Source organism: Vombatus ursinus, unplaced genomic scaffold (genome assembly GCF_900497805.2).
Source record: "Vombatus ursinus unplaced genomic scaffold, bare-nosed wombat genome assembly UNPS02014797.1, whole genome shotgun sequence".
Lineage (NCBI taxonomy): Eukaryota > Metazoa > Chordata > Mammalia > Diprotodontia > Vombatidae > Vombatus > Vombatus ursinus.
The window spans coordinates 4290952-4363040 of record NW_020954575.1 but is presented as its reverse complement, the minus strand read 5'-3'; the positions used below and the strand labels follow the sequence as shown (position 1 = coordinate 4363040).

Sequence of the window (72089 nt, the reverse complement as noted above, 5' to 3'; positions counted from 1 at the left end):
TGCTCCTGACTGACATTCTTAGCCTTTCCCCCTACAACTGAGAGGCAGCTTGGCATAGTGAGTGATAGTGGGTTCAAGTCCCCCCTCAATTATATGCTGGCTGGGTGACCCTGGCTTGGCCAGTCACTTAATTTCTCATTACTCTAGGCCAGATGTATCAAACTGAAATAGAAAGTGAGGCCGCAAATTGACGTAGAAAACCACAAATTAACATTATCTATGTTGTATTGTGTTTTTATTTGTTTTCTTAAACATTTCCCAATTATATTTTAATTTGTTCCACTTTTGCAGTCACTTGGGGAGCTTAACATCTCTGCTCTAGGCTACTTGCAAAAACATTAAATTACAGTGAAGTTGCCAACTTGCATTAGTAGAAGTAATTTACTTATCTGGGCATTTCCTATATCAGTACAATAACAGGTCCAGTCCTTATCCCCCTATCATTGTCACTCAGCAATTGCTTCTCTTTTCTGTTCTTTTCTTTTTTTTCTTCTTTTTTTTTTTTAGTTTTTCTTTTTGGTGAGAGGCAATTGGGGTTAAGTGACTTGCCCAGGGTCACACAGCTAGTGAGTGTCAAGTGTCTGAGGCCAGATTTGACTCCAAGGCTGGAGCTCTATCCACTGCACCACCTAGCTGCCCCGTTTTTCTTTTTGAGTTTCTCTTTGAGTTTGATACATCTGACCTAGAGTAGTGAGAAATTAAGTGACTGGCCAAGCCAGGGTCACCCAGCCAGCATATAATTGAGAGGGGACTTGAATCCACTATCACTCACTAGTTGCTTCTCTTTTAATAGACTCCACTATCAAGATCCTGGTGATTGTTACTTACTGGCCCCCAGCTTATTCTCCATCCTTTCTAAAAGAATTCAGTGCCTGGCTTATAGTTTTCCTCTCCTTTCCACACAACGTCTTTATAATTTGTTGTTGTTCAGTCATCTTTCAGTCATGTCCAGCTCTTTGTGACCCCATTTGGGGTTTTATTGGCATAGGTTCTGGAGTGGTTTGCCATTTCCTTCTCCAGCTCATTTTACAGATGAGGAAACTGAGGCAAACAGGGTTAAGTGACTTGCCCAAGGTCACACAGCTAGTAAGTGTCTAAGGCCGAATTTGAACTCACGAAAAGAAGTCTTCCTGATTCTTTTTTTTTTTCCAGCTGGGCAATGGGGTTAAGTGACTTGCCCAGGGTCACACAGCTAGAAAGTGTTATGTGTCTGAGGCCAGATTTAAACTCAGATCCTCCTGAATCCAAGGCCGATGCTCTATCCAACCACCTAGATGCCTCAGTCTTCCTGATTCTGTGCCCAGCACTCTATCCACTGCACCACCTAGCTGCCCTTGTCCTTGTAATTAGAGACTTCAATTCATATATTTATGTCTCCATAAATACTTTTGCTTCCAAGTTCATTAACCTTCTTGACTCTCCTGATCCACTTCATACACACATGGGGATGGTCATACCCTTGATCTCTTCCTTACCCATAAGTGTCTCATCTCCGCTACCCAATACTTTGATATTTTTCTGACTATACTGCAGATAATTTATTGGGGCAGCTAGGTGGTGCAGTGGATAGAGTGCTTGATCTGGAACCAGGAAGACCAGAGTTTAAAAGCAGGCTTAGACACTTGGCTGTGTGACCCTGACCAAGTCATTTAACTCTGTTTGCCTCAGTTTCTCATCTATAAAATGAGCTGGAGAAGGAAATGGCAACCTATTGCAGTATCTTTACCAAGAAAACCCCAAATGGGGTCACGAAGAGTCAGATATACAAAAACGGCTGAATAACAATCTCCCTCCCTTCCAAATCTCCTTGTGCCTCACCCCTCCTAAACCAATTCTCCATCTCTACCCTAACCTCCAGTCATTCCATCCTTCCTGGCTTTCTTAGGCCATCACACCTGCCATGCCCTCAGTTTCCATGAAAATACCATAATCATCTAGTTCCAACTACACATTGTCCTCTACCCTTTCCATCTGTCTTGCCACTGAAACCTCATATATGTGTTCACTCGTGGGTCCTCAATGTTTAACATAGTGCTTCGCATATAATAAGCCCTTAATAAATGCTTTTTCATTCATTTCCTAGAGAAGCACTTATATTGCCTTTCTCTTTCAGAGGAGGCTGGTGCTGGAGTCTCACTAAAACCTAGCTTGCCACCTTCAGGCCACAGATGGATTTACACAGACCATTCTGCCCAAGATTAAAAACACATTCAGCAGATTTTCCACTAGTATGGAAATCACAGGTTATTGACCATTCCAGTAGGTCTCTTTGTTCATGTAGTTCCTTGCACCTGGAATACCAGTCTGCACCATCAGAGATACCAGAGTGTGTGTGTGTATCTATATATCTATATAGATACACATATATATATATGTATGATATCAGAGATATCAGAGTCTTTAAGGCTCAGCCCTTAAGCTCTTCCCTTCATCAACTTCTTTGTTGTCTTTGTCACCTCTCCCATTAGATTACAAGCTCCTTGAGGACAGGTATTGTCTTTTGCCTCTTTTTAATCTTCACAAAGCACAGCACCTGGTACGTAATAGGTATTTAATACATGTTTATTGACTCACTGATGGATCATCCCCAGCCAGAACCGACCTCTCCTTTCTCTGATTTTTTTTATTACTTCATACCACTTATCACATAGTGCCTTGTATTATAATTATTGGTGTTCTCATTTCCCCTCCTCTATAGCAAACTTCTAGAGGATAAAGAATGCTTTTTATAAATCTTCGGATTCTCCATTGTCCCTGCATAACAAACACTTAATAAATATTTGCTGAAGGAATAAGAAATGAACCAATGAACAAATATAGCAAGATCATCAGTGAAATTTCATGGAGAGGAAGATCTACTTCACTGACAGGTCAGTGAAATTCCACAATTATATTTAGAAGTAAAAAAGGAAGGCCGCCAGCATTTTGGGTGGACCCCTTTGTGGCAAATATAGGTATGGATAAGAGTCACACAGGTTGGGAAGCTCTGAATGAGTTGCTATCTGCATCATTAGATTGAACATCCAAACCAAGGAAGTCATAGATAAAGTAGAATATTTGGATATCCTGAGGTCACACCTGTCCCCCAGTAATGCTAGTGCCTGCCCTCTTGATATTACTCCTAATTTTTCATATATGTATATCCATATATATATATATCTACACATGTGTATATGTGTGTATATGTATATATAAACACATGCGCATATGTGTGTATGTGTACATATATATACATATGTGTGTATGTATATAGAGAGATAGATAGATGGATTGTACACAGTTGTTTGCCCCCATTAGACTGTGAGCTCCTTGAGAACAAGGACTAGTTTTTGGCTTTCTTTGTATCCCCAGCTCTTAACACGGTACCTGACACACAGTAGGCATTTAATAAATGTTTTTATCCTGTATATATCTAGCTTGTACATAGTTGTCTGCATGTTGTCTCTCCCATTATACTGTGAGCTCCTTGAGAGCAGGGACTGCTTCTTGCCTTTCTTTGTATCCTATTCTTTGTAGTGCCTGAACTCAGTAGGCACTAAATAAATGCTTATTGACTGAATGACTGCTCTGTAGCTGATTAACTATTGAGTTAGTCATCAGATATCATTGGCAACAGTGGCTATAAATATTTCATCCTCTGTGATCCTCAAAAACCAACCCAACCAATTGGTATTTTTTAAATGATTCCTTGGGATCTAGTCCTGGACTAAGCTCTCCAATGCTGACTCTGGATCACTAAGTCAAGAACGGGAATGTAGATTATTTCACTTCAGGTCTGATACAGGCATAGTGGTTATCTCTGTTAATTATCTTTCTTCTTTAATTCCCAGCCTGCTTCTTTTTTGTTTAAAGGAATACATAAAGGACTGCCCACTTGAGCAAAAAAAAAAGTATATCATGCTACCCTCTTCATTCCTGTTTGCTCTCTCCATTAGAACTCTCTCTCTCAAAGGTTACCAGTGATCTCCTAACTGCTAATTCTGACGTCATTTTCTCAGTCCTCATCTTACCTGACTTCTCTGCAGTTTTTGACAGTGCTGACCATCACTTCCTTCTAGTCTCTCCTTCCCTTGTTTCAATTACATGGCTCCCTCTTAATCTTCCACCTGCCTCTCTGACTCTTCTCAATCTCCTTTGCAGGATCGTTATCCCCCGCAATGAATGAACAAAAAACATTTATTATGTGCTTACTGCATGCCAGCCATTATATTAAACACTAAGGTTACAAATACAAAAAGTTAGATAGTTCCTACCTTCAAGGAGCTCACACTCTAATAAGGGAAGCCAACACATAAATGGTAATGGTGGCCATGAAAGGGAATTTTGGTCTCAGGAGTCACAGGAATGGTGGGTTGATCCACAGCGTAGTCCAGTGATGCTCAGACTTTTTGATCTCAGGATTCCTTTATGCTCTTAAAAATTATTGAGGATTCCAGAGAGCTTTTGTTTATCTAGGTTACATCTGTCAATATTTACTATATTAGAAATTAAACAGAAAATTTTAAAATATGAATTGATTTATTAAAAATAATAATAATAAATCTATTACATGTTAACATAAAATAGCCATATTTTCCCCAAAAAATGAAAAGAAAGTCATTATTTTACATATTTTTGCAAATCTCTTTAATGTTTGGCATACTAGAAGACAGCAGGATTCTCATTTGTTTCTTCATTCAATCTGTTGTCATTTGTTGTTTTGGTTCAAGTATATGAAGAAAATCCTGCGTCACATAGATGGATAGTTGGAAAAGGGAGGAGTATTCTAATGGTCAAATAACATCTTAGTATTATTATGAAAATAGTTTTGACCTTGAAGAGCTTCTGAAAGACTCTTGGAGATCTCCACAGGTTCAAAGACTGCACTTAGAAAACCAGTGGGATAATCAATTGACACACCTTTTTCATGAGCAATGGCAATATTAATTTGATTACTATGCCCAAGGCAAGAAGTGAAAGAGAGTGGGGAAAAGAGGGATTCACATAGCAAGATGGACTGAGTGGACAACTGGATGGGATATGAAGGCGAAACATGATCTGGTCTTGAATCTGGCTATGGTGGGCAAAATGAGTTTGAAGTCATTCAATAACCAATCAAGTCAGCTGGGCCCCTGGGTAAGATTTACAAAAAGAATGGATTAACTTCCCAGGGCATCCCCCAAAGGGTCTATCCTGGGTTCCCTTTTCTTCTTTTCTTCATATTCTTTCAGTTGGTGATCTCATTTGTGCCCATGCATTCAATTATTATCTCTATGTAGATGACTCTCCAATCTATATATACAGCCCTAATCTCTTGCCAGAATTTCAGTTCCACATTACCAAAAGCCTGCTGGGTATCTTCAACGGACTGCCCAAAAGCATCTCTAACTGAATATGTCCAAAGCAAACCTTATCATTCTTCAACAAATCCTCCTTTCTTCAAAACTTTCTTATCTTTGTTGAAGGCACATAATGTAGTTTCATAAACTTGAAAGTCATCTTAACACCCACTTTAGCCTCATTCTCCCAACCTCCATTTGAACTGGCAAGGTTGGGTCCTCAGAAGGCATCTGACTACTGCTCCCTCAGGGTTCTAGGAGTAACCCTGAAGGGCTAGGATTTTCTAGTGCTGTTGCACATGAACCCCTATTGATTATTAATTATCTAGCCAGAATTAATAAACTTGTAAAAGTAAGTATTTACTAAGGCATTATAATAAGAAAAGCTGATATATAACATCCCTCCACATTTGAGGCATAATGTCCCCTTTCAGACAAGGTCCCTACGAAGAGTGGACTCAATCAAGCTTAGAGAGACAATGTTGCAAAGGGATAATTCACAGTCCCTGGATACTGAAAGTCTTTTTCTTTGTTCATGGAGTCCTTATGAAGTCTCACTTGGTTGTAATAACTCTCTGCTAGGTTCCCAGGTTTGGTACCAATGTGCCGTTCTTCAGTGTATTCAGATTTTCCTTCAAGTGTCTCAACTCCTGATTCAGATCCTGACATCAGCCAGTGGCATTCTGGGGACAATGCTTTTCCTTTTATACTGAGTGCCATTTGAATACTATAGCTAATTTTCCTTTGGAGAACCATTAATATCAAATAGAACAATTAGAGGATAAAGTAAATTGATAGAGTCAAAAGGATGGTATGGACTACAAAGCAAAAGGGGAAATGATGAGGAATATGGTTGGGGAGCTGTTGAGACTAAGGAAAGGACGTTGAGTGGAGACTCAAGTTACTATTTTAAGAATTGATAATATGGAGCAGCTAGGTGGAGAAGTGGATAAAGCTCTGGCCTTGGAGTCAGGAGGACCTGAGTTCAAATTCAACCTCAGACACTTGATACTAGCTGTGTGACCCTAAGCAAGTCACTTAACCCTGATTGCCTCACCAAAAAAAGCAAAAAAAAAAAAAAAAGAATTGATAATATGGCTGTAAATTTTTTAACTAGGTACAGAGGTTGAGGTAGAAATCCCCTAAAGAAGTTTTAATTTTTTTTTCAAAATCTGAGTATAGAGAGCAAGTGAAAGTGTTCAGTGACTTATAACAGTGTGTGACATTTGTATTACTGTTACAACCAGAGATGATTATCAGTATTCCAAAAGGACACTGATCTCTTTCTTGGAAAAGAAGATAGAGGGACTTTAGGAACTTCTCTCCATGCTCCAAGTTGTTTGGGACAATGAAGTCTTCTAAAGGAAACAGGAATGAAAAATCAAAGAGACAAAAAGAGATCTAAAGAGGACAGATGTGACTCCTAGAGAAAGATTGGAGATTGGAAGAAGAATATTACCCAGAGAGGAAAAGACAAGGAAAAGGACCACTGTAAATTTAGAGCCCACAAGTAAATTTGAGGCTCTTCCTGAAGAGGGAGCTGTATGCTTTGAGAAAGAAGCAGCTTGTTGTCCTCTAAAGAATGATATAGTACAGCAGTTCTCAAAATGTTGTCCAGGAACCCTCAGCGGAGCCCAAGACTCTTTCAATGGGTCCATGAAGTCAAAACTAGTAAGAGTGTAATGGAGTCCTGGGACAAAAAAAAAAAAAGAACCACTGATATAGTAGATCCATAGAAGACATCAAGCAAGAGATCATCTAGAAAAGAGTGGTAATAGTGATTCCCTACTCTGGGGTACTGAGGTAACTATTTGTCCACTGGAAAAACAACAATCGAGATCTGTTATCTTCTTAGGATAAGTATCTGAGACATATACCAGTGAACTTCTCAAGACTTGTCAAAATGTATGACAACTACCCACTTCTGCGTGGACACAAATGAGGCTGCCAAAGGAACTTTAAAAATATTGTTAAAGATTATGAAGCCTTGAGCAAGAAACTGAAGACCATAAGGGCCCAGGTTGTGTTTCCTACACTGTTGCCCATTGAAGACAAAGGATGCAGAAGACAAAAATGAATTTAGGAAGTGAACACGCTGGCTAAGAAGGTGGTATCTGAGAATGTGATTTGAACTTCTGGACTACAATTTGAAAAATAGTACTGACAGATTCCTGGTCAAAGATGGAGAACACCTAATGAAAGCTTGTAGGAATGTGTGTGTGTGTGTGTGTGTGTGTGTGTGTGTGTGTGTGTGTGTGTTGGATATCTTGCAAATCTAATGAGAAAAGCTTTGAACAGAGATGATATAGGTAGAGATATACACCAGGTTAAATACCACAATGAGTAGTCATAATAATAGAAAAAAAGCAGTTAAGATGCCATTAAGTTAACAGGAGACTGAGGGAGGAGGTGAGGAGCTCCAGACCTTGTGTTCTGCCTCTTTTTGCATTCTAGAGATCAGAAAGCCAGACCAGAGCCTTAGTCCCCTGAGCTAATTAAATTCAAGGATAGTTTCAACACCTTTTAAAGAAAAACTAACCTAACCCTCATGGGACATGGGGCTTTAAGATATTGCTTCCACTACAAATGGAGCACTCTGGGGATTTGTGGTTCACCATCTATTGGTTAATATTTGTATCAAAGACTGGAGTAAAATTTTATGGGCAGCTAGGTGGCATGGTGGATAGAGTGCCAGGCCTGGAGTCAGGAAGACCTGTATTCAAATCTGGCCTCAAATGCTTACTAGCTCTGTGACCTTAGGCAAGTTACTTTACTGTTTGCCTCAGTTTCCTCATGTGTAAAATGAGCTGGAGAAGGAAATGGCAAACCTCTGCAGTACCTTTGCCAAGAAAACTCCAAATGGGGTCATGAAGAGTAGAACACGACTGAAACAACTGAACAAAAACATTATAGATGGTATGCCTTTCAAATTTGCCTACGACACTAAGCTGGAAGGTTTAGTTAATACAGTAGCTGACAAAATCAGGATGTAAAAGTATCTTGATATGATGGAGAATTGACCTGAATCTAAATAGGTAAATTTCAATAATTACCTTTGGATCCAAAAAAAAATCAACGTCCCAAGTATAAGATGGGGAAGGCATGATTAAGAAGCAGTTCATCTGAAAAGGACCTAGAGGTCTTAGTGAACTGAAAATTCAGTGTGAGTCAGCAGTGTAGCATAGAAAACAAACAAACAAAGTTAATCTTGGGATGCATTTGTAACCCTAGTCCCAAAGCTCATTGGCATGGGACTCTCTTCTAAGTGATGGAGATGAGTCCCCCGTCCTATGTAAGGGACAGAAAAGAGTTGGAGAGAGTGAGAGAGCTTCATCTTCTTGGAGTTCTCTTCAAGTTTCAGTCCCAGCAGTAATTTTGCATAGTTTTTGTCTTCCAGCTTCAAGAAGGAAGATGGAAGAAACCAACCCTACTTCAGGTTGCTGAAGGAAAAGACTCTGGGAAGACATGAGAAGAGCTGGCAGTCTCCATTAGGTCCCTATCCCTAACTGGCTACACTAGAGATTCTGGGGAGTTTCCCCTTGGGTGAAATCTAGAACTCTCTGTTTTGGTCAAGTTGAGTTTCCTCACTGCCAATGGGAGACTTCTTTAATTTGTATTGTCGGTATATATTCTCTTAGGTATACCTTTTCTGATTTCTGTTTTGCTAGACAAATAGACAAGATATTTTGCAAGAGAGAAGAGATATTTTATGGGATCTTTTATGTAGTATACATCTGAGTTTCCTTTCTCTCACTCCCTGAATCTATCCTTATAATATATGTGGGAATCCATCCCTTATTTTCAAGTTACACATTATTGTAGCCATTGTATAAATTGTTCTCCTGGTTTTGCTCACTTCACCCTGCATAAGTTAATAGAGTGCTTCCAGGTTTCTCTAAGTCTATTCCTTTCATCATTGCTTACAGTGCAACAATATTCCGTCACATTCAAAGTGGTAGTGGATAAAGAGCTAGATTCAGAGAATTCATGTTCAGCCTTTGACACATACTGGCTGTAACCTAGCACAGAGCATGCATTTAATAAATGCTTTTTGAAATATTTATTGATAAGATGGAGGAAAACAAACCAGGATGATGAAGAGCCTTGAGTCTATGTCATATATGGATTGTTGGATTTTTTGTTTTTTTTATGAGGCAATTGGGGTTAAGTGACTTGCCCAGAGTCACACAGTTAGTGAGCATTATGTATCTGAGGCCACATTTGAACTCAGGTCCTCCTGACTCCAGGGCCAGCACTCTATCCACTGTGCCACCTAGATGCTCTGTCATATATGGATTGGTTGAAGGAACTGGTGACATTTAGCTTGGAGTAGAGCAGACTGGGGTTGAAGGTAAGGGGAGAGGTTCAGGTGGTTCAACAGGCATGAGAGTTGTGTTCAAGTATTTGCAGGACTACTATGTGAAAAATGGATGAGACGTGTTTTATTTGGCAGAAAAGGACAAAGTCAGGTGGAAGTTGAAAAGGGTCAAATTTAGGCTTGATGTCAAGAAAAACTTCCTATCATTTAAAGCTGTTGAAAAGTGCTTTGAAAGAGGCCACTTTCTCCCTCCCTGCAGGTCTTAAAGCACAGACTAGATGGTCACTCATCAAGTATTCTATAATAAGAATTTCTTGTACGTATGAATTGAACTAGATGGTCCACTGATGTCCCTTCTAATTTTCAAATTCTGTGATTCCTTTTCTGCCTCTTCATCCACCCTCAATTTTGTGCCTGCCCCTTCTGCCTCTGGGCTTCTCAAAGATCCACTGCTCTGACCTCAGGGAGAAGCATCAGAGCTTTTCATGGGGCAGTCACAGGAAACAAGTCAATCTTCTTCATAGAATGTCAACATTGGAAGGGAATTCCAAGATCATCTATTCCAACTCATATCTGAACAGGAATCTTGCTTGCAGTTCTAGAGGGCACATCTTCCAAAAGGGAACTGCCTGACTTCACAGGCAAAAAGACCGTTGAGGGATAATAAACGGGACTGTGGGTTGGTAGCAAAAGCAAATCTTTACATTTAAGTCCAGGAGGCAGAGGTAATTGTCAAATGTCCTAGGAATAAGTCTGGAACAGAAAGTAGGAAGCCCATTTCTATTGCTTGTTTTTACCATTGCTGCTAGAACTAGAAAAAGCATCGATGAAGCCATGTCATTTTTGTGGCAGAAACTTGTACAGGGCCTAAGGAACTCTCATGCTCACAGCAATCTAGAAATCTCATTCTTTATATAATCCTCGTGAGAGTTTGCATGTTTTCCTTTGGTTTTGCCCTGATGGGTATAATTCCCAGGCAATTGTATTGTTTGTTGTCTCAGGAAAGTAGAGACCTAGGTGATACAACAGAGACAGCATTGGGTCTGAAGTCAAGAATACCTAAGTTCAAATCCAGCTTCAGAGACATACTAGCTGTGTGACCTTGGGCAAGTAACTTACCCTCAATTTCCTTAACTATAAAATGGGGATAATAATAGTACCTATCTCTCAGGTTTGTTGTGAGGATCAAATCTGTCAATATTTGTAAAGCACATGGCACATTGTTAGTGTTATATAATGCTAGCTCTTATTGTTATTCTTCTTCCCCCTTTTGCCTGGGTGCTGATTCCCACCCATCCTCATCCAAACCCCTGCTGGAAGGAATCCAGAATCCTTACTCCACTCTAAACCTGTTTTTCTCAAGTTTCCACAGTAACCCCAAAGACAACAGGAGATGGAGTAAAGGATGCAGGTATTCCCAACTTCAAATTATGTATTGATTTTTTTATTATTTTCCTTTTATGTGTTTTATCTACCACTAGGATTTGTAATGGCACCAAGGCAAGAAATAAATGCACCATCTTTCTATTTTGAACAGGGCTAAGCCATATGTTTATTAATGATGATGTCTGATATTTATTTTCTATTTTATATACCCATAGTCTAATTATAGTAAGTTATATTGTTCATACTTTTAAAAATTAATCATACTTATGCCAAACTCTTCTGTTTTCATTGTTGATATATAGATTTAACTCTAGACTTTTTCATCATGCAATTCGCATGCAGGAAAATAACGATGCAGGGTTTAGTAGACAAACCTTACAAAATAATATATTAAGTTCTAAAATAATCTATGAATTTTAAATCTACTTACTATTTCCTCTTGAAATGCATGTTTTTAGATGTCACTGGCCAGGCTCTACTTGTACTGAAATAATAATTATATATATATATATATATATATTTTTTTTTTTTAACGCATCACTAATGCCTTGCCTGAACTTCTACACTGAAGTGCTTTGTTTTTTGGTCTTTCCAAGTCTTAACTCCTTGTTACTGAAAAAAAAAATGTTGCTAGTCATAAAAGACAGAATGGAAACTGCCTCAGACAGGAAAAGCTTGGGATGCCATTATCTACCTTGTTATGATCATTCCTAATCTTTCATTGCTGTAAAGCTAGGAGGGATAGCTCTTGTGTTGTATGACAGAGCCAGAATCCCAAAAGGCCTCATCAGGCTAAGAGCTGGGTTGAATCTATTAAAACAAAATTTATTAGGGATAAATGTGAAGTCTTATACTTGGGTTCAGAATTGCTTCACAAGCATAACTGGAGTGGGGTGGAGGAAGCAAGGCAACAGTCTGTCTAAAAAATATCTGGGAGGGGAGGGATGAGATGGGGAGAAAATTTGGAACTCAAAATCTTGTGGAAGTGAATGTTGAAAAGTAAAAATAAGTAAATTTTAAAATAAAATAAAATAAAAACCAATCCAAAAAAATCATCAAAAAAAAATCTGAGGACTTCAGTGGACAGCAAGCTCAATAGAAGTCAACAACATAATAGAGGCAATGTGATCTCGAGGTGCATTTAGAGGGGCATAATGTCTTGAGCTAACACATCCCTGATTAGGTAACTTCTGAAAGCCCTTCCAACTCTCAGGTTCTCAGTAACCCTCTCCTCCCCTCTCATGCCTTCTTCCCTCCCTTCCCTTCCCTTTCCTCTCTTTAACGAGTATCTTTAATTTGAGTAACTTTAATGATTACAGAAAATCACAGGGTCCTACTGCTTTTAATGTGAAAATCATTTTAATGATAGCTAGCATTTATATGGGCTTTAGAGGCAGCTAGGTGGCTCAGTGGATAGAGCACTGGGCCCAGAGTCAGGAAGACCAGAGTTCAAACGTCACCTGAGGCTCTTACTAGCTTTGTGACCCTGGGCAAGTCACTTAACTTCTGTTTGCCTCAATCCACTGGAGAAGGAAGAGGCAAACCACTCCCGTATCTTTACCAAAAAAAAAAAAAAAATCCATGGACAGTAGTATTGGTGTGATATGATCCATGGGATCGTGAAGAATTGGACACAACTCAACAACAACAAAATCTAGTCTTTTATGTCATGTGATCCTCTGAATAACCCTGGGAGATAGCTGCTATTATTATCCCCATTTTGCAGATGAGGAAACTAAGTTTGAAATTGGTTAAATGATTTGTCCAGGATCACACAGCTAATAAGAGCCTCAGGTGATATTTGAACTTGGGTCTTCCTGACTCCAGGTACAACACTCTATCTATTTTGCCATGTAGACCAACTTTTAGAGAGTATGAGACCCCACCTGACTAGGAAATGATATCATATAGATATGAGATGTTACCTGTATGAGCTATACAATATCACATAGGCATGAGCTCTATGATAGCTATAACCTGTCCAGAATGTCCTTGACAGCAAAGACTATTTCTGTGCTCATAAGACTAAAAAGACCTATGGACAATTAGTAGACTTTATCAATCGTATCACATGATTAGGCAACCATTATTTACTTAGCCTGGCATTAGTCCAGACCTGGACCTGGCATCAGACTAGAAAAGTCAGCCCATCATAGAAGGCCAGTTTTTCCTGCTGCCAGGTTTCTGAGGATTACAAATCTAAGCCACATCCCTTGAAACTGTGATTCAGAGCTGAGATGATGATATGAGAGTCACATGAAGGCCTAACCTCTTTATAGCTCTAAATCCTATCATCCTGTGTGTTCACATTATCTGCTGTGCTGAGGGTTTGTCAATGCAACCAGACTGAGAAATGAAAGCATAAAAGAGGATTATGTGGCTGTGTGACTTTGAGTCTTCTAACTTATGCCCCTTTTTCTTCTCAGATCTCACAAAATATTTTGATGCATTCATCATGCATTATTTTGCCAAGCTATATTTGAAGTTGGAAGGCAAGGGCTTGAATTTTGACTTTTATTAGATATATGATCACAGGCAAATCACTTCACCTGCCTGAGTCTCAGTATTCTCATCTGTAAAATGGGCTTAATATTTGCACTAGGGTCTTTGTAAACCTTAAAGTGTTATGTAAATATGAACTATTATTACATTCTAGTGAGTACTTCTGGCTCATAATCCAGAGCTATAGGGAGGCTACATCTGACCTTCAAGGTTTTAGGATGCTCTCAGGGGTTTGGGGTTTCCCTTTCTCCAATGCTGTCAGCTCCTGCCCCTACCAAAGTGTTTCCCTCACTGTTGGATTCCACTGACTTCTCTAGTTCCATTGAATAAATTAACATCAATTAGCTTTAATAGATGGACATTTACTTTGAAGATGCAGCAAGAATAAAGTATAAGTATTTATCCTAATACCTCACAGGCAAACTCTCCCCTACATCATCTCCATCTCTCTGAAGAGTAGGTTGACACACAGTTCCTATGCAACTTTAGTCCCACCAAGTTTAAGTCCAGACGCAGCATGACTACCCAGTGAGTTCTGATCTCGGCCACTGCTGGTCTGGGTCCAGAAGGTCACTTCTTGCTCTATTGTAACATCGGCTGCAGACCCTGACTTTAAAATGCTGGGAAAGCTAGGGCACCCACTTAACTTTTCAAAACTCCTAAGAGTGGAGGTTCCAACCCCTTCACTCAGAACAGAAAAGACAAATCCACAGATCAAGGACCAGGGCCCATTTCACAGGGTCACCTCAGACAGGTGAAGATCCCAAGGTTTCTCCCCTTACAGCGGTCACTGTTTCTTACTTGACTCTGTAATTGTGGGAGTCAAACCACCAGAGCATAGTTAAACAGAATGAGACAAAGAGGAAGCTGATTCATGCCTTTTTAAGATGCCCTCAATTTTAGCTATACAGCCAATCCTCCTCACCATGGGCTTAGCAGACCAGAAATAATAATAATAATAAATATATATATACATATATTTAAAACAGCTAATGTTTATTAAGTGCATATTATGTACCAGGCATTTTACCATTATTATCTCATTTGATCCTCACAACAATCCTAAAGAGGAAGTTGCTATTATTATCATCCCCATTTTACAGATGAGGAAACTGAGGCATATAGAAATTAAGTAATTTGTCTAGGGACACACAGCTATTAAGTGGCTGAGGTGGCATTTGAATTCAAATCTACTTGACTCCAGGTCCAGGGCTCTATCCACTTTTCCATTTCATCATTTAGCTGTTACATAATAGGAGATGCCATCTGAAGCACTCCGAGCATTTGCCTACTCCTGGAGCAATATTTCTCTCATACTTCTTCCAGGGGTATAAATTCTCTGAGGACAGGCAGTGATCTTTATCCAGATCTTGTATTCACCCTCCAAGCCCCACGGTGCCTCCTATCATCTAAAATCATATTCCTCCATCTGCATTTTAAACCTTCCACAACCTGGCTCCAACCAAGCTTTCTCCAATTTTTCTACCTGAAACCCTTCATAAGCTTTGTGTTGTGTGTGTGCTTTGTCCTTCCTTCTCGAGGAGTACCATGACATCAGGAAGATGATGACATGGCTTGCAATTGACTTTGAGTGAGGGAGGGCTGTGCAAAATCATCAGCTTCACTTTCTCTCTTTCTCTGCCAGAGCCATCTGGGTCCAGTGGCCAGATATAGATCAGGAAGACTGGAGATAGCCCAGGATGCAACCACACTTTACAATTCTGCCAAACTAGCCTTCCAAAGGTTCTTCACATGTGATCCTCCATCTCACCTCTTTGCATTTGCACAGACTATTTATTTCCCCTTCATTTTCACCTACATCTTGGAGAAAGTGAGGCTGGCGACTTTGCACAGCCCTCCCTCACTTAAATCCAATTCACTTGCGTGTCATGGCATCACCACCCTGTTGTCACGGTCCTCTTGGAGAGCGGACATGCAACAACAAATATCTTTTAGAATTCCTAACTTTCTTCAAAGATCACTTCGTGTCCCTTCCTACATGAGACCTTCCCTGAAACCCTTGCAGGCTAGTTCCTCCTCAGGGACAATTACTGACATTACACTCACTTTGTAAATAATTGTTTCTTCCAGACGGTATGCAAGCTCCTTGAGGGTAGGTGTTGTTTCATTTTTGCCTATTGACTGCCAGCACAGTGCTCCGGACACTACACGATACTGTTATTTCCCTGACTTCCTCTAATGCAGATGATAACCCTTTATTACTAGTATAGTATTTGAGAGACGATTGCGGCACAACGCGCAGCTCCAGGAAACGTAACGCGCCAAGTCGAGACAACCACGCTAACGAACGCCCAGGGGAGCGGGAGCGCGCGCCACTTTACTACAGCTCCGCCTGCGCACGCGCATGAAGAAGCAACTGGGCCGTGCACAAGAAGGTAGCTAAAGACCGTCCTGGGGGCGCTTGCCATTCTACTATGTCCCTGACTGCGCAAACGGAACTCCTCTGCACGAGGAACGCCTCGCCGGGCGGCGCGTGCAGCCCAGAACACGGCCGTTAGTAACGCAGCCTACTAACCCCGATTCAAAGGGTGAGAGTGCCGCCCCGCCTTTCCATAGCTCGTCTAGAGAGGTGGGTCTCGTGCAGCCCCTCCCTCGTACGTCCAAAAGAACGCACAGAAATAAACACGCAATTGTCATCAGAATGCGCCCTTTCCTACTCGTCATTTTCTCCCGGACCAGTAGGTGTCACCCTGAACTACCGAGGGCTAGGTCTGTGTTAAGCATTCGAGGTTCCCGGCGGATATGCGCTATGGCTGCTGACAAGGGAGCGGTCGGGAGTCCACCAAGACGATCTGTCCCCACTAGCAGTCATCGGAGACACAGGTGGGTAAGCGTGAGGAGGAGGAGGGAGTCCAAAGACTGGCAGGCCGCAGGGTGCTAGAGCGGGGGAAACTACAAATCCCAGCAGGCAAAGCGAAACGCGCTGCATATCGTTCCCGAGCATGCGCGAAGCAGATTTACTCGTAGGGCGTGCAACGTGTGACTGGCGGCTCCCGGAGATCTCGTGCAATTCGTTTGTCCCGGACTGGAACGCGGCCTAACCTGGACTTGTATGCTTTCTGGCCTAGGGTGCTTTTAGACCATAAATCAAGAAAATCATTAGGCCAATCCCCACATTTTACAGATAGGTAAACTGAGGCCCAGACAGCGGATGTGACTTGTCCATGATTAAAGAGTCAGTAAGCCAAAAGTGAAAAAAGAGGCCTCCTGACCCCAGGCCCAGTGATTTTTGCATTATGTATGTGCACTTTGTCACATTGAGGGTCACTTGCTGACACTCAATGCTACTGTTGTCATGATTTTTCACCACTTACCCTTTGGACCATGAATCAGAATCACCCAAGCCTCCTCAAATCCATTACTTTATCGACTGGATATGGGTAGATTTGTGACCTGCATACCAGTATTCTCTGAGTCAACATCAGCTTTTCCTGTGCTAAAGGTTTGATAAACCATTGGCTGTATTGTCAAATAGGTTATGCTTTGACCAAGTACTTCATGTGTCCAGTTCAGAGGTCTCAGCATTTCCTTGATTTAAAAAAACTGAAAGGGACCTAAGAGGCCATCAAGCCCAGCCCCCTCACTTTGCAAATGGGAAAACTGAGGTCCAGAGAGGTTAAGTGATTTGACACGGGGACTATGTCACGTTCCAATATAGTGCAGTAGCTCCCTATCACCTCCAGGATTAAATATAAATTCCTCTGTTTGGCATTCAAAGCCTTTCATAACCTCTCCTCCTTTCCACTTTTTCTACACTTTACACCTACCCCTACTCTCACCCCAACTCTGTGATAGATGATGCTGGCATCCTTGCTGTTCCTGAACCAAGATACTCCATCTCCCAACTCTGGGCATTTTCATTGGCTATCCCCCTATGCCTGGAATGCTCTCCCTCCTTATTTCCACCTCCTGGCTTTCCTCAAGTTCCATTTGAAATCTCACCTTTTACAGAAAGTCTTTCCCAATCTACCTTAATTCTAGTCCCTTCTCTATGTTGATTATTTCTAATTTATCCTGAATATAGCTTGTTTGTGTCTAGTTTTTTGCAAGATTGTGAACTCCTTCAGAGCAGGAATTGTCTTTTGCCATTCTTTGTATCCCCAGTGCTTAGCCCATTGCCTGGCACATAGTAGGCACTTAATAAATGTTTATTTACCAACTGACTACAGATTACTTTGTAAGCCTTTGAATTGCAGAATCATTTTTTTTCCTACTTCAATAGAGATAAGATGCAGATTCCAGAAGAAAAGAAAAGTATCTATTGTGACCTACCTATTAAGCAACAAAGAAGAAAACTTGTTCAGGCTGTGAAGGACAATCCGTTTCTTATTGTGACTGGACGGACAGGAAGTGGTAAAACTACCCAACTCCCTAAATATCTTTATGAAGCAGGTAAATGTATTCTGGAATGTGTGATACATTTGATGAATAATACTAACAGTGATCATAGTGACTTCCCACCACTTCCCACATCTCTTCCAAACCTCACCTCAGGGCCCCAACTCCTTCCTCATTCTCAACAGATGACTTCTGATCCTCTACTAAGAATTTAGGGGTCTGGTCACTTACAAGAACTTCCAATAATCACCTCCTTGATTCTTCTAATCCTCTTAGTAATCTCACCCATCCTCTTATTTCCTTTTGTCTTAGAAAAAGAGGTAACACTCTTTCTAAAGCTAACTTCTACCATCACCTATACCAGTAATCTCAGCTCCTCCAAGATTTTGCTTCATCAATTATTCTTTCTTATGAAACTTCAATCTCTTCTACTTTATTTGGTCTTTCCCCTCAATCTACACATGTGCTCAAGTCTCCTCATCCTAAAAAAACTGATGTTATCATCCTATCTTCTTCCTCACCTTAAATGACAAATTCCTAGATAGAACAGTTGATATTTACCATCTCTCTTTCTCTGCCACTTATTCACTCCCTTGCATACTGGCTTCCCTATTGGTTGATTGATGAACCTGCGGGCTACTTCTCAGTTTCTTTTACTGACTTTTCATATTCTTACTGCCTCTTAAACACAGTTGTTTCCTAAGGTTTTCTCTTTTGTTCTCTTTTCCTCTCTTTCTGTATTCTCCCTTGATGATATATCTCATTCACGTCTGTGACTTCAGTAATCACTTGTATGCAGATGACTCCTAAATCCATAGCTTAACACCTAACCTTCATAGAGCTCCATTCCTGGGCCTGTTTCCTCATTCTCCTGGACCGCTCTGCAGCCTTTGACACTGGTGATCATTCTCTCCTCCTTGATGCTCTTTTCTCTCTTGGTTTTCAGGATACCACTGTCTCCTGGTTTTCCTCCTGCCTATGTATTTTCTCTGTCTCCTTTGCTGGACACTCCACCAGATCATGCCCTCTACCTGGAGGTGTCCCTTGGGGTTTTGTCCTGGACTTCTTTTCTTCTCCTTCTGTGCTTCTTCACTTGGTGATCTCATCAGCTCCCATGGATTTAATTACCATCTCTATGCTGATGATTCTCAAATCTACCTTTCCTGCCCCAATTTCTTCTCTGACTTCCAAACTCATATCTCCAGACTCACATCTTTCAGACATCTTGAATTGGTTATCCTGTAAACCTCTTAAGCTCAGTATGTCCAAAGTAGAACTCATTATATTTTCTCCTAAACCTGCCCTAACTCCTACCTTTCCTATTACTGTAGAGAGCAGCATCATCTTCTCACAGCCTAGAAGTCATGCTATATTCCTCACTGTCTTTCACCTGCCACATTCAAACCCTGCTGATTTCATTTTTGCAACATCTCTCGAATACAGCTCCTTCTTTCCCTTAACACTGCCATCACTGTGGTACAAGCCCTCATCACCTCTCACCTTGATTATTGTAGTAGCCTGCTGGTGGGTCTGCCTGCTACAAGTCTCTCTCCACTCTATTCATCTTCCGTTCAACCACTAAAATGATTTTCCCAAAATACGTGCCTGACCATATTACCCTCCTACTCAATAAATATCAATGGCTTCCTATTTGCTTCCAAGTGTAAATCCAAAATGTTCTCTTTGGCATTCAGAGCCCTTCATAATCTAGCCCACTTGTACCTTTCCTGTCTTTGATCCAGGGGCATTGGCCTCCTGGCTGTTTCACAAGCAAGAGACTTGAACAAGACTCTTAGCTCTGGGCATTCTCTCTAGTTGTCTGTCTCTAGAGAGCCTGAAATGCTCCCTCCCTCTTCTACTCTTGACTACTAACCTTTAAATCTTCAGTACTTGACTACTTTCCTTTAAGGCCCAACTAAAATCCTACTTTCTACTGGAAGTCTTCCCCAAAACTTCTTAATTCTACTGCCTTCCCTCTGTTAATTATTTCCTGTTTCTCATGTATATAGCTTGCTTTGTGTATATTTGTTTGTATGTTGTCTCCCCCGTTAGATTGTAAGCTTCTTGAGGACAGGGCCTGTCTTTTGCTTCTTTTTGTATCTTCAGTGCTCAGCACAATGCCTGCATTTAATAAATTGTTATTGATTGATCCCAGCTAATTCCTAGACATAATTATATATAATATAATATATGATATACTTCCAGGGTCTTACCAGACATGTCAAACTCAACATGTCTGAAACTAGATTCATTCTCCTACCCCCAGACCTTTCCAGATTCTTAAATTCTCCATTTCTCTTAATGATCAATTAACAATAATCCCAGTCTGGTATCTCAAGTCATTTTTTATTCTTCCTTCTTCCATACTTCATGTGACCAATCAGTTGCCAGATCTTACCATTTCTTTCACTCCTCCATCTCTCATATCTGGCCCTTGCTCTCCACTCCCCACTGTAGCCAGCATAGTTCAGTCCTTCATATCTTTTTGCCTAAGCCATTATAATAGCATTTTAATTGGTCTTCCTTTCTTCCTGGCTATTCCACTTCCAGACATTACAATTACCATTGCCCAGGTGATCTTCCTAATGTATTACTATGCTTCTATCCCTCCTCAACTCAAAAACCTTCAGGGGCTCCACATTGCCTACTGAATAAAGCAGAAACTTGTGGTCCAAGGCTTTCCATAGCAGATTTCTAACCTGTCTGCCCAGCCTTATCTCATACTCCTCCTTCCCCATATTCTGTTTCCATTAAAATATGCTACTCCCACCCCTTGTTCTCATCCTGTTGCCTTTGTTCATGCTTTCTCTCAAGCCTGGAATGGATTGCCCAAACCTTTTCTCTTCTTTCAAGGTCTAGCTCCTATGTGTTTACTGAGACCACTTTCTCCTTCCCACTCCTACTTGAAAGTGATCTCTCTTCTTAAACAACATTTTTCCTGGCCTTCTCCTTTGTACTTATTTCTCTACCTTGTATCAAAGTGATTTGTGTACTTGTCCTTCCACTCATTAGGCTGTAAACTTTCTGAGACTTCTCAGATCAATCTTTGTTTCCCCAGTGCTATTCACATAGTAGGCACTTAACTAATTGCATCTTGAATTAAATCGACCTAATTTCATCCCCAACGAAATTTTTCAATGTCAAAGATGAGCGTACTGTTTTTATTTATTGAGGCCCAGAGACATACAGATTGACCTTTGCTTAATTACATGTTTTATACTGCATGAGAGATAAGTACATTTTGACATAGCTTAGAGTTACCTTTCTTCAAGTCAACAAGCATTTATTAAGCACTATATGTCAGGTACTGTGCTAGAGATACAAAGGCAAGCAAAAACATGGTCCCTGCTCTCAAAGTGCCCCCATTCTAGTGGGGGAGACAACATATAGATAACTATATACATACAAATTACATATGGAACAAACCTAGGGAATTGTCAGAGGGAAGGCACTACTTGTGTATTGGGTGAGATTGGGAATGGCTTCTTACATAGGTGGGGATTTGAGCTGAGACTTGAAGGAAGGCAGGAAAACCAAGAGTCAGAGACAAGGAGGGAAGGCATTCTGAGATGGGGGACAGCCAAGGAAAAGGCAAAGAGCAAAGAGACAGACTTTTGTGTTTGAGGAACAACAAGGCCAATGTTCATGGATCATGGAATATGCAGAGGGGAGTAATTTCTTGTTACTTTTTGTCACAAAAAAAAGTTAAACTAATAGTGCCACAGCTCAAATCTGAGATAGTTATTGTTAGCAGCAATAACAAGTTTTTGGCCATAGAACAGGATTGTCCAGTATGGTCACTCCTGGACATGTGGTAAGTTGGTCACCCATCTATGAGGACTTTATACTGATGATGGGAAATCAGGAAATACTAACCTCTATTACATGGTGATCTTCTGTGTTGACAAATCCTGATTCCTCCTAATTCTAGTATCTTCTTTCTGTTGATTATCTCCAATTTATCCTGAATATAGCCTGTTTCTATCTATTTTCTATCTATTTGCAAGTTGTCCTCCCCTATTATACTTCGAGCTCCTTGAGAACAGAGACCGTCTTTTACCATTTTTTGCAACCCCAGTGCTTAGCACAGTGCCTGACACGTAGTAGGTGCTTAATGTTTATTGATTGACATTTGTGCAACTTGATTCCTTCTTTAGAACATTCTCAGATACACAGACCTTGCTAGCATCAACTCTACCATTATCTGATATTTTCAATGATGGATATGAGGAAACTGATGACAAAGTTGACAAATGGCAAGATGACTTTGTCATAATTATCAATTTAAGCATTTCTTTTATCTTAGAAAACCTATTTGACATATTTATATCCCCAGGGTTTAGAAACACTTGGTTTATTCTCTAAACAATATAAAATGGAAATGAAAAAATTCAAAGAAAAATTTAAAAGTATCCACTTTCAGTAAAAAGTGTCCGTATTCAGTAATCTGTATTGCTGCCTTAAATGTAGTTTTAAAATTCTGATATGTAACACTAAGTTGCGATATTGTCCTTTAAAAAGATTACAATTTTTTCTTTTACAAAAATTAGGTAACAGTAATAGGAAGAAACAAATGTATGATTTTGGTTTTTTGTCTTATTTTTGTTAGGGTTTTCGAAACATGGTACAATTGGTGTGACTCAACCACGAAAAGTAGCTGCCATATCAGTTGCTCAAAGAGTCGCTGAAGAAATGAACTGCTGTTTGGGAAGCTTGGTAGGATACCAGGTTCGCTTTGATGACTGTAGCTCTCAGGTATGAATGCATCAGTGGTTCACGATTATCTACCGAGTAAAGTTCAAGCTCCTTAGCTACCATTCAAAGCTCTCTACATCTGGCACCACACTACCATTTTTGCTTTATCTCATGTTATCCTCTGCTTATTTATTCTCTACTTTCTAGTCTCTGCTTTAGCCAGACTAGACTAATCACTGTTTCCCATATACACTTGGCATTTTGCTCTTTCCATGTCATTGTTCATGCTTTTTCCTATACCTGGAATACCCTTCCACACTCTTCCTGTTGAATTTCTACCTATTTTTAAAACTCTACTCAAACACTACCTCCCAGAAGCCTTGCCAACTCACTATACAGGCTGTCAGTCTGTTTTCCTTCACTCTCACCACCATGTAATTGGTTCATCTCCTTTTGCAGTCGTGGTTCTCTGATAACATCTTTTGTGTTCGTTCCTTGCAGTTCTTCTTAGTGACACATGGCAGCCTACTCACCCCCAGCTTTGTGCTTCTCCATTTCCCATCAGGTGGCCTACAGCTTTAATTTACTGAAGACTAGAGTAGTCCATGATTCACAGTTACGTACCATCTTAGATGGATATTGATGTTAAAGAAATACACCTTGGTGTCAATAGAAGCTTAGGGTCATCAAAAGCTTTGTAAAAATTTCCAAAGGCATTCTTTCTCTTACTCAGTTCTGGGCCCAACTCACCATTCATCACATCTGTTCAAGATTTGGTAACTAATGGAGCAACTCTATGGGCTGTCAATCTAGTTGCATGTCTTAATGTGAACAATAGGTATCATTCATCTATTTGGTTTTTCCTTTTCTTTTGAATGATTATATATTTTATTTAGATTTCATCTCTGCTCTGTCCCATTGCTTGAGGCAATCGTAGTGTTACCCTCAAACAGGTGCTCTCCTGAAGGATTTCTTAGATGAAGCAATGTGGTACACTCTACAAGAACATTGTATTTAAAACTGGAGGAACTGGGTTTAAATTCCACCTCTGCCACTTAATATGTATGTGACCTTGGGAAGTGACTTCATGTCTCTGAATCTCAGTTTCTTCTTTAAAGTTGGGGGATTGGACTAGATGACTTGTAAAGTCTCTTTCAGCTCTGGAGCTATAATCCTCAGCCTTTTCCATTTAGACTCTGTAATATCTTCCGTGATAGTGAAAAACACTTTTGGCAAGCATGCATCTTTCTCCAGTTTTAGGCTTCACTTGGCATTAATAATCAGAGAGTTGTCAAACAAATTTATCTCCATTGTTAAAACTTTCAAGGGATCATATGATTTTTGATACGTACTTGGAAGACTTATTGTACGAAAAGTTTTAAGAAATAGCATTGTGTCCTCAATCAAATACCCTTTTATAATTAACAAAAAGTAAGCATAGTGGGATCTTAAATTCTATGCACCTTTCAGTCAATTATGTGACTATAAAGATGTGATCTCCAAAATATCATTTGTGAAAGCCTATCTGTTTCCTTCTCGTATCTTCATTGATGACATCCAAGATATGTGGGTTGATTCTCATCAAGTTGGTAGAGATTGAAAAGTATGAGTATCAGTCATTACTAGTATTTTCTCTGTTGTCCTTTTCGGGCAGTAATAAGGGCCAGGATGGGCATCTTCTGCTCTTTTAGTTTTCTTAAGAATCAGTCCTTTGACACCCCCAACTGACTCAGAGTTAGTTGCCTCCAGCCCAGAGCGGCTTCAGGTACACTTGGACGAAGCCAGCTACCTTTTTCATCTTCTTTTTAAATGGTCATTTCTGCTTCTTCATTTGGCACATGGGGGACTGTGATGACTGAGTCCAAATAAGGTGGCTCATTGTCACTAAGAGAGAGGTTTTATTACAGACACTTGGAGGATATGAGACACCGGTTAATGTATCCCCCTTCCAGTCTCATCCTCGAGTACTCAGGTTGAGTGGGCTCGCTTGGACCTGTGGCTACACTTTTGGTAAACTCATATTTCCCTCCATTGCTTCTCATAACTTTATCAGATAATACTGGTCATAATCCTCAAACATCCTGTGAGACCCAGTTTGGTAAAGTAGAAAGAGCAGTGGGTTTGGAAACAGGACTTGTGTTCATCTCATCAGCTCTGCCACTTACTGCCTATAAACATCGGGCAAATCATTCAGCCTCTTTAGGCCTATGTTTCCCCATCTGATCTCTTAAGTTCTCTTCTAGCTCTGTGATCCTATGGTCCTATGTATGATTTTACAAATGAATTGCCCAAAATTGGTGTTGCCCTGACTATCATCTCTCCATTTTGACAAGGAGCTTTTTGATAGGTGTTTGGTGGCCAAATGGTTTCTGGACTCTTTTGATCTCATGTGACAATTAATCTACATGGGTTAAACCTCTTTTGGAAATGATGATAAGCTAATAGATTAATGTCCGTTCTATTCATTTCTCATTGTCAACAGCTTATTTAAATAGGACAGGTTGGAGTTGCCTCTATTGTGCACAATATATCTTTTTCGTTGTTATTTTTTAGTCTTGGTTTTGATATTTGTTCTAACAAATCTTTAGTCTGACTGCCTATAGGCAGCTGATTTGCACATCAATAACCAGTCTTTTCCTCTTTAGTTAAAATAATTTTTTTGTAATGTTACTTAAGGCTAGTTGTGTCCAATATCTCTCAACTTCCTTCTTGGAGAGATTATTCAAATATTCAGATGGATTTTATTGATTCATATGTTTCCCTAAAAAATGTCGATATCAACTTATGTCTGTTTATCTTATGTGATCTTTGTTTCTGTGTTCCCATAAGTTTTCAGAATGTTGTAGACTTTCTTTGTTTTCTCCTGACATCATGAAGCTACCAATGTTTCCAGAAGGCAGCTCTAACACTGGACTTGAAATCAGAAAGACCTCTGTTTAAATCCAGCCTCAAACACTTGCTAATTGTGTGACGCTAGACAAATTTAACCTTTGTTTTCCTTAGTTTCCTCAACTCTAAAATGGAGATAATAACAGCTACCTCCCAATGTTGTTTATCAAATGATATAATACTTGTAAAGCATTTAGCTTTAGCACAGTGTCTGGCACGGAGTAGGTGTTTAATAAATGTTTATTTCCTTCCAGTGGAACATACAGGCAGCATATATCAGTTTCATGGTATTGATGGTCTTTTGACAAGAGACTTTGATGTAGTCTATAAGCCTTTGGTCTCTCCCTTTTCTTCTAAACCATGTTTCTCAATGTATTTTTGTTGTCTTCAATTATGTCCATCTTTACACTAAAGCCATCAAGTACTAAAGTATTAAAATTGATTTAATTTAGACAGTCTTAGAAAAATATTTACAGGCTTTCTGAATTTCCTCGTCCTCTGCAACAGATGTTGGTGCATAAGCTGCAAATATCATGGTAGTCTTTTTGCAGATTCTTATTTAGAGTTCAGCATAAGGAGATGACCAAGCACATAAAGAAATGAGTTCTCTTGTTGATCTTGGATACGCAAAAAACCCAGCTCTGCTCTGCTGACTCTTTATTTGTCCCTCCAGAGAGACCTGTGAGCTGCCCTTTCATTTAGCTACAGCTCACTTTTATCTTCTGATTTCATTTATACAAGTTCCTTGAGGGCAAGGATTGTTGTCTTCCCAGTATCTGGCATGCCTGGCACATGGTAGGAGCTTACAAAATGCTTGTAGACTGATAGTAAGAATATCAAGATTTATATAATTCACTTTCTCTCTTTTTTTTTTTTAAAGAAATCCCAAGTGACAATTTTCTTTATTGCTCTCAAGATTCTCCAGTCTAAAACTTATAGCTGTAAGATTCCTTGACATAGAGGTCATGCTTGTATTCTTAAAGCCAAAATGAGTGAGATTATTTCATATTTCGTTTTCTCTCTTAGGTCTAAGGTGGTTTTCTCTTTAGTGTTTAGCCCTGGGATTAGTTGTGATAGCCCATATGGTATTGAGATTTCTCTGAGTTTTATTTGAGATAAATAGGTAGCACATGATTATACATGTAAGAGATATTCGTAAAAGGACTTCTAATAGGAATTCTAATTCTAAAAGGAATTCTAATAGCTGCAGGGAGCTTTCCTCCTATTACAGCTTCTAGAGATTTCCATCTTTCTTCTCCTTTTGCACACTGTAGATCCCCCTGCTGCCTGACATCTCAACCAGGCTAAGCTCTGACTTTTTACTTTGTCTCACTGCTACTCCCTATGGAATTGGAGTTATGAGATGGGAGACAGTAGGGTGCAGGGGAGGGTAAATAAATGCCTCACTGCTTCTCTGTTATACCCCAAACTCCCTTCATCCTTCTAACTCTCATTCTGCCTCCTCCTCCCTAAGGCCCTGCCTGATTCCTTACTCATTTCCTTTTTTTCTTTTTTTTTTTTTGCAAGGCAATTGGGGTTAAGTGAATTGCCCAGGGTCACACAGCTAGTTAGTGTCTGAACCAGATTTGAACTCAGGTCCTCCTGACTCCAGGGTTGATGCTCTATCCACTGTGCCACCTAGCTGCTCCTCCTTACTCATTTTCAGCACCATCCCAGGTCTTCTATCTTTTACTACTCTCTCTAATACCTCACCTCCTGAATCCTTGAAAATCCTGCTATTTTTCTTAATAGTCACTGATCTTATTATAATTTTATATTATGCTGTTTTGAAATTGGTTTTTAAAAAGTTTCTCAAATTTATTATTTATTTTTAACATTTTTTTGAATTTTTCCTCATTTTTAATATTTTTCCTCATGAGTCCTTCAGAATTGACTTGCATCATTGTATTGATCAGAGTAGCTAAGTCTTTCACAATTGATCATTGTACTGTGCACAATGTTCTCTTGGTTCTGCTCACTTCACTTTGCATCAGTTCATATAGGTCTTCCCAGGTTTTTTCTGAACCTACCCCTTTCATCATTTCTTATAGCACAGTAGTATTCCGTCACAATTATATACCACAACTTGTTTAGCCATTTCCCAATTGATGGGCATCTCCTCAATTTCCAATTCTGTGCTACCACAAAAAGATCTCATTTTGAAATTGTTTTAACTGATTAACTTTAATTTCATTTCTGTGGCAGAAACTATTGGAGTGAAAATTTTAGAGGGACTAGAAGTGTTTAACATTTTATCTAAAATGTCTGTGGCACTATAACTTGCTATATTATGCTGTTTAACCCTCAGGATACAGCGATCAAATACATGACTGATGGATGTCTACTAAGACATATGATGGTTGACCCAGACCTTACCAAATTCAGTGTCATCATTTTGGATGAAGCCCATGAAAGAACTCTAACAACAGTAGGTATTGTTATTGGGTGTCTTGTTATCAAATACCATGAAATTTGTGTTTAGTTTTGAGGAAATGAGATGTTTTTCTTCATTCATCTTTTATCCTTATATGAATTGTTTCCTTATATCTATAGAAATCAGTGTCCTTCTGTGGATTATTCGTTCTCTCCATTTTTACTGGTTACTGGTAGGAATATGTTTGAAATAAATTGTCTTTTTAGGAACACGCATGTGTTTTGATGGTAACTTTTCTTTTAGGACATCTTATTTGGTTTGCTGAAGAAATTGTTTCAGGAGAAGTCGCCTAACAGGAAGGAGCACCTGAAGGTGGTGGTGATGTCAGCTACAATAGAGTTGGTTGGACTCTCAGCCTTCTTTGGAAATTGTCCAGTAGTTGACATTCCTGGAAAGATTTTTCCAGTCAAAGAGATATTCTGCAACTTGATTGGCCCAAAAGACAAAGAAAACTCTTCATATGTTAATGCGGTACTACTTAGAACACTTATTTCTTTGTTTCCAAACCACATTTCTGGTCAGCTGAGTTCTGGTCAGCTGAGTAACCTAGACATTCATCTACACCCTTTGCTGCTTTTGTGGAGATTCCCCATTTTGATGATTCTTTTCAAGTGTCATCTCAGCTTTCTGTAGCTCATGTTTCATTCATTAATTCAACAAACATTTATTAAGCATCTGCTACATACCAGGCTCTGTGCTGGGAATACAAAGACAAAAACCTCGGTCCTAGGAAGCTTATATTCTGCTGGGGGTAAACAACATGAACACAGATAAACAAATACAAAATATATCCAAGTAAATACAAAGTACTTTCTTGAGGTAAGGGCATTAACAACTGGAAGATCAGAATAGGACTGATTGGAAAGTAGAAGCTGAGCAGATTTAGAAGGAAACTAGGGATTCTAAGAGTCAGAGGTGAAGAGGAGATGTATTCCAGTCATGAATAGCCCTTGCAAAGGCACATGTGTGTCCTTCTAGGTGCGGCCTTTTGACTGAGTCCGAGTTTTTCAGAACAGATCCTTTTATTAAGGGGATTTGTTCTGTGAAGTTTTTGAAATCAGTCAGAGGGCCACACTTGAGGACCTAGAGGGTCTAGACCATAGATCTAGATTTTCTTGGTAAGGAGGCAGTGTATTAATGGAATTTTCCCACAAGGGCAAGCTAAATCTGAACTAATGAGGAAAAATAGATGAGAACAATCTAATATTGCCTTCTTTGTCAGATCCCTTTGCAGATGAAATATTGTATATGGGACAGCTTTACCTGGGATAAGTTGGATTTTTTGTGGAGCAAAGGGAAAATCCCTGATTGCCCTAGGTTGATGGGTCTTTTGCTTCTTGTTTTCTCTAGGTTGTAAAAGTGACTATAGAAATCCATTTGAATGAATCGGCTGGAGACATCTTGGTGTTTCTGACTGGTGAGGATTCCCCTTCACGTTCTCATTTCTTACTGCATGTAAAGAGCAGCAGTGAGGCATGTAATGAGTCAGGAGATCTGGGGAGCTTTGCCATAGCCTTTGTCAGATGAGCTAAATTTAGTCTTTGCATGCCTGTATGTAAAAACTGTGCAAACAATACTGCACCTGTGTGTATGGCAGAAGAATCTGAAAATAATGCTAATTATTTATTATTTATTTATTCATTATAAAAATAATGTTTGAACTTCTGCTGAAGGGCACTAAATAAGTGTACAGTGGAGGTGGAACTATGATCAGTTCCTAGTCATATGATAGACTTCCAGGCAGGCCTGAATGGCTACAGCTTCCCAGAGCTCTATCCCACCCGCGACTTTCTTCTTGCCATGATGGGATGTTGCCATGCCTAGGCCCTTTGTGACTCCTGGTTGTGATGTGACAAGTATGTGGCTCATAGAATCACTTATGGCAGCTATTTGGAGTTTAAAATTAGAACAGTTAAATTCCAAACTAGGGTAACTCTTGAGCATCCTATTAACAGGAATGAGTCATTTTATTGTCTCACCTCCTACTCCCGACTTGTCCTAATGTCAGGAATGAGGCAGACTAAGGATCTCTTCTTCTTAGGGAGCCTCAAACAGCCCGAGAGAGGCAGTTGCTCTTGGACTGACATCTCTGTCCATTCAGTTCAATTCAGCAACCAGTTATTAGATGCCTACTGTGCATAAAGGCCCATCTTGTTATAAATTGGCCCTTTTCATCAGCGTGTCATCTTACTCCAAGTAATGTATTAATAAATTATAAGGGATGGGGAAAATGGTGAGAGGGGGGATGGAAAGGATAGTAATAGTAATGCAAAAAAAAGAAAACAAAAGAATGTCAATGAAACATTTAAAAATATGCAGAAGAAAGCAGACAGATTCAGAAGGGATCACAGACAAGCAGGGCAGAGTGGGTACTGCTGTGTTTAAATTTATGATATACTTTTTTAAAAAGCTGTACTTAAAAAGAGACCCTCACTATTAAAAGAAGGTCACATTTCATAATCGCCCATTTACTCTTACTTATACTTACTCATTCCTCACTCTTAGAAGAGGGTCACATTTCATAATCTGTCCTCTTTTTCTGGTCTTTGTATGTGGAAATGTTGGTGTTTGTCAAGTTTGTAGTAAAAAACAGGCAGAAAAAAAACCAACACAATCTGAGGGAGGAAAATTCAAGAGGTTTAGAGTTATGAGCTTAATTTTTTTCCCTGTGAGATTTTTATTTTTAATCCTTTGGAAATTGTTATTTCCTATAACTTGAATTTTTAAAATTATGATTAATTACACATTCAAAGTAATGAAGCAGTATAAGGCAGTGATACTCTAGATTCATTTTCATCTTAATAATGCCACCTTACATTACTTCATCATTTTACAGTGTTCGTGGTACCCTCACAGTCTGTCAGTGGATCCCCATAGGAACACTATGAAACAGGCAAGGCAGATATTATCATGTTCATTTTACTAATTAAAAAAATAAAGCTCATTGAATTTTAGGGACTTATCTAAGTTAAACTAGTTATAGGTATAGGTATAACCAGAATTAAAACTCAGGTGTTCTCACCTCTGGTCCAGTAAGTATTCTTTCATAGCCCCTTGCTGCCTCTCCTCTCCCTTATGAGGATCTTTATTAACTTATTTTATTAATTTTTAATTGTAACTTTAGCAGTCTCAACCCAAACAAAATGAGGATTAAAGCCACAATCCAAACTGTATTTTGAAAGAATCATTTTGAAATTTTTTATTAATATCTCTTGCGGATTTTTTATTGTTAAATCGTTTTTCAGTTGTGTCCAACACTCTGTGACCCTCTTTGGGGTTTTCTTGGCAGAGATCCTGGAGGAATTTGTCATTTCCTTCTCCAGCTCATTTTACAGATGAGGAACTGAGGCAAGCAGTGTTAAGTGACTTGCCCAGGGTCACCCAGCTAGTAAGTATCTGAGGCCAGATTTTAAGTCAGGAAGATGAGTCTTCCTGACTCCATGCCTAGCACTCTATCTACTGCACCACCTGGCTACCCCTGTCTTTTGTTTTCCATCAGCTTAATTTCTGAATAATATCCGTTCCCCATCTCTTCCTCAGAGGGTAACAAAGAGTAATAAACAAAAGGGAAAGAAAAACTTTTCAACAAATTTAACCAACACATCAACTCAATCTGACAGGATCTGCTACATTACACACCTATCCCTCTACAAAGAAGGGAGAGCTATTTTCTCACCTCTTTTCTGGGGCACATTTGATCCTTATAACTATAAAGTTTCATTTAAAAATAATAGATTTTCACAAAATGATAGTTTATTGTATCCCCTTCTCACCTTAGCTGGATACTTTTATAAAGTTCTGTTGTTGTTTGTGTAATCTAAATTTGAAAGAACAACAACAACAATAATCGCTAGCATTTATATAGCATTTTAAAGTTTGCTAAGCAGGGGCAGCTAGGTGGCTCAGTGGATGGAGCACTGGAGTCAGGAAGACCTGAGTTCAAATCCAGCCTCAGACACATGATACTCACTAACTGTGTGACTCTGGGCAAGTCACTTAACCCCAACTGCCTCATCAAAAAAAAAAAGTCGACAAATAAAGTTCGCTAAGCACTTTACAGGTGTTATCTTGTTTGATCCTCTCAATAACTCTGGGAGTCAGATACTATTATTATCCTCATTTTACAGATGAGGAAACTGAGGTAAAGTGACTTACCCAGGGTCACAGAGCTAATAAGTGTCTGAGGCCAGATTTGAACTGAGGTCTTCTTGACTCCAGGCCCAGTGCTCTATCCACTGTGCCACCAGCTACAAAGGATCTGTAACCTTGTCAGAATAGACAACTCAGAGGAGTTGGCAGAGGCACCATTAGCTTGAGAGTTACGTAGCTAAGAATTGTTAGAGACAGAATCTGAAGCCTCCTGACCCTGAGCTGAGTCCTCTCTTCTCTCTTCTGCTCCGCCTGTATAGTCTGTGGACAGAGACACAATGAGAACTGGGCTTGTGATCTCAGCAGGGTAGGGCGCTGTGGCTAAGGGAGTCCCTCTGCTGATGAAGGCCAGCCCCTTCTGCACCACTTAGATTGTGAGAGAGGTGCCCGGGTGTGACCTGGCAGAGGTTGGGCTTGTAGTCCGTTTAACACATATAATGACAAGCTATTTCTAATCCACTCATAATTACATCCTTACATTAGTTTTGCTCTTCGGGTGCTTATGTGAATTTTTTTTCTTTCTACCCATTTTAGGCCAGTCAGAAATTGAGAGAACTTGTGAATTACTTTTCCAGAAGGCAGAGTCTATTGATTACCAGTATGATGTTCAAGACAACTCCGTAGACGGTTTGCTGATATTGCCATTATATGGAGCAATGCCAACAGGTACTAATTTAAAACACAGTTTTTATCATATAAGAATTTTGTCTGAAGTGATTTTTTGCATTTGAGAGTACAGCAGAAGCTCTTTTACATTTGATTTGATGGGAACAGAGGATATCTGTGATTACTTTTCCAGAAGCATTAGAAATCAGTTTTATTTCTTAGCCTGCCATGTTGAGTTGTATCCTCACTCAGTCACCAAAACAAAAGCCAGAGTGGACTCCATGTGGAAGGAAGGCTATCTTACGGTGACAGTCACACCTTTGACACTGCATGGAATTTGGTTACAACTGCTAAACATCTGGAGATGTCGCATTTCCAATTATATCTGAGACCAAACTCAGTGCATAGCTTCCTTTAGTTAGCTAAATGTATTTCTTAAAATAAATAAAATGGGCCCATTCTATTACATGGAATTCAAGGTTTAACTCCAGATTATTTGGTTGTGCTGAGTAAGTATTGATTAAAGTATGTGACCAGTGTTTAGAGAGGTTATTGTTGCTGTAGGTAGTTGTGGTAGCATCTGGCCTATGAAACCTAAAGTTTATATCCTATTTAGGACCTCAAGATTTTAGAGTTGGAACAAACCTTAGAGATCATCTGGTTCAACCCCCTCATTTGACAAAGGACACAGCTTGGGTCCAGAGGAGTTAAGTGATTGGCATAAGGTCACACAGCTTGTAAGTGACAGAAGTTACTCTTTGAATCCAGGCTCCTGACTCCAAGTCCAAAAGAACTTTTAATTGAACAAGGATCATTTAATATAGTTGACTTTAGATTTGATATGCTGTCAGCTTATTTGAATTAGGTTATTGTTATCTATCAAAACACTCCAAATTTAGAGTAATATTCTTATGCCAAATGGCCAGACCAAATGCTGCTTCATGATGTTATAAGTAGCTCCCTGTTCTTGACCTCAGTGTTCTGAGTACTCATAGCCCACATCTATATTTTTCGGTTTTTGTCAACAGAATCTGGGGGTGTCTGTTTAGGTGACTCCTTGTTTTCTACAAATTGGACTTCTGGCCCCATTACATGTGTTTGCCTTATAGTTGACAATTGGATATGAAGCTATTTAAGGTTCATCAGTGCTTTACTAGTGTCAAGATCCATCAGTAGGACTAAATAGGGCTTTGTGGAAGAATTATATGAGCCAGTCAACATTGAAAGAAATAGGCTCGGGGCAGCTAGGTGGCACAGTGGGTAGAGCACTGCCCCTGGAGTCAGGAGGACCTGAGTTCAAATGTCCGGTCTCAGACCAGACACTTGACACTTATTTCCTAGCAAAAAAAAAAAAAAAAAGAAATAGGCTCTTTTATTTGGTATGTTAAAGAGAAGCCCACATGGCTTCACTAGAGATACCCTATGGATCAAAACATAAGAACAACAAAGGAAGGGGATTAGAGCATCCACTGACCCTTTCCACCTTGTCACTGGGGGGGTGGGGTGATATCTCTGAGGTAGGGCAGCCCCATCAACCTCTTTACACCGGGACTAGAACTTAAACCTCTGAAGTCTGGCTTAGAATGGGTAGGGAAGGAATGCAATTAGGAGATAACACATAGGAGGGAGGAACATGCCTAGGGAAGATAATGGCCCACGGGACAGAGAAAGATTAGGCTGGGAAAAAACAAAAACAAAACATTTTCTGTAAGACTATCACAGCCAGCAACAGGGAATTTCCTTACCTACTTCCCTGTTAATTCATACAAGTCTTTCCATATTTCTCTGAATCTCTCATATTGCTTATGGCACAAGAAAATTCCATTGTATTCATATGCCACAGTTTGTTCAGCTGTCCTTATTCAAAAAGGACCTTTCCATTTGTCTCTGATCTCCTTTGGATATAAATTTAATACTAATGTTGCTGAATCAAGGGGTATAGAGAGATTAGTGACTTTTGAGGTGTAATTCCAAATTGCTTTGCAGAGTGATTGAACCATTTCGCAGCTCTTTAAATAGCACACTGGTGTGTCTGACCTCTCACACCCCTCCAGTAATTGCTTTTTTTCCTTTCTATTGCCATCTTTGCCCCAAAATGGGTGTGAGGTAGAATCTCAGAATTGTTTTCATTTGCATTTCTTTTATTAGTAGTAATTTTGGATGTTTTTTTTTTATGTGGTTGTTGACTGCTTGCATTCTTCATTTAAGAATTGCTTGTTTATATGTTTTGACCACTTATTTATTAGGGGAATGGCTCTTCTTTTGCAATGTTTCTTGCACCTCTCCTTTTCCATTCCCACTTCTCTCAATTTAGTTGTCTTTATCATCTCACACTTGAAACACTACAATATCCTTTTACTTTTCCTCCTGCTTGTGGTCTCATCTTCTTCCAATCCATTTTATTTTTAAAATTATTTTTATCTTGATTCTGAACTTAAACACCAAATAGAGTGGGCATTATACGTTATTAAACAAAACAAATTCCCACATTGGCAGTATCTGAAAAGAAATGTTTTATTTTTCATCTTAAGTCCATCAGCCCTCTCTGAGGTGATGGGTTCAAGCACACTTCATCATCAGTCTTTTTGAACTGTGGTTAGTTATTGCATTGATCAGCATTCTCAAGTCTTTCAAAGTTGTATGTGTGTGTTTTAGGGAAATACAAAATTTCTTATCATTTTTATTAACCATAGCTTAGAAAAAGTCTTTTCTCATATTCTTAAAAACTTTTGTAGAAAAAAAAACTTAGACTACCTTTCCTTTTTCCTCCTCATCTTTTTCCCCTTCATTTATTTGAAGCATATTTTTAAAATATTTAGTAGATTAGCCAATAATCTATAGGTTCTCACATTTAGTAGTTTATTTTTATTTGAGAAGTATTGTTTTATTTTTTAAAAATAGTATAGCCTTTATTTTTGTTAAGTACAGCATTTTGAAAATAAAACATCTGCCCTTGCTTTTGCAACCTTCTAAATTTGTATGCTTATAAACAATCATTTGTGGTACTATTTGTTTTAAATGTTTATCTTTTATTTGGGTCTTGGTTGCTGTTTGATAACTTCTTTAAGTGGAGAAGACTTAGAACAAAGTCTTTTTGTGTGCCTGTTTCTTAAATATCCAGCCCTTTCCTTGATATACTAGATAGACAGTTCACTTCTTAACTTTGCAAATATCACAGTTTAATTTCTCCATTTGTCCTCTTTTTCCTTGAGAAGTCTGTGGTCCTAATCAATGTCCTTTGGTATTTAATTTCTTTCCTCTTACAGCATTTTTACCCTTGTTATTGTACTATTGGAATTTGACTGTAAATTGGGTAAGAGAGTTGAATCTTAGGTTTTTGTCTTGTTAAAGTCCTTTAAATGCTTAATTCTGAGAAGTTTTCTTAAGTAATTTCTTATAATAAGAAGGATGAGGATTAAGAAAAGGCCATTAAATTTGATAGGTAAGAGAAAAAAGCAGTTTCATTTGAATGATAAGATCAGAAGCCAGACTGCAGAGTTAGGAAAAGAATGAGAGGAAAGGAAGTAGAGGTACTGATGGGGATGGGATCCAAACCCCTAAAAGGAAAAGACCATGTCTTTGTATCTGGACCCCAAAAAGGAAAAGCCCTGGACTTTTCCACATGATCAAGTCTCTGGGGTTCGCCTGAGGCTATAATCCTCTCATTGTGGCCTACTCCCAATCTCCCAATTATCTGTCACCTCCCTGGCTACTTCCCACCCTAGATCATATCTAGACCCCATTCTCCCTCCCAGTCACCCCAGCCTACTGGCCACTCCCATCACGATTCTCCCTAGACCCCTTCTTCCAGTCACCCCAGACTACTTGGCCACTCCTAGATCCCTCCCACAGTCTTTGTATATATACACACAATCCATCTCCCCTCCGTTAAGGGTCTGGCCAATATGGCGGATTGTTAGACTCACACCCACCCTCTACTGGTGTTTTAATAAACCTTGTCTTTGGCTGAAAGAAGGCTTGGGTCAAATTCTTTTGGGCAGGACCCACGTATCGCTATTTTGGGGTCCTAGCACCCCTAAATCTCAACAGTACTAATTGTAGATAGGATTTTGACCTCAGAAAGTGAAGAAAGATAGAAGATGAGAGCCAGCACTTTTGGTGGGAGTGGTAGGCCCTGCTTGGGCTCACCCTGGGTTCTTGAGCTGACCTCCACCTCCTGGAGTTAGGCCCCACCCTACCCCACTGTCCCTTTAAGGTTCAAAACACTGGGACCTGGTGCAGAGGGCCCTCATAGCCCCTGGGCATCTGGGCGGGTCTAAGTTGACCCTTCCGCATCCCTGGGGCTAGGGGTGTAGTACTCCCTATCCTAAGATCCAGATCCGCATAAAATGTTTTGGCTCTTCCTTTGTACCAAAAGAAGTCTGAACTTCTTTTTCTTTTGTGGGGTGTATACAGTACCTACTTGTAAAATTTGGATTAAGTACTCCGTCATAAGGCTCTGTGTTGTCAGCTGGCCTTTGTGTGTCTCTGCAGCTTCCACAAAACTCCCCAAAAATTTACATTTAATTTCTTATGCCAACCTGCAATATATTGAAACTGTGATGGGGAAAGTCTCCATGTGGAAGGGATACTGTAATCCTAGCATGGCAGTGCCTCCACGGCTGCTGCTCCTGTTGCTGGTCTCCTCCTACGTGCCAACCTCTCTGGCTTTCTGCCTGCCCTGGGGCTTTCTCTGGGGAGCCTTCCCTCTTGCTGCCTCTGGACTCACAGTTTTGCCCCAAATTGCTCCTTTGCCCTGTCTCTGATTGCCCTGGGAGGCTCCTGGCTCATTTGCCTGCTATACAGTCACTTATGGAACCAGGACTTATTTAAAATGTTTATCTTTTTGACTTGGGGCTTGGTTGCTCTTTGAAACAATTTGAAATGTACATGTCTCTCTTTTTTGGGGGGGGGGGCTGCTTCTTAAATATGCATACCTTGCCTCAATATCAGGATACCACGCACTCAACTTGCTGGTGGGCCTCCTTTTCCTATTACCCATGAGCTTCTGACTGACTTTTTGTGCCGTTCTGTGGTAGAAGAAGTTTCTTGTGGCATTTCTTGATCATTATTTGGTGTGGTTTTTCTGGAGTAGGCATGAAGGAGTTTTGGGGAACCTGCTTCTGATCAGGCAGCCAGCTTGCATTCTACTCCAGTCTCCCTACTGTGTTCCCCTCATGTTGTGAAAGGCTTTCCTTGCCTCCACGTAGTGTAGTCTCTGCTTTCTTCAAAGCTCCGCTCAACAGATCCTGCCTGAGACCTTTCCTGATCCTCAGCTGCTTGTGCCGCCCTAATCTCCCCAAATTACGTGCATGTTTTGTATGTACTTGGTATGTACATGTGGACTCCCTTAATCAAGTGTAAGCTTTTTGAGGGAAGAGGCTGTTTCTTTTTTTTTTCTTTGTACCTCTAGGGCCTAGCACAGGGCCTAGCACAGGGCCTAGCAAATAGTAGATGCTCAATAAATGCTTGTTGATTGATTGACCTGGGAATCCATGCCACACAGGACCTCTAGAATTGGGGCATCAGTGTTAAAAGCAGGATGCCTATTAGCCCTTCTGCTGTTACCCCTTCTGCCCCACAATAACCTTGACCCTGGCTTTCTCCAGTCTGTTATCTTCCTCTGCACTCTCTTTCCAAAATCCTCCTCTATTATTAACCAACCATCCTTTATCTTAGATCTTTCCCTTTTTACATTCCTTCTATCTTATGGTACTCACTGCAACCTAGTTTTCTCCTAAAGACAACACCTATCTCTTGGAACCCTCTCCTGTACTAATGTCATACCCACAGCACCAGGAGGAGGATGTGGAATGCTCCTTGCTCTCCAGTGCCATTTTCAGACCCATCTCCCACCATTATGACACAGCAGCCACTGCTGTGCCTTTAAAATTTGCCCCATTCTATCCAGATCCCTGTTCCTATCATCTGTGGACCTCCAGGTCTCTCCTTCCCAATAAATTCAATACCAACCTCATAGTCTTCTCCACCCCAAACCTCCCCATCCCAAACCCCCAAACAGCTTGGCATCCTTAACCTCTTAAGATCCTTAACCTCTTCAACTCCTATGACCTTTGTCATCATTCTTCCTCCACCACATGACCATGTGCAGGTATGGATCATACCTTGGATCCTATCTCCAGCTAAATAACTCCAACGCAACTGAATTTGCCTCCGGTGCTAGAATTCCTAGTTACAGCTCCAGAATTCAGTCATTCTCCAGTTGTTGGGCATGGAGGTTGTTTCCAGTTTTTTATTGTTACGAATACAACAGCTCTGAATATTTTTACAGAGATGAATCTTTTTCCTGTCAACACTTTGTTTCTTTGGGATCTTATCAAATGATTATTGCATTTATTCAGTACCAATGTGACAAGCACTATGTTAGGTGCTAAGGGTACAGATACAAAGAGTGAAATAATTCCTGCTCTCAAGGAATGTACGTTTTAGTGGGGAAGATTTTCAGATAATACTTTAAACAAATCTCTGCTGGTTTCTTCTTTAAAAAAAAAAAAAGTATAACCAAAGAGTGTGGTGATAATTATGTACCACCACAAAGTGAATGCCAGAAGCCTGACTTGTGAAACATATCAGAGCAGCAGTCTTGAAGCTTTTTAGGTGGTTCTAATGGCATTAATGGGGAATGAAGAGAGAATCACAACAGTTTTGTTCACAATTAGTGGATTTTGAAAAGGCAGTCAGTCAGCAAGCATTTATTAAGTACTTACTATAAATGAGTAGATTAAAGATAGACTAGACTATCTAAAATAAAAAATAAACAGAATCGAGCATTTCTACTTTGTGCAGATTGTTAGCTGATCTGTGAGATGTATTTACTCTTATAATTGAGCGAAGGGCTTTCACTTTACTTTCACATGGATTTCTTCCATGCCCCTTTTCATTATTTTCTTGTGTGTTCACCTCTATATTTGTTTATACATTTCTCTTTATATGTTATCATAATATGTATTCTGTTTTTCTGATTCTATTTGACTTTCATGTTACTTTCTTCCAAAATTTCTTTATATTTTTCATTTTATCACTTGTTATAGTAGTCCATTATGTTGATAATAAAAATAGCTCAAATTTATATAGCATTTCAAGGTTGCTTTGCTTCATAGTTACCATGTAAGGTAAATAGCACAAGTTATGGTATTAGGATTCTACAGATTAGGGGAATTTGTTCCTCCCCAAAATTTTCACTGCAATGTGGAGAAAAGAGTCTTAATTGCTACCTAACTAACAGCATGCATAATGATAGAATGGTCTGCCATTTGTGGCAGGGAGTTCTCTCTTATTGAAAATATTTAAGCAGAGGTTGACTGGCTTATCATTTGTCAAGAATTTCTGTATTGGGATGGAGACTGGATTAGTGGTCACACTACCTATATGACCCTGGGCAATTAATTTTAAAACCCCAATGGACCTCAGCTTCCTCATCTATAAAATGACCAGGTTGGACTAAATTTTCTCTAAGGTGGCCTGACAGTTATACATCTATGATTCTATGATTCCTCATGGCCCCTCCAACTCTAAAATGATATGGCTAATAGAAAAAGAAGTTTAAAAATCTATTTTTATTCCTTTGGCTTTAAAAAAAATTAACTCTTACAGAGAAATTTTTTTAAGTTATCTTTAAATTTGTTTTAAAGGCTCTCTGCAGTTCATAGCTTTCTATAAATTTGCTTTCTAGAACTTTTTGAATTTCAACTTACGTTATAGAGCATTATAATAGTTCTTCACTCCAGAATTCAACAATAAAGTGTATCTTGGAGAAATGTTGTTTTTCTTTTATTATGCTTTGAATTCAAATTCATTAATAAACTTAAGACAGTTATACCTGTGTAATTATTGCCCAGTACAGAATATCTGTGTATAGAGCTTGAACTTATTTGAATGCATATATTCACATATATATGTATGAATGTTAGACTACATACCATATTTGTGTGTGTATATATACACACACACACACATATTAGAATGTAAACTTCTTGAGAGTAAGGATTGTTTTATTCTTTGTATCTCCAACACCTGTAGCTTTGTGCCTGATTTTTCGTAGGTGCTTAATAAATGTTTATTGATTCATTGTTAATACAAATTTTATTTTCACCCTGATTTTAGAACAACAAAGAAGAATATTTTTGCCACCACCACCCGGCATTAGAAAATGTGTAGTATCTACAAATATTTCTGCCACATCTTTAACAATAGATGGAATCAGGTATAGTTCTTGACCACTTTCTTAGGTTTCAAGAACCTATTAGTTTAACTGAGTTATTTTGCCTCTCTGTTCCTCCTTTCTTATGTAGATTTTTTTTCCTCTTTTTTCCCCTAATTCAATTTTATTTTTAGTTCCAATTTTTTTTTTCTTCTCCTTCCCCTTTCCCCAACCACTGAGGAAGCAAGAAAAACAAAACTCTTTACAAAAATGTATGCTCATGCAAAATAGCTTGAGCTTTAGCCATCTTCAGTAGATTTTCAGTCTTGTAATTTACATTGTTGGTTATTAACCCCTTTTAACTTACTTTTATAAACAGGAAATGGTGAGAGATCAGAAACTATCAATTTACCTTCTTTAACCAATTGGAAGCACACATCTTCCTTTTCCCAGTTTTAGACTGTCCATGATAGTGCTTGTGTTTTGCTAAATAAGGAATCCAAAGCCAAGCCTTTAATTCTGTGCTCCCATCATCAGACATATCTTTTTCAGAATCTATAATCCTTTTAATGCAACAAATGTTTGTTGTCCTTTACTCCCCAGTAGCTATATAGTCACCAAGGTAATGTTTGTCCTAAGTGTTCATCTGGAAGTAGATCCATCCTATTTTCAGTCACCGTTTTTGTGATGTCACTGGCACATAGTAGGCATGATGCATAGCATTCTGTGCGTGGTGCATAATATATCATGCATGGTGCATAATATATTTTTCGTGGTGCATAGCATTCCTTGCATGGTACATAGTATGCACTGCATGATACATAGCTTTTCTTGCATGGTGCATAGCATTCCTTGCTTAGTGCATAATATACCTTACATCTTATATAATATGCCTTGCATGCTTGTGTGGTGCATCATGGTGCATAGTGTTCTTTACTTGGTGTATTCTTTACAAAGTATATAATTTGCTTTGCATGTTGCATAATAAATGTTTGTTGTATTGAATTGAATTATAAAGTACTGGACCCTAATTGCTATGTTACTGGGATTTTTAAAATTTGTGCTTAAATATTTTTATTGCCAACAAATTGTTTTTGGCTAACCTTCTAGAAAAACATGAAATTCTTGAGAATTTAAGGCCCAAACCAGTAGCCTCAGAAAGCTGAGTTAGACCACTTGAGGGTATTTCCCGGTGATACTACCTTTTGTCCAGATTTTTGTCCAAATTTTTTTGCCTTTGGAAAAGTAGACTCAAAAAAATAGTTATTGTTTATGTTCCAGCAGAAAGAAATGATCACTAATACCTGAAAGGCCCTTATATTTGTTTCTTATCTCTCACTTTTGTCTTTTCTTCCCCTTACCTTTCCTTTTAAAATTAACTTCCGCAAAAGGGGCGGGGGGAGGGAGTCAAGAAATTGATGATCACCTCCTTTCTCCCAAATCTTTTTTCTTTCCCAGGGAGGGTGAGAGTCATGTTATAGAGGTGAAAAAAATAGATCCTTACTTTCTTTTACTGCTATCTTAACTTGTATCTCTTAATCGATTTTGTTATCTCCACCATTTGATGTTCTGTTTTATAGAAGCAATGTGAACTAGGGACTGAGTGAGAGTTAGATTCAGAGCCCACAAGAATAGCTCAGAGCCAAGTTTTAAAATGAGAGAAAGTAAATAGTGGGCAGTGACAATAAAGTATATAGTGGAGAAATTCACACCTCTTAGTGAGCATAAGAAAGGATAAGAATGACTAAACTAAAGCCATGGTCTAATCATTAAGTGATACAAGAAGCCAAATTTTTCTAAGTAACCAAAGAGAAAAGGAGAACCTAAACTGTTTGGAAACTTTTTATTTCCTCTCATTCCTCAGAGAATTAACTTACTTCTGTTTTCTTCAGATATGTGGTAGATGGTGGCTTTGTGAAGCAGTTAAATCATAACCCCAGGTTAGGGTTGGATATGCTTGAGGTGGTTCCAATTTCAAAGTAAGTTTCCCTGTACTGCTTTCATTCAAAAAACATTTGGTAGGAATGGTTCTTGGAGTTGGGAGGGGAAGGCAGAAAATGGTGGGAGGTGATATTGTTGGGAAACCTACAAAAAGAGTTTTTTGAAAAAATTTTTTTAAATTTTTGTTTTTTAAAATTTTGCTTCATTTTGAAAGGAGCGAGGCAATGCAACGAACTGGTCGGGCTGGCAGAACTTCCTCTGGGACTTGTTTTCGAATCTACAATCAGGATTTCTGGGACCAGTGTATGCCTGACTACATGATCCCTGAGATTAAAAGAACTAGTTTAACATCAGTGATTTTGACCCTGAAGTGCCTTGCCATTCATGATGTCATAAGGTATGAAGACAACTCAGACAAAGATAGGGTCACGATGAATTATACTTTTGAGTCCCTTGAGAAATGTTGTCCTTTTACATTTACCCAGGTTGAGTCATTGTTCTCCGTTCTTTCCAAAGTTTTCTGTTCTTTCTAAAGTTCTGGTTTAACAAAATAAAAAGTAATCAATTCCTAATTCCCAGATGACTTTAGAAAATGTTGAGACTGATCGCTTGCCAGAATTTGAACTTTTACTTACAAGGATGCATCTGGTGCCCATGTTTGTTTTGAGCACTAGGTGTCTGCAGCTTGGTTGTAGTGGCATTTACAGTAGAAGTTCCTAAATCACAGATTCTTGGAATATTGGATTTGGAAAGGACCTTTGAAATCATTTAGTCCAGAGGTGGAACAGTAGGAGACCAAGTACTGATCTGGGAATCAAAGAAAAAATTACAGTCAATCATTTTCCCAGCTCCTATCAACATGAAGAGACAGAGAAGTCTGCAGAGAAGCGGGATGGGATCTGGCCAGGAACAGAACCTTCCAGCTCAGGGACAAACTGTGTACCAGGACAAGAAGTGGTCTCAAATGCAGTGTAAAGAAACCTCGAATTGTGTAGGGTGCAGAGAGAACGGCCAGCTGGCAGTTCTGTTGCTCTGTACCCAGTCCCAGGTGGATTCCAGACCAGTATCCAGATCTGGGGTAAATTAAGGTGGGGACGTGTGCCTAGGGGTGGTGTTCCAGGATGAAGAGCAGTAGTGGGCCCTAAGTTGTGGACTGAGCAAGGAGCAAGTTCAGAAGCAAGGAGCAGCTGTGTAGCCCAGACCCCCAAGAATGGCCACCAGCCCAGCCTGAAGCCTACAGAGGAATAATCAGGTCAGGAATTTCAGACCAACGGGAAACCTACAATTCTGTCACTCTGAACCAGCAAAGCTTTTCAGTTGACTGCTCGTGGCTGAGTCCAGGAGCAGTCTACTGAAACTCCAGATAGTACAAACCCACAGGCCTGTTGCTCAGGCCCAAACCCAGGTCACAGATTTGCAGAGTTTAGACCAAGTTTTAGACCAGCAACAGACTGCCTTGGTTCAGACTACTTTGGGAGCACTGAAACTTGCAGGTCTCCAGTCTGAACTAAGATCCTGGAATAATTCATTAATATATTCAATAGTAATTCAAAATATTCAATATCCCAAATAAGCAGCAACCAACCAAAACATCCCCTAACATAAGTATGCAGAGGCTGGCCCTGACATAAAGTCTGTGGTCAGGAAGAAGGCTATAAGAATGAGCAAACAAAAAAGAATCTCACCATAAAAAGCTATTATGGTATCAAGTACCTCAAGACACAAATCCAGAGAAAAAGAATGACTCCAAAACATCTACAAGCAGAGCAACAAAGAAAAATATATCTTGGGCCCAAATTAAATTAAAATTCCTGGAAGAGATGAAGCAAGAATTTTTTTTAAAAAGTTAAAAATTCTTTTATAAATGAAATAAGAGCACTAAAGGAAAAAAATTGGAAAGGAAATGAGTATTATGGAAGAAAGAATTGTTAAGGGAATTAACAGGTTGGCACAAGAGGTACAAAACCTTACCCAAGCTATGAACTCCTGAAAATTAAAATGAACCAAATAGAAGATAATGACTCTGTGAAACAAATATTAAAGAAAGTCAAATGACTAAAAATATAGAAGAAAATAGAAGGTATCTCATAGCAACCACTGACTTGGAAAACAGAACAAGAAGAGACAATTTAAGAATCATTAGACTACCTGAAAACCATGACCGAAAAAAGGAGCCTAGGCATCATATTTCAAGAAATCATAAAAGAAAACTGCCTAGATCTATTAGAACCAGAGGGCAAAGAAGAAATAGAAAAAAAAAAATCTACTGAATCTACTTCCCAACAGAAACCCCAAAATGAAAACTCCCTGGAACATTATAGTCAAAATCTAGAAATAGAGGGAATTCAAGCACTGGGGAGCCATAGTCAGGATCACACATGATTTAACAGCCACCACTTTAAAGGAGTGGAGAACTTGGAATACAGTATTCCAGAGGGCAAAAGATATAGGCTTACAGCCAAGAATAACTTACCCAGAAAAACTAAGTATTACCTTAGAAAGGAAAAATGAATCTTTAATGAAACAGAGGACTTCTAAGCATTCCTTATGAAGAAACCAGAGCTAGGTAGAAACTTTGAAGTGCAAATACTGGCATCAAGAGATATAAAAAAGCAAGGGGCAGCTAGGTGGCGCAGTGGATAGAGCACCAGCCCTGGAGTCAGGAGGACCTGAGTTCAAATCCGACCTTAGACATATTATACTTCCTAGCTGTGTGACTCTGGGCAAGTCACTTAACCCCAATTGCCTCACTAAAAAATAAAAAAAAAAAAATTTTTTAAAAGACATAAAAAAGCAAACATGATCAAGCAATTATAAGGGACTAAACAAGGATAAACTATTTACATGGTAATATAGGAAAATGAAACATATGTCTCCCCTGAACTCTATCATGATCAGGGAACATAAAGGAAGATTAAATAGATATAGGACATGAGAGAGTTCTGTTACGCCTTGATGATCATAAAAGGAGAATGGAAAGGGAGATAAACTAGGTGGAGAAAGAGCAGAATGTTAGAGAAAATTATCTCTCATAATGAGAGTGCATAAGTAGAAGTCTGTACAACAAGGAGGAAAGATGTTAACTAAATGGATCACAGGAAGGAAGAATACACATGCAGAGTTGGATGTTAAACAGGGGAACAGAAAGGAAAGGAGAGAAGGAAAAGGGAGGAATAAGATGGAAAGTAAATTATGGAAGGGAGTAGTCCTGAGCAAAATAAATTCTAAGGAAATACAAAAATATTTATAGCAGCTCTTTTTGTAGTAGCAAAGCTTCAGAAACTTGTGGGGAGAGGAGGTCTAATTAGGGAAGGGTGAAAAAAGTTATGGTATATAAATGTTATGGAGTACTGTTGTGCTCTAAGAAATAATGAAGAGAAACCTGAGAAGACTAGTATGAACTGATGCAGAGTGAAGTGAACAGAGCCAGGAGAACAATTTATTATGACAATAATATTGTGAAAACAACTTTGAAAGACTTGGGAACTTTGATCAGTCCAGTGACTAACCATGATTTTAGATGCCTCATGTTGAAACATGCCATCCACCTCCTGAAAAAAAGTAAAGGATTCAGCATGCAGAGTGAGATGATTAAAGGAGTGGAGAACTTGGAATATACTATTCCAGAGGGCAAAAGATATAGGCTTACAACCAAGAATAACTTATTCAGAAAAACTAAGTATAATCCTAGAAAGGAAAAATGGATCTTTAATGAAATAGAGCCTTCTAAGCCTTCCTTATAAAAAGAGCAGAGCTAAGTAGAAACTTTGAAGTGCAAATACTGGTACCAAGAGTTTTTTGGATATGGCCAATGTGGAAATTTATTTTGTTTGACCATTCATATTTGTAAGAAGGGTTTTGTTCTTCTTTCTTTTTCATTGGGGAAAAGAGGTAGGAGAGAGAAAAGGCAGATTTTTGCTGACTGAAAAAAAGTCCATTTAGTACAACCCCTTCATTTGATAGAGGAGGAACCTGAAGCTCAGAGAGTTGAAATGACTTGTCCAAAGTCACATAATTAATAAATGACAGAACTGGAACTCAGCCAGGAAGTCATGTTAACATGATGTTATTGAGCATTTACTTATGGGCTGGGTGACACAGGAGACCAAAAAAAATTATGGCACAGTTTTTATGAAGCTTACATTCTTGTTCGTGAGAAAAGACAAATGTTTGAAACAGAGTGTTATAGTGCTCATTGTGTGGAACAGAAAGAATAGTAGAGAAGCAGGCTGCAGTAGTGACAGAGGATGTCCAGTCTCCTGGGAATCTAATACTGCTTGTGCTGAACACTGGAAGCATTTTTTAACTTTACCGAAAATTTGATCCCTCAGTAGATCAAGGGAGCAGCAAGGCAAACTGCTCTTCTGAATGTAATTCTCACCAACAAGGAAGAACTAGTTGGCAATATAGAAATAACAAGAACCCTGGTGGAAAAAAGTGACCATGCCCTTGTGGAGTCTGTCTTAAGAAGGAAAGAGAACATATCAAATAGGTGCCCTTGACCTGGAGCAAAATTCAGATGGCTTATAAAAAATATAGTTAAGATTTGATGGCTAGAAATATAGCCCACCTGATAAAGGGGTGTGTCACGTCAAGAGTAGTTGGAAGAATTAGAAATGTTTGTTGTGAACCAGAGAATACAAAGGGGAGATGTAAAAGCTGTCTTTCAGTGTTTGAAGGGATGCTCTGTAGAAGGAGAAAATGTGTACTGTCTTGTTCTAAGGCCAGAAAAACTTGAACTAATGGTGAAGGATAAAATTTTAGCAGCTGGAGTGGCAAACTGATGGAACACTTTGCCTTTCCTGGTAGTAAGCTCTCTGTCTTGAATGAAAGAATGAATATAAAAAACATTTATTAAAGGCTTAATGTAAGCAAAACATTGTGTGTGCTGAGCACAAGAGATACAAATAGAAAAGCGGAGGTAGTCCTTGCTCTCAAGGAGCATTCTAATGGAGGAGATAACATATGCAAGAGATCTCAGCTACACTTCAGATGGAAAGGTTACACGGGTGTCAGGGCGCAATAGCAAAGCAGATGGTAATATATCTTCTTTGATGCCATTTCTACTGATAACATTATATTCATGTCTGATGTTGAAACATTAGACAGTGCTAAGGACTCCAGTGATTGAGAATTTTCTATACCCAGTATTTTATAGCCTCAGTTGCTGAGGAGGTAGGGTTGCAGCACCTGTGAAAGCAATTGCCAGGTCTCATCTCCACAGCAGTTTCTTCCTGAGGTGATGGCTGCAGGAGTTGGGCTGAAGGGGTGCTGCCCCTCCTGAGGTTCTTGGGTGTATCTGCCTGTTGGCAGCAGTTGGTCAGTTTTGCGTGTTAGTAGTGGTGAAGCAGGTTGGCCTTCTCTTCAGAGTTTGTTTTCCTCAGTGATGGCTGTGGGCTGTGGGCCTTGGGCTGGAACCAGACCAGGAGTCTGAGGAGTACTACTATTTCCAGGGCTCATGGGTTCCAAGCCAGGGGCTAATCTCCATCAGGGCCTGAAGGGAAGTGGTGATTGAGTTAGTGGCCATGGTTTGACTTGCCTTGCACCTGCTGTCTCCTGTCTCCTCCTCAGAATGCTTTGCCCACTCCATAGGTGGAAGCTTATTTAGCATTAGTGGGGATGGCTGCCAAACTCGGGCCTGGAATATTGCAATAGCAGAAGTAGTAGTTGCCTCCCTCAGCTGTCTCTCCCCTTCAATGTATCCTCCATTCAGCCATCAAAATGATTTTCCTTAAGCACAGGTCTAACCATGTCACTTTACTATTCAGTAAACTCCAATGGCTTCCTGTCAGCTCCAGGATCAAATACAAAATGTTCTGTTTGTCATTGAGAGCCCTTCATAACCTAGTCCATCCTACCTTAGCAGTCTTCTTAGATCTTACTCTCCACCATGTAATCTTCAATCCAGTGACACTGGCCTCCTGACTGTTCCACAAACAAGATACTCCATCCCTCAGCTGTGGGCATTTTCCCTCTCTCTGTCTGCTGTCCCTGAGCTTCCTTTAAGTCCCAGTTTACTTAAGTCCCAGTAAAATCCCATCTTCTACAACCCCTCTTAATTCAAGTGCCTTCCCTCTGTTAGTTATTTCCCATTTATCCCATATATAGTTTGCTTTGTATGTATTTGTTTGCACATTTTCTTCTCCATTAAGTTGTAAGTTCCTTGAGGGCAGGGACTGTCTTTTGCTTCTTTTTGTATCATCAGAGCTTAACACAGTTCCTGAAACATACTCGGAACTTAATAAATGTTTACTGATTGATTGACCATTCTCAGGAGTTGCTAACCCAGATCAATGATGCAGAGGGGCTGGGCCCCAAAGCAGGGCCAGCAGTCTGAGACACTGCAATTCTTATGTCTCTTAGGCCTACTGTTACCAGAAGTATTAAAAGAGAGATTGGCTGATCATTTGTAAAGAATGTTATCAAGCAAATTCTTGCATTAGATAGGAAGTTGAACTAATGGCTTTTAAAGTTCTTTTCACTTTTAAAAGTCTGTAACTACAAAAGCAGAAGGAGTTCAGAAAAGGGGGAAAATGTGGGGTTCAGTAAGTCTCTAAAAGTTTTCTGAAAGAGGTAGAGCTTAAGCTGGGCTTTGAAGTGTGGGTAAGATTTGGGTAGGTGGAGAAAGGGCTGCAGGAAAGTGAGAGAGTCAGGAATCAGATTTTATTGAAGATATTATTTCTCTTAAACCTAAATTCTCAAAAGAAATTGACTTGTGAAACTGGGTGATGTTGGGTTAAGGCACTGCAAGCAATGTCACCTTTTTTTATATCTCCTTTACATACCTAGGTTTCCCTATTTGGAGCGGCCTGATGAGAAACTTATTTTAGAGGCTCTTAAACATCTCTATCAATGTGATGCTATTGATAGGTAAGAAACAAATTTTATTTCTTTATCATGGTTTTAACTAGGTTCAGCAAGTCAGTCGCTTAATTTGTTCTTATCCCAACCCTTTGGCTTCACTGTCCCTAACCCTTCCTGCCTCTACACTGTGGCTTTCAGCCCCTCCGGCTCTCAACTCTCACACCCACCACCTCCACTCTTGCCACACTTTCACAGTATTGGTCCTGTTGATTAACAATCTAGAACATTCTTGAAAATTTAAATTACAAACCAATGGCCCTCAAGTAACCAACAAGCATTTATTAAGAGTTTACTATGTGCTAAATGCTGGAGAATCAAAAAAAGGCAAAAACATCAAAGTTGGGACACAAGAAGGCACAGAGGCAACTTAGAAGCACCTTCCTTCCTAGTAGAACCAAAGCTTTGCTTTACCTCTTTCTCTTTCGCTTAAAGAGACTGGGATATGTTAGAAAGGCGAAGCTAGAGTATAGTTTTCTTACCAGAAGTACTTTCTAGACTTAGGAACTCTGAAACATAATTACCAACCACCTTCTAGAAGACTCAAGATGAAACCCGCTGCCCCTCTCCTGACAGAGAAGTGCCAAGGTTGGCTCTTTTTTTTGGAGGGAGGCGTGAGATAGGACCTGGCCAACATGGGCATTTGTTTTGCTTGACTGTCAGTAATGGTTTTGTTTTTCTTGCTTTCTGAATGGGAAGATGGGGAGGGAGAGATAGGAAGGAAAGAATGCAGACCTAAAGGTAAAATAAAATCTGAATTAAATTAAAAAAGTACTTTCTGCTCACATATGGATATCTAGCTTTGTGCTGGTCTGCCTAAATAAAGATATGGTAGGTGAAGGTTTCTCTCCCTGGGTAATTTGGTAGTTATCTTCAGCTGCGCATCTATGTATAGGAAAAGAATGACTTTTCTCTTGTTTGTCCTGACTTATCCTAAAACAGAATAACTTAAGTACTTTTTCCTCCTACTAAGGAGTGGCCGTGTGACAAAACTGGGTTTATCAATGGCAGAGTTTCCCCTCTCTCCAAATTTGACCAGTGCCGTCCTAAAGGCCGCTTCTTTGGATTGTGAAGATCTTCTGCTTCCAATAGCAGCCATGCTATCTGTAGAAAACATCTTCATTAGACCTGGTAAGAAGCTAAGTACTCCATTCCTGTTTTAATTTTGGAGAGGAGTGTGCTTAATCTCTATTGTTAGAGTAGAATGAAAGGGAGTAGTTCTAGGAACGTCTTTAACAATTTTTTTCATTTAGTGTTTTTTTTGCATTAATATATATTTATGGAATAAAACAAGTATTTCATTAATAGGAATTTATATGTGTAGCCTATATCAGATTGCTGTGTCTTGGGGAGGGAAGCAGAGAGGGAGGGGGAGAAAAAATTTAAAACTCAAAAGCTTATGGAGGGGCAGCTAGGTGGCGCAGTGGATAGACCATCGGCCCTGAAGTCAGGAGGACCTGAGTTCAAATGCGGCCTCAGGCCAAACACTTGACATTGCTAGCTGTGTGACCCTAGGCAAGTCACTTAACCCCAGGTGCTTTAAAAAAAAAAAAAGCTTATGGAAATGATTATTGATAAATCAAAATAATTTAATAAAAAAAAAACCCAAGCATTTCCATAAAATAGTACGATAAAAAAGATGTACATGAAACTGTAAATCTACTAAGCATAACTCGCTATTCCTTTCAAATATACAACAAAATTATAATTTAAATTTTTTCTTTTTTCTACCCTCCCCCCACCAACAATTTTAGTATTTTTGAGGTGACTATATTTTGCATGTTTATTGTGCTGAGTACATTTGTAAACTTTTATTGTATAAAAGTCAGGAAATGTTGCATAGTGAATAATTTGGAGTCAGTCACACCCCACTTCTGACACTTACTAATTATGAGATACTAGGCATATCCTTCAACTCCATGTTCCTAGGAATTAATTGGCTACTGAGTCATAGATGGGTGGCTGTCTTAATGTGAAGAGTCCACCATCCCTTCTCATGCTAACAAATCACAGGCACTCAATGCATACGTTTTGGAAGAACTAATCCAAATAGCACTTGGCTCTTAAAGTGTGATGGTATTCAGGGGAGTGAAAGATCTAACTTTCCTCTATGAACTTTTGCCAGTCTATAGGCATTACATTTAATATGAAGGGGGAAGGAGGGAACCACACATTTCGTTCATGAGGAACCATATGCACTAAATGACAAAGTGCTTTTGATGACCAGTGAGTAGTCCAGTTTGGCTAAAATGTGAAGTATGCAGAAGGGAGTAGCATAAGATAAGATTAGAAATGTAGATTTGCACCTGGTCACCTTGAGGGCCAGGCTGATGGGTTTGAATTTTCGTGGTAGGCACTAGGGAGTCACTGAGGATTTTTGAGCAGAGGAGTGACATTACCAGATATGTTACAGAGGTAGGGCTAGAGAATTGGCACTTTTTCTCTGAGGTTCTGATCTCTAGGTCTTTCTAATCTTGAGTCTGGTCCTCAAAAACTAAATAAAGCTTCTGCACAGTGCAGTGCTGTTTTTCTTTTCAACAAGTGGATAAAGAATGCCCATTATCCAGACTATGGTGTGGAGTTAGATAGCCAACCCATAGAACTGGTCCCTCAACCCATACATCTTAGACACTGCAGATTGACGATAAACTGGGCCCAGAATAAAATAAGATAATAAACTGTGTCCAGAATCATGTTGAAGGAGAGTAGCTTGTTGTATCCAGTGATTTGAAGGTCCCCCACACTTCTGTCTAAATCGTTAGCCCCTATTTTTAAAAACATGAATATGTGCTCATCACATGGTAAGGTCACGAGATAACCAGTGGAAAGAGCCCACATGTTCCATCAGTATCTTTGTGATGTCAAGAGAGCAAAAGGAAGGTACCCAGAACATTGGGTAAGTGAGTGAGCCCCTGTGGTCAACCTAGAGCAGAACACGGACAACCATCCAACAGAACGGCCTGGCAAGTCGAAGGCTACTGTGTGAATCACCAGAAGGAAATCCCGCATCAAAGAAATCCAGTGGAGTATTGGAATATTCCTCCAGGGCTACCGACATAACATGAAATGCTGAATTATTGCTAGGGTACACCTTTCAGTGCTTGAAAATCTGTCTGACGACGACTTCCTGCGTCTGCCTGCTAACTTGTTCTTTTCACTTTGTCGTTGTTGTTGCGCCTTCTCTTTTTTTTAGTATCATTGTCACGTCCCCCTGACTCTCCCCCAGCACACACACAGTAGCACCTTCTCTTATAACCTGCTGGGTCATGTGACCTCAGACAAATCATTTATCCTCCTCTGTGGGCCTCGGTTTCCTCATCAGTTGTACTAGATGGCATGTGAGGCTTCTTGTCAGGCCACATTTATACTCCTGCGATCCTGTGATAAGTACAACCAAGCAGAACAAACCAGGACATTGGCCCTGTCTGAAAGTGAGGCCATGCTTTGTTCTGCACCCATTGCCCACCAGCCCTTTTTTTTGGTACACGGGAAGCGTGCTTTACCATCATTCCCTCCCAAGTCTCTAGTTACTCAGACTCAGAAACTCCAATATCTCATCTCAGGTAAATATTTCAAAACACACATTCTCCTATGTAACACCTGCTACATGGTGGTTGTTGTTTTTTTAAAATAGAGATTAGGCAGCTATTTCTCCTGAACTGTCCACTGATAACAAGAACCAATAGTGTTTTGTAATGCTCTGAGAAGAGAGGGAGAAGTTTTATTTATCTCTCAGTCTTGGAGGAAGAAATAAACAAAGCCTCTTACCTAGCATCAGCGGGAAGAGAAAACACAGGTTATAGAATGAGAAGGGAAGAATTTGGGTGGAGGGAGGGAGTCCACAGGTCTAATTCTGAGATTAAAATTCCCCACGTGAACTCTTATCTGCTCTGGCCACGAGAGAGTACTGAGCTCAACATGTGTACTGCCTGCATTTTGCATGGGTCTCGAATAATCCTAAAACAGTGCTTTAGTTTCACAGTCCACTGAGCATTTAAATGCCCACCGAGTATACAGACAGCACCATCTTGGGCAGATCACCGAGGTGAAAGGCTGCAAGCTCTTGTTATCCTTTGGCCACAGGATCTGTGGAATGTTTCTGGCCGAAAGATTTTTATTTGCTTGTCCTGGTAAAGGAAGTTAGTATAGAAGACCTTTGCCTTATTGTGGTGTATCAGTGATGTATTAACTCCATTTTTCTGAATCAGCAGGCAAGAGATTTAAGCCCTTCAACTCTTTAGATAATAAATGATCACTTTGAGGAACCTGTAGATGCTCTGCCTTCAGGGTCCCTTCTCCCAGATTTCCTTTTTGATGCCAGTTCTTGATGTGGCTTTTGCTGACATGTTAATTTTATGTTCACCTGTTAAGAGGTTTTTGTCGCCCTCCATGAGCTTTTGTTAGCAGTGGCACTTCCCCTCTGCCCCAGCTCCTCTAATAGATAACTTGTGCCTCCCACAGCCAGGTTTAGAGAGACCCATCACCACAATTTGGGCCACCAGGTCAGGAATTTTTCCTTGCTAAGGCAATTTGTGAAGAATCTGCTATTGCATGGAGAGATTCTATCTGCATGGGTGGAGTGATTCCCCACCCCCGTGAAGTCAGGAATCTTTACAGATAAACCACAAGGCTTGGAAAAGCGTCCTTTAGTTTCCTCTCCCCTTCCCTTGCTTCCCCACCTCCCTTTTCTGATACAGAGCTCTGTATGTGGTGGAATATAATAGCGTCAACTGGCATTTTAAACGCTTGAGTTACAGATACTTAAGAAAGAAAGTTTCTAAGAGATCAAAAGCAAATAAAATCCCCATATTTATGACTTTGTAGTAGATGAAATCAGTGACTGCTTATTTATTCTTTGAAGTTGTAGTAAGGCATTTAATTTAGGTCCACACTGATAACTTTCTTTGGCTCTCTACTGAACATTATCCATTTTTACCTTCTGTTAGATTATCTAAGCTTATGGGGATTAATAAAGTGATAAAACAAAATGTTGTTTTAAAAGCAACAAAATGTCTCTTTCTCATTCCTGTTTGCTACTGTTTGTGTTTTTGTGGCCTAGAAATCATTGACATAGTTCTTAGATCCTGGAAGTTCTTATTTGATATTTTTACCACAGTAGCTGAGAGCTACTGTTTTTTTTGTTTTTGTTTTTGCAAATATAGAGGAAAAGGCTGAGCTGGAGGATTTCTAATTCATGAAGGAGATTTGTCTTGGATGTCAATTATGCTAATAGGCAAGAGAGATAACCCGGGGCAGAGTGACCTTGGTCATCCAAGATTCTGACCTAGCAGTGCTCAGAGATCCTTGCTATTCCGGTAGAGCTAAATATCAAGCTATGACTGTAAGTGGTGTGAATGGCCTTTCCTTTCTGTAGGGGGTGTTAGAAGATTGACACCTTTCTCTTCAATTCTGACCCAGGTCTTTGTAATCTTGAGTCTGGTCTTCAGGAACTAAATAAAGCTGCTGTATAATGCAGTCCATTTTTTCTTTCTTTTTCTCTTCTCTTTGTTTCTTTTCTTTCCTTTCCCCTTTCTTTCTCCTTCTCCTCTCTCCTTCCCTCCCTCTCTTCCTTCCTCCTTCCTTCCTTCCATGAGATCTTATCCCCTCAGTGTTCCGGAATATATTATCAATTGATATAGGTTTTTGGTTTTTTTTAGTACTATTTATGGGCTCTCTTTAATCTGTAAAACCCTGTCTGGGTTGGGCCTTGGTGATTGAAGACTAGCTATGTGTATTTACATTTTCCTCATAGTCAAAATGAGGTGGTATGCCTAGACTGACTATCCTCAAATTGGAAAATTGTGGTCCAGCCTGAGAAATAAAATGACCCCTTTAAAGCTTGGTGCCCTGCCCCCATTCTCTGCCTTGCAGTAGTCAGCTGCTGATTCAGTAAGGACTAATGCAGATATTAACTTGAAGAAGCAAAGAAAGGTGCAGAGGCTGTTAGGAAAGGATGCATTCGTTTTAGCCGGAAAACGTGACTCGGTCAAGGACATTTATAACCAAAATAATGTCGAGTTAATTCTTATATCTCCCACCTAAAGCTAGCCACTGTGTGTTCCTTTGTGAGAGCTTTGGAAAACAAAGGACAGTTTTCACATATGTGACAGTGCAACCTGGATGGCCTGTTCCTTTGTCTCTGCTGAATGCTCGCATTGCTGAAACATTCTCTGCAAAGCCTTTTCCACTATCGATTGTGATAGAATTGACTGATGACTGAAGAATTCAGCAGTTATATCCCTGTCTTGTTGCCACTGCAGCTGCTCCGATTCACTGGCATCTATTTATTTTCACTGGCAAGGACTGCAAATAAAAAGACTGGGGAGAGGGGGCATTTTTTTTAACTGAAGAAAATTGCAGGTACAATAGTGTGATAAGTGGTGAAAAAGGGACAACTCACCTGTTATTCATCAAGAATATAAAAGAATATTATAAGGGCAAGGTGAAGTGCTGCAAGATACTGCATTATGCCTAATGCTTGGATCTCTTCCCACTCCTGCTTGGCAGTACCCACCCTCCCCCCTCACAGAGATGGCCAGGTCCCCTTCCACTAAAATATCCCCCTGGCTTCCTGAAATTCTATCTGATTTATTTGGATTAATAAGCAGAACCCCCTGGGAGGGTTGGAAGGATGGCTATCAGTCATTCATACCCTAGCGAGGTTGTCTCTAAAACAAAGCAAATTATTTTCTCCCCTGTCTTTTTGAAACATTTATATGTAGTTAAAATATATTGTGGATACTCTTGAAGGAGGAAACACAACCAAAAAAGATGCAGCCTGAGTGCTGGGTTTTAAATTGAGGATTGTAGAGACCAGGTAATTTTTAAGGTGCTGTACTTATGCTGATTCTAGATGAGGCTCAGGCTTTTTTTTTTTTTTTAAAAAGCACCAGCTGGTGTTGTTTCCTTCTTCTAGAGCTGCTTCCCTGAATCACTGCCAGGTATCAGCAGCCAAGGCCTTCCCAAAGCCCAAAATGGGAAGATTCAAACCATAGTGTGGATTAGTTTATTCAGATGGCTTTCCTCCTTCCACTCGGTTGAGATGCATGCATGAGAGAATGTGAGTTTTGTGATGAAGGGAGGAAGCATCAATGAGGCTTTTAGGAGAATACAAATCTAGGAGGGCTGCTGCAGTAGTAGACTTTATATTGTCAGAGCATAACGTGGGGCTCTCAGCTTCTGGGTGGAATGGGGGAGAGGAGGCTAGAGAAGACTGGGGGTATTTGTGGCCAAAGGGGCTAAAGGCAAACGGCCCACTTTGAAATTTTGTCTGTATCTGCTTTTGTTCCAGATCCTGACTTCCCCTTTCATCCCCTCATCCCTGAAGCTAGGCATAGCAGTTATTAACGCAGCAGATCTCTTTTCTTTGCCTTGCCCTGCCTAAGAGGGTGAAACAGTAATGGAGTAATGGCGCAGGGGTGAAACAACCTATGAGCTGTCTCAGTAGTTCAGGATGAGCTGGAACAGTTTCACTGATTTAGAAGTAGAATGAAATCAAAAGCCTTTCCAAAAGAATAAGATTTGTTTCTTTACCTCATTTTAAGTTCTGATCATAGGTTTTCAATCAGTTTAACTATGCAGAATGAATAAGTGGAGGCCCTGCAAGCTCAGCTCTCACCCCACTTAGCCTTTCTCTAGGTGACGCAGAGAAACGGAAAGAGGCAGAGCTGAGGCATCAGGAGCTGTCATCCCAAGCTGGCGGATTCAATGACTTTGCAACTCTAGCAATAATCTTTGAACAGTGCAAATCAAGGTATGTAAAAGAAAACATAAAATTACCGTGGCAAAATATTTTTTCTAGGATTTGCTTTTACACATGTTTTTTGTATTTGTGGATTTTTAACATTCTCCATAGTGAGGTATTGGGTTGTCTGAGATAACAAGATATTTGAATGTGCTGTGTATATGAAATATCCCATCCATAGTCTGAAACTGCCCCATTTATAAATTGTTGATGTTTTGTTTTGCTTTGTTTTAACTCAGTGAAGGTGTTTTTCTTGGACATAGCTCTGAAACAAGTTTTTTCTCCATAAGCAGGTCTCATCTGCCCGCTTTCATATAGGCCGATCTTACAGATGACTGGTTTCCATCTCTACATGTGTCACACAAATAACCTTTTACTAGAGCCCTCAACTGACTCCTTGTCATGGCACTGACCTGATGCTAGTGCATAAGCCGTGGGAGGTTCTAGCAAGCCTGGGAATGAACAGGGAGTTTATAATCTAAGAGCCAGCACCTCAGCTAAATTTGGAGAGGCAGGTTAGCCACAGGGTAGTGGCCTTTTCAGGCAGAGCAACTTTCAAAGACCATTTTTTAAATCATAGAAGGTTGTCATGTGCCTCAGGGAAGGTGGTAACCACACAGATGAAAACTCAGATCCTTGAAGTACTGAAGCTTCACTTAGAGGTAACCTTTCATCATACCAATATTATCGTTCACAGCCCATCTCCACCTGCATGGTGTCAGAAACATTGGATCCATTGGAGGTGCTTACAGTCAGCATTCTGTGTCGAAGGTCAGCTTCGAGAGATAATCAGGAAACTGAAGCAGGTGACCACTGCAGTGCTTTCCTTCAGGCTTTATGTATTTTATGCTGTTGGAATAGCAGGGATTTACAATTCCTTTCGATTATTCCACCTCTCAGTGCTACTGTGTAGCAAGATTATTTGCCGTTTGTTAACTCCTTCAGAAGATTCGTGGGAGATAAATTTGCCAAGTATGTATTCAGTACCTACTGCATCCCACCATGCTCAGTGCTGGTGATATAAAGCTAGATATGAAATCAGCTTGGCTCTCAGTAAGATTATAATCTAATGGCAAATGGGAGTGGACATAAGTCCCCAGCTAATAGTGATGTAAAGGAGAATGAGATAAGTGCAAAGGAGAGATTGAGGCAAAATATGATGAGAATTTTGAGGAAGAAGCAATGAATTTCACATGAGACGTGAGATTAGATGGGAAGATTCAGGGAAGACATGCAAGTTGGTTCTTAAACAAAGAGAGGGACTTCAGCAGCCAGAAATGGAATGGTGGGAGGCATTCCAGTCATGGAGAATTGCCTGAGTGAAGTCATAGCAATGGGAGAGACTGGGGCAGGCATGGGAGATAGCAAGTAGTCCAGTTTGGCTAAGATAGGAAAAACACGAAGGGGAGTAGTATAAGACAATGGGAGCCAGATTATGGTGAGCCATTGATGCCAAAATATACACTTGATTAAATAGGCAGTGGGGAGTCACTGCAGGTTTGGTAGTGAGATGGCATAGTGGATAGAGTGCTTGGAAACAGGAAAACCTGAGTTCAGATCTTGCCTTGAACATGTACTTAGCTAGGTGGCCCTGGGCAAATCACTTCACCTATCCCAGCCTCAGCTTCAGCATATGTAAAAATAGCATTTACCTCACGGTGTTGTTGTGAGGATCAGTGAGATGATGGATATAAAGGGCTTTGCGAACCATAAAACTACAGAAATGCTAGCAATCGGTATTACTATTTGAATAAAGAAGTGATATGATCAGAATATGGAAAATTACTCATGGGCAGCTAGGTGGCACAGTGAATAGAGCTCTGACCTTGGAGTTAGGAGGACCTGAGTTCAAATCCAGCCTCAGACACTTAATACTTACTAGCTGTGTGACCCTGGGCAAGTCATTTGACCCCAACTGCCTTACAAAAAAAAACAAAAAAAAGAAAGGAAGAAAATTACTCAAGCAGTCGTATGGAGGATAGATTTTAATGGGAAATAGACTAGACATAGTAGGACTGGGTAAGAAACTGTTAAAGTAGTCTAAGACACCAAAAAGTAAAATAAATAAATAAAGAGCAGCTAAGTAGTGCAGTGGATAGAGCTCCTTGGAGTCAGGAGGACCTGAGTTCAAATGTGGCCTCAGACACTTGATACTTACTAGCTGTGTGACCTTGAGCAAGTAAGTCACTTAACCCCAATTTCCTCACCAAAAAGCAAAATAAATAAGTAAGTAAGTAAAGTAGTCTAAGAAAAAAAAGAAAGAGACCATGAAGGTAGTATCAAAGGAGAGAGAGAATGGTCCAGATACCAGAGGTACGGTGAAGGTAAAATCAACAGGACTTAGCAGTTGACTCCAAGATGACTCCAAGGTTGAAAGTCCACGTTACTGGGAAGGCGATGATGTCATGAATAGGAAGAGAGAAGTCATTGATGAGGAAGATTTCAAGAGGAAGAGAATAAATTCTGTTGTCGGCAGAGTGAGTATGAGGTGTCAGTGTGATGTCCAGGAGGTAAAGAGATCCATCGGACAGTCGCAAATATCAGACTGGAACTCTGGGGAGAAGGTTGTACCTAGAGAGAGGTTTGCTTGTCATTTATGTTATGGTTAGAGGAGTTAGATTTACCAAGGATGAAGGCTGCCTCTTTTTCTGAGACTTGAGAAGGGGTGAGAGGATAAGTGAGGACACTGAAATCTTACAGGAGCAAAACTAGGAAACAGAGGAAATTCACACTGAAGCCAAAGAGAAATAAAGATTGTTTGTTGAGCATGATGAAGACGAGTTGGAGCTTTGAGGTCGGAGGACAAGGCAGGAAACAACTGTTGTGGAAGACGTGGGTCAGTGAGAACTGAATACAAAGATGGTGCCATGTCACATGGAGGTCCCATTTGGGACTAGAGAGTTTACATTTTTGTGATTTCTTTTAGCAGCACTCGGGCATGAAGACGACAGGAGTTACCCAAAATTGAGGGTTAAAGGATAGAAATGGAAGCAGGTTGAAGGAGCGAATGATTCAAGAGTAGAGAGCAGTATTGAAGTAGTTGACCATAAGGTCAAGAACGAATGTAGAAGAAACTGAGGCCTAAACAGGGATGGAAGGACTGGAGATTATGATGATATTGGATAACATGTATAGAAAGGAGGAGAGGGGTAGAAAAGGAGTGATGAGAGTAGTCAGAGAGGAGATTTAGGAAGGGAAAAGGTTTTGCATGATGGTGAGAGGTCCAAGATGTGATCACTTTAGTATACAGATGAAGGAAAATGAATGTGAGGTCATAAGCTTTAACATGTTCAAGAAACTATGAGGACAACGAGTTAGAAGAGTCATCATTATAGAGGTTGATGGGGATGATGCAGGAGAAAATAGGCAAGGAAGACCCAGCCAGATGCTAAAACAATGGGAAAAGGTGGAATAAAGAAATGACTTTTTTAAAAGTTTTCAAGGTGAAAGATTACTTCTAGTTGTTATAAAAGAATAATCTCCTTACTGATATTCTTTATACAGAAACCTGATTTCCCAAAAGAAAGTTTTGATGGTCCTAGACAAGAAATCTTACGAAGATGTTTGTGCACTGGATATTTCACCAATGTAGCACGAAGGTGAGCAGCAAGCTTAGCAGTGGTTAAAAGGAAGCTACACCATTGAGAGCAATAATGAAGAAGGTTCAGCATTTGATACAATTTCCAAAGTAATGGTGATACCCTTTATAATTTTCATTGCTGTTGAGATTGTATCAGAAAAGTGTAGGTTAATTGGTCCATCTTTTGCTTTTCTATCTGTGTATCACTACTTCCGGCTATGTAAATATTCCCATTATAATTAGAATATGCTTCATAGTCATTTTTACGCTTACTTCTCACAAGACCCTGCCTGGTGAGATGCATTGGTATTGCTGTATTCATTTTACAGTAAGAAAATTGAGACAGAAGGGTTGTTACAGTAAGTACACGGCCTTGCCAGAATCAGTCATTGAACAGCTACAAGGTTTTCTTGCCTCCTCACTCACATGTTCTCAGACTATCCTTCTGCCTAAGTTCCATTCTCTACCTCATCCCCGTTTTGATCAGTTGAAATGTTATGTTTTCTTCAAGCCCCAGCTCAAATACCACCTATTCAATGAAGTCTTCCCTGATCCCCCCTCCCCCACTTAAAGTAATCTTACTCTTGTCTGAATCCACAGCACTTTGCCTGTGCCTTTCTGTATTATAGTTATTGTTTGCATTTCTTATCTTCCATCTGAAAACCTCTCTCACATCTTCCCCTTTTTCCCTTCTCTTAAGTCTTTCCTAGATTAAAAATACCCAGTACTTTTGATTGATCATTCTTATATAATATGCTCTTTGGGCCTCTGACCATTCAGTTTGCCCGCTTCTGGGCATCCTTCAGGCAGTCTGCATCCCTTCTAAAATGCAACACCCAGAGTTGGATATGATCTGCTCATCACAAAGGGCTGTCACCTGTTCTGGACACCACATTTTAATGCAGCATGTGATCATGTTAGCTTTTTTGGCAGCCACATCACACTGTTGACTCATTGAGCCTGCTCAACTCAAAACCTCTCAGTCTTTTTCATATGAACTGTTATAAAGCCCTGTCTCTCCTATTTCTTACTTGTACAGTTTATTTTTTTAAACTTGGGTGCAGAATCTTACAGTCTCATTAAATGACATTCTGTTAGGTTCAGCCTTTTGAGATCCTCAATACTTTCAGCTGATGTGTTTATCATTCCCCAAGCTTCATGTTATCTGTATATTTGGTAAGCATCTCTTCCTACTTGTCTTCAAGTCATTAATGTGAATGTTGAACAGAACAGGATTACAGATAAAGCCCAATGGCATACCCCTAGATATCTCCATTCAGATTGACATTGATCCATTAATCAATATAGTTTACTTCCAGTCATTCTACCATTTTCAATCTATCATTCTATCCACATTTTTTCATCTTGTCTACAAGACTTTTGTGAAAGTTTATCAGAAGTCTTGTATCTGCAGCATTGATCTGATTCACCAGTCTAATAATCTGTCAAAAAAAGGAAATGAGGTTAATCTGGTAATTGACACCTAGTAATCACTGCTTCCCTTATGAACCATGTGCTCAAGAATTTTGCCAAGTACAGAGGTCAAAGTCACTACTTTGTATACTTTGTGCAATCCACCTTCTTTAGAACATTTGTCTGATTGTGGAGAGCTTTAAAAGCTAGGCTAGGGATAACAATTGAGAAGAGATGTCATGTTAACCAACAAGTGAGAATTTTTGCATAGGAATTTTAAATTAAGGAAATCATGTTTTCATTGGTATCAGACTTCTGGATAGCAAAGATCAAATGTACCTTTTAAAAGGAGAAGCATTGTTTATTGATTGGATTGCGCATTCCTGATATTCATTTGAAGCAAAGTGAACCATTACAATAAAAAAGAAAAGTTATTTTTAACCTCTTTTATCTAAACTTAGAAAATGTTGCTAATTGCAGGACTCAATATGCTTGTTTTGTTGTGTTACATTGATGTCTTATAATCATGATATAAAGTGTATCAGTAAAACAATTTTTATTGTGCTTATAGGTCTGTAGGAAGAACATTTTGCACAATGGATGGGCATGGAACCCCAATACACATTCATCCTTCTTCGGCGGTAAATTATATCTTAAATGTCTACAATAATCAGAATAATTATTTTGCTAATGTGTTTCTGTCTCTTTTACTGTTTGCTTTAAGAAACAAATTTGACATCTAAATTACTTATTCCTTAGTGCTATAAAGGCCTGTATAGTATGTGTCTATGAAGAAAAAGACTTAATGTAAACTCTTCATAGAATGGATTCAGAAGAACTATGTGTCTTAAATATGTATTTAATTGCTAACATAGGGTGGTCTCATGTTATCCAGTTTTCTATGTTGTTAAACAGTCTCCCTCAATAAATAATTTTGTTTAGCTCTGTAATCAGGAACCCAAACTCGAGTGGATCATTTTCCATGATGTTTTAGTTACTTCCAAAATGTACGTGAAAACTGTGTGCCCAATTCGCTATGAATGGGTTAAAGACTTGCTACCCAAGTTATATCAGTTTGATGTGTATGAATTGAGCAGTATGGCCCGACATGAAGTGACAGAGGAAGAACTAAAGAGGTGGAAAAACAAGGAAGATCTAAAGCAACAGAAGGGTGAGTAAAACAGAAAGTCTGGTAGCTTTTATGATATAAAAATATTGTGATAGAACTTTGGCTTTAGAATTTTTCCCTAGGGAACAAAGGGATGCAATTGGCTTGTCTTGTCTCTTACTTACTTTCTCCATCCAAGCAAGCATGCATTTTTATTGCAGTGCCATACTCTGTTCTAGACAGAGAAGATGAAATAGAACCTGGATTATTGGGTGACTTCAGGTGAGACTCTAAAGAATTGAGTCATTCTGTCTCATAATATTAAAGAATACATAGAAGAACCAGTTACCAAGTATTTTGTCCTAGTACCTGGCCCTGCATACTGTTAATAAACACACATTAAACTTAAAGTCAAATCCTGAAGCTCCTGGGCCCCTTGTTTTTTGTTACCCAATCTTAGACCACACTGTTTCTCTTGAGTGAGAAATGTTGCTTTTCTATTTCTTTACATTTTACTAAGAAAATTCATTGTACTTTTCTCCTTTAAAGCCTTCAGTCTCAAGTCCAAGAATATCACTTTAATGTATTCATTTTTTCATGTTGTTTCCAGATAGAGCAATGAAGGAATCTCTAAAGAAAATGCAGAGAAGAAATGATGATAAATCCATTTTGGATGCACGTGCTCGATTCCTGGAGAGGAAGCATCAACGATCCCAGAACATCACTGGCACTTTGAAGGAAAATGACTAAGCAACAACCTTGAATGAAAATTCAGAAAAGACCAGAAGCAGTCAGAAAATGCACTGCTGCTTTACTGTTTACTTCAGACAGAACTGGCAAATACCCAGAGAAGCTGCTATTGAATTTATTAGCCCAGGAGCTAAAACAGCCTACACCAATGCATTCAAATGGAATTTTCACAGGGAAAATGAGTAGGTTGCTCTGATCAATAGCTTTGATGTTTGAATGAGTACAACTTGAGACTAGAGGTCATGTTGTTCCCTGTTACTTTCCATTCTGCTGATCTTAAATTGGCATTGAACTCTGTTCCTCGATATTTTTAAATAACACATAAATTGATATTTTATTAGATTGTAACTCATTTGTAATGAAACATTAAAGATTATTTTCTTAAAGTCTGCCTCTGACATTTACTGGCTGTGTAACCTGGGACAAATAACTTAACCTCCCAATGCTCTAGGCAATTCTTTAAGACTTAGTTGCAAAAGTAGGTAAGAACCTGCATTGATAGAGGGAGTTTTTTTTTCACCTGGGAGTTCTGTTCCAGGGAAGATACAGATTCGAGCTGTATCCCTAACTCTTCTCAAAGCCACTATTAGAATTGTTTGTTATATCTGGTGTGTTGTCATTATTTAAAGCATTATTAATATTTATTGAAAAAAGACTTAGATGGTCAATGAGAGAATAAGAAAACCATGTATGGCAGGACTCTTTTTTAAGTTATTTTTGCTGGGATTACAGAAAGTACTTTTTTATGTTGGGAAAAGTACCTATAGCCACTCACTAGAAAAAGATCATATGTGTAAGGACTTTTCTTCTATACCTATGTATTTAGTTTAGTGCCAGCTTAAAACTCAAAAGATAGTATAAGATGTATTTAAAGTTTTTTTTCTGCAAAGATTAAGACATTTGTATTTTTTGTACATAACTGACATTTTCTGGAAAGTTATAGCATTATTTATTTGTCCTTAGCAGCTGAGCTGAATGCTCTGATTTTTAGGTTAGGAACTTTTTAAACCTTTACTGAAGAAATCCTTAAGCTTTCTAAAGCAGGATAAATGGTGATAGATTCACGCAGCACGCCCTACACTGGGTCTTTGCTTGCTCTCAGAGTATTTTATTGTTGAAGGAGGCATAAAGGAGATTAGTTCCAGAAGCCACTCTCTTCCTTGGAAGCTTTTTGAAAAAGCTTATGTAATTCTCATGCATTGTGAGTCACAACTGAGATCTTAGGAAACATTTTTGATCTGGGAAATTCCATGCCTATAAGTGAATAAAATGAATGAATGAATGAAAACACGTTAATTAAGCATTTATTATGTGCCAAGTACCAAGGATGCAAGTAGAAAAGCAGACAGCTTCTGCTTTCAAGGAGCTCACATTCTAATGGTAGAGATACCACTCATAGGAGGTTTCAGTTGCAAGTCAGAGGGAAAGGTCCCTTGGTCTTTAGAATACAGCAGTAAAGCAGATGGCAGTGTTTCTTCAGAGTCATTTCCATTGATAAAATCCTAACTGTCTCTGATGTTGAACCATTTGACAGTTGTAAGTACTGTGGTGGTAAGATCTTTCCTTTGCCTGTCTCCAGTAGCTGAGGTGAGGACTCCACAGAAGGGTTGTTTCTTGGGATAATGGCTGAGCTGGAAGCAGGGCTGGGGGCATCAGGATACTGTCACTCTTGGGGCTCTTGGGCTTGCCTGCCTGTCAGTGGCAGTTTGTTAGTAAGCAGTATTTATGGTTGCAAGGAAGGTGGGCTCCTTCTTTACAGAGATTGCTCCCCACAGTGATGGCTGCATTAGGGTTTGAGGAGAGGTGGTGGGTGAGGTAGTGGTGGTGTTTTGACTTGCCTGGCCCATGCTGCCTCCTGTTTCCCTCAGGGTACCTTAGTGCTTCAGTGGGCTGGCCCCTTCTCCACAGGAGTCACATCCCTGTATGATGACTACAGTCATATTGATGAGCCCCCCCTGATGTTCCAGCCCCACCCAAACCTACTAGTGCCATGTTGGTACAGTCTTTAACTTTAACTAGCCCCCTTCACCCAAAGCCTCCATTTGTCCAGACAGCATGAAACCTCACTATTAGGAGCAAACACTGTAGCCCAAACATACCTCCAATAAATAGTCAACTCCTAGTACTCACAATTTATTAGTGTCAATGACAGGTAACCTCCCCAACTCTTCTCTTTCCAAGTAAGATATGAGGTCTTAGATGAGCTCTTTCTCAGTCTGTCTCAGTCTTCATTTTTGTGCTCTGACCAGGACTAGCTGGGTTCACTAATAAGAAATTTGGCCAAGCTGTTTTCACCGTGAAAAGCAGATGGAAGCCAGTAGGACACCACTGTGAAAATTCACTTTCTTGGGGAATTTAAATGAGGAGCCCATGTCTTCAGACCAGCACTGTAGCCCCAAGGCAAGGCAAACATACCAGGGAAGACAAAAGGAGTAACACTCTACCACTTTGAAAAAGCTCTTCAAGAATGTCACTTAGCCCTAAGCTATGGAATACGTGCACTAGAGATAACCCAGCAGAACTGGCAAGCTAAAATCTCAGAGGAAGGAGTAATTCTCCTTGCTGGTCCTTGAGAGTACTTGCCAAGGCAGCCCTTCTGTCATGCACACACCTATTGGCATTGCTCCATTTAGTAACTCAGTGAGCTGTTACCAACACGCTTGCCTCTGATGCTGCCAGTCAGTTTGCAACATTCTTCCTGTGTTTTAAGTTAAAAACTATCCTGGTTGGTGATTGCCTTCATTTCTGCTATATTTGTGAAAGATCAATACTTAAAAGGCACATCATCATAGATCAGTGTGGCTAGTCCAGGCTCTAAAAACTTCCATAACCCCTACCATGGTCTTAATGGTATTTATTTTTGTTTTATATAAACAATACATTTTATTTACTGTTTTAGATAAGTAGGGTGGCCAAGGTGGTTTCCCTAAAGATGTTAAGAAAGGGGTGAAGTCCCTCAGCACAGCTGATAATCTTCTCATAGAGAACTTTTGGAAGAACACGGACAAGAGCTGCACTAATGAATGGTGATCTGCATTGTTGGAGAGAATAGCCACGGTAGTAAGATTGCAGATTCATTTAAATTTTGTAATGTTAATATATATTTTAAATAGATTTTTATTGATAACTTTTTTATATTTTCCCCTGAGTCCTTCCCCCATACTACTCCCAAAGAGTAATATATAATGGATAGCCCTTATAATAGAGATTTTTTTAATTCAACAAAATCAACACATCAAAAAAAAAATCTGATATTATATGCAAAGTTCTACTCCCCACCTCTACAAAGCTGCAAGGGGAGGTGTCATCTTATATGCTATGTCTTTGGAGTAAAGTTCTTTGTAATTCCTCAACAATAATATTTGATTCTCTTATGGTTGTTACTATTTTCATTTACAGTGTTGGAGTCATTGTATATGTTTCCCTCCCCCCCCCCAACTCTGCTTACTTCCCTTTGCCATAGTTCATTCAGGTTTTTTCATGCTTCTTCGTATTTATCATATTCTCATTTGTTATAGCTCGGTAAAATTTACTGAGCACAGTTTGGTTGGCCATTCAATGGGTAGCTACTACCCCACAAATGCTGCTATAAAGATTTTGGTTTATATGGAGACATATGCCTAGCAGTGGAATCTCTATGCCATTTCATACAACAAAATGGGGAAAAAAACTAAAAAAAAAAGGTTCAATTATGTATCATATTTGAGAAGTCCAAAATCTATCAAGGACCCACAAAGTTTATCTCCTTGGAAAATTCAGCTAAAAAACAGATACTCACAGGTAGCATGGGGTCCCTGGAGCCTTCAAAATTTGGAAGACAATTCACTTTATCCTCATCAAATAAATGGAAGTGATATAATTCTCACTATGAAATAACTAATAAAAAAAGTTAGGGAATTGTGGTTTGAATATTTAACAAATTAGGTACTTTGATTGTAACTTCAGAATTTTATACTGTCACCAAAAGCTCTTTGTGATTTTCAGATACTGAAATGTGAGGGATTGTCTGGTGTTGGCTACTGCCAAGTGGGGGTTGTGGCAAGATGGGGTAGGAACAAGATATTAGGAAATAACCGGAGCTCACGCTCCTGAGGCAGTGGGCTGTGCTATGTGGAGCTGTGATAAGCTGGGGAAGGAACAGGATACAAGGAAGTAGCCGGAGCACGTGCTCCTGAGGCAGGGGGCTGTGCCACGTGGGAGTGGGATGGCAGAGAACGAGTTCCCTTTGTCTAGTCTCCTCCCTAGGTGCAACGTCAACCCCAGATGTCTCCTTCCTGACTTCCTGGGTCACGTACTTTCCCTTTGTGAAGCACTGACCCCAGATGCCTCCTCCCGGTATCTGGGCCTGACTTCCTGGGTCACGTACTCTCCCTTTGTCTATGCACTAACCCCAAACGTCTCCTTCCTGTATCCGGTCCTAGCCTCCTGCGTCACATCCTCTCCCTTGGTGCAACACTAAACCCAGACATCCCCTTCCGGTATCTGATCCTACAATCAATGACTAGTAGGCGGTCTGAGGAGGAGGGGCTAAGTAGGTACTTAAGGAACAGTAGAGATCGGAGCTCTCTCTCTCTTGCTCCTGCTCTCTTGCTCTTGCTTTCCTGCTTGGCCTTGCTGTGATGACCTCTTAATAAAGCTCGAGTGTTTGCACCTCCTGATCGGCTCGTCTCTGTGTTTATCTGGGTGGGCACCGAAGACTGGTAAGTATGACTCTGGCAGCCTGCTCCTTATAGGAGGAGAGTGCACGGCGCAGCTGGCACACTAAAAGTTGATGAGGCTGAGTGCTTAAAAGTTCTGAGTTATATAAATGTCTATAGCAATGCCAATAGCTAAAGTTCCACATAAACAAATTACAAAATGCATAAGAAATATTGATTACGCACTAGATTAAAACATTTGTTCCCACTGGTCCATTATCTAATTCATCTTTGAACATTAAAAATGAGTTAGCTTTTAAGTTGCTATCCCAAAGGTACAAAGCATCAGTAGAGCTAGTATGGTATCCTGGATTTGCAGTTAAAAGTACCTGGATTTGAATCCTGACTCAGTCATCTATAACCTGTGTGACCTTGGGCAAATCCCATAACCTCTCTGGGTCTTAGAATCCTCATCTATAAAAAGAGAGGGTTGGGTTAGATCTTTAACTTTCCTTCTTAGCTCAGCTCAAATTCTATTGTCAGCTTCCATATGAACTCTTCTACCTCAGCAAGTCATTGCAGAGACCATGGACAAAAAGGCTCATCACATCTGGTATGCCTAAGATGAGTTTTGGGGCAAAGTGTTTCATTATGTGAAGTCAATCACTGAAATAAGTTATCTTGAGACCTAGGAAATGTATGAAGCAAAGTCCTAAGAGCTGAGAAGGATCCCCCCACCCACAAAGCTTGTTTTGATAAGATGGGGGAGAGGGAGGGGAAAGGCAACAGGGACGCCAATTTACATGTTCTTTGTCACCTTGTCATGTCCACACATTCTGTCATATTGTGTTGCCGGATTCATGATGACCATAAGCAAAAAGATCCATCATGAGCCCTATCTGCCTAGTTCTCATCTTTATATAGACTTTAAGAATAAGCTTCCAAGGGTATCTTTGATTAAAAATATGAGAAGAGAACAGAAAGGCCATTGCAAACTACACTGTACACAAGGCTATAACCTTTCCTTCTAGTTTCCTTCCAAGTTCAGCTCAATCACTGCCTTATACATGAAGTCTTTCAAGGTCCCTTCACCTACTAGTGACTTACCACACACCCCTTGTATTTATTTTCTATATATTTTCTGTATATATTTTCGATAAGTGCCTAACAAAATAGGTATTTAATAATAAATATATGACTAATTTTAAAATTCCAAATAGATTCCCAGTCCTGAATGCTGCAGTGGTACTTGTATAATGTTAACAGATCCAGGGGAGCAAGTCACCCATTAATCTGTTGGGTGACTTCCTGGGGAGGATTTACAGGAGAACATGGACAAGAGTTGCACAAAATAAGAAGATGTGAATGGATCATACATCACTCCCACCATTAATGGGAGCATTCCCATCACTAAGATTACAAAATCTATTAAAGTGTCATATAAAAAGATAGCATGAATAAAAACTTCTTAGCCAGTAGCTTCAATTTCATCTCCTTGACAATAATTAAAAAAAAAAACTTTATCACTAACACGTATGACAAATTTTAGGTTGATTCCTTCAAACTTTTCCTAAGAATTTTTCCAATAAGTAATGCAATAATCAAAAGGTCAACCAAAGCAAGGAGTGACATATGCAAACAGCATGTGTGATCAACAGACTGGCATTGCATATATTAAGTACTTTCTATGTGCCAAATACTGCTAAGTTCTAGGAATACAAAGAAAAACAAAAATGGTCCTAGCCTTCAAGGAGCTCATATTCTAATGGGTGAAACAAATATGAAACAAGGTACATACAAACTCTATATAGGGTAGATAGGGAGTAAACTCAGAGAAGAGAGCACTATGGGGAATGGGGGACATGTGTGGGAGGAAAAAGGGTATGAATTTTGAAAGAAGCCAAGGAAATTTAAGACAGGAGTAATAAGGAAGAGCATTCCAGGCATGGAGGATAGATGGTGCAAAGGAGTCCTATACAGGACACAGTAAATAGACCAGGATAGTTGGATCATAGAATGTGTGAAGAGGAGTAAGTGTAATAAGGCTGGAAAGGTAGGTTGGACCCAACTGAGAAGAATTTTTAATGCCAAGCAGGAATTTATTATTTCATTCTAGAGGTAATAGGGAGCTGCTGGAGTTGATCAAGCTTGGGGGCTGACATGGGCACACCAGGTTTTAAGAAAATCAATATGGAGGGTGGATTAGAGTGGTGAGAGACTTGAGGGAGATCAATTAAAAGGCTATTGAAATAGTCCAGGTAAGAAGTGATTGAGGGTCTGAACTAGGGTGATGGCAGCGTCAGTGGAGAGAAGGATATTATCAGTCATTCATTTAGGCAGAATTTTGGAGTTCATGTAAAAGAAACCAGCACCCATGGGTGATGGCAATATCAAGAGTATGGCCATTTCTGTGTGCTGCTGATGTGGAGTGAAGAAATATGCCATGGGAATTGAGTAGATTAAGGAACTGGCTGGCAGTTGAAATCCTCTAGTATGAAAGTAGGTGTTGTGATGAAGAAAAAAAACTGTGAAATGGGTAATGAACTCATTGAGGAAAGAAGGAAAAATGTCCTGAGTGTTAATAGATAATAGCTACCAGGATCTGGATGGCATGATAAATTTGTATAGCATGAATCTCAAAGAAGAAGTTGATGAATGATGGTGGTAGGAGGTGGGTCTAGAAGTGGTAATGGAGAGTAAGGAATATTATGACTCCCCCACCATGACCTTGGTCAAAAGGGATGAGAAAGAAAGTGCATCCAGTCCTGGAAAGGGTAGGAGGGGAAGTACTATCATCAGGAAGGAGGGATGTTGCATTGAGTACCTGAAAATAGAAGGGGTTTAAAATGAAAGAAAATTTGTTAAATATACAGCAGTTGTTCCAGAAAGCACAATAGAAAGAGCCACCAAATCAGGAATAGCAAATGAGGTTGAGGAGGGGTTACTGTTGAGGAGGATGGGAGTAGGGGAGCAGTCAGTTCCAGATAGAGACCAGGGTTTGTACATTGGTGGTGGGGTGGGAGGGTCAGAATTACAGAGATAAAATATATGAGAATGAGAGTATGCTAACCATTGAGGAATGAATCTAGGCAGAATATCAGTGCATGAAGAGAAGTCTGCTGGAGAGAGGGAGATAAATAGACTATTAAAAGGTCCAGCCTCATGGCATGTGGTGATGTATCCAGGGTTGCTAGGATGACATCAGGTGGGAGCAGGTGGAGATAAGGTGTTGGGCATC

General features: G+C 39.7%; 1 protein-coding gene across 2 annotated transcripts; it reads left to right on the top strand.

Annotated features, from left to right (window-relative positions):
* Window positions 1-15907: 15907 nt before the first annotated feature.
* DHX40 (DEAH-box helicase 40) lies at window positions 15908-64573 on the top strand. 2 transcript variants are annotated; one of them, XM_027870646.1, is made up of 18 exons: window positions 15908-16368; window positions 17768-17937; window positions 22493-22638; window positions 27776-27895; window positions 28145-28372; window positions 29252-29318; window positions 32585-32716; window positions 40781-40880; window positions 42710-42796; window positions 42973-43155; window positions 49548-49628; window positions 50593-50750; window positions 57258-57372; window positions 58061-58169; window positions 60868-60962; window positions 62928-62997; window positions 63299-63527; window positions 64075-64573. In XM_027870646.1, exons 1-18 carry the CDS (start codon window positions 16187-16189, stop codon window positions 64212-64214), a joined length of 2412 nt encoding a protein of 803 aa, XP_027726447.1. In that variant the 5' UTR covers window positions 15908-16186; the 3' UTR covers window positions 64215-64573. The 2 variants fall into 2 exon arrangements, with proteins under 2 accessions (XP_027726447.1, XP_027726448.1); XM_027870647.1 differs by lacking the exon at window positions 28145-28372.
* Window positions 64574-72089: the final 7516 nt, after the last annotated feature.

What these genes read in the sequence shown, in the direction of transcription:
- DHX40 (XM_027870646.1), top strand. Translation starts at nt 16,187, where the DNA reads ATGCGCCCTTTCCTACTCGTCATTTTCTCCCGGACCAGTAGGTGTCAC. An exon ending in ACTCTTCATATGTTAATGCG is followed by an intron (nt 28,373 to 29,251) that starts GTACTACTTAGA and finishes TGTTTTCTCTAG; the next exon opens with GTTGTAAAAGTGACTATAGA. An exon ending in GAGGTGGTTCCAATTTCAAA is followed by an intron (nt 42,797 to 42,972) that starts GTAAGTTTCCCT and finishes TCATTTTGAAAG; the next exon opens with GAGCGAGGCAATGCAACGAA.